Source organism: Hypanus sabinus, chromosome 6 (assembly GCF_030144855.1).
Source record: "Hypanus sabinus isolate sHypSab1 chromosome 6, sHypSab1.hap1, whole genome shotgun sequence".
In the NCBI taxonomy this organism is placed as follows: Eukaryota; Metazoa; Chordata; class Chondrichthyes; order Myliobatiformes; family Dasyatidae; genus Hypanus; species Hypanus sabinus.
Genome location: NC_082711.1, coordinates 35,324,877 through 35,396,965, shown reverse-complemented (window position 1 = coordinate 35,396,965; position 72,089 = coordinate 35,324,877). Strand labels below are relative to the sequence as shown.

At 41.2% G+C, this 72,089-nt stretch overlaps 1 protein-coding gene across 1 annotated transcript; it reads left to right on the top strand.

Annotated features, from left to right (window-relative positions):
• The first annotated feature begins 38,396 nt into the window (after nucleotides 1–38,396).
• Nucleotides 38,397–47,553, top strand: klf6a (Kruppel like factor 6a). The gene is made up of 4 exons (XM_059971920.1): nucleotides 38,397–38,754; nucleotides 41,400–41,976; nucleotides 44,735–44,858; nucleotides 46,412–47,553. Exons 1-4 carry the CDS (start codon nucleotides 38,653–38,655, stop codon nucleotides 46,461–46,463), a joined length of 855 nt encoding a protein of 284 aa, XP_059827903.1. The 5' UTR covers nucleotides 38,397–38,652; the 3' UTR covers nucleotides 46,464–47,553.
• The last annotated feature ends 24,536 nt before the right edge of the window (nucleotides 47,554–72,089 follow it).

Here is a 72,089-nt window from a genome sequence, read left to right as displayed (position 1 = left end):
AGAAAATTGCAGGATTCTTAGGAGACTACTCGGGAGACAGATTGACCCAATAATACTTTCAGCAGACTGTCACAGATATGACTGGTCATCATCGGGTATCATCTAATGCTCCTTGTAAAATGTCTGCAGGTCCTGAGGAGGTTGAAGAAGATTGACACGTCCCCTTTGACACTCACTGACTCTAATAGACATCCCGTAGAAAGCATCCTATCCAGATGCGTCACAGCACAGTGTGGCATCTGCTCTGCCCTCAAGGAAAACTTCTATCCCACAGTTATAAGACTATTGAATGGTCCTCTATTACATGAAGATGGACTCTTGACCTCCAATCTATCTCATTATGACCTTTCTCTGACTGTCTGCCTACACTGCACTTTCTGCGTAACTGCAACACTTCATTTTGCATTTTGCTGTAGCTTCCCTGTTCCATCTCACTGCACTGACGTTTTGAAGTGGTCTGCATGGATGGGGGGAAAAAAAAACACAAAGTTTTTCACTGTACCTCAGCACATGTGACAACAATAAACCAATTTACCATTTTACAAATCTGGACTTCCCTTTAAAAGAAGGTTGTGGAGGATATTGAGAGGGTGCAGAAGAGATTTACCAGGACGTTGCCTGTTTTAGAGTGCAGGAGCTATAAGGAGTAGAGGCGTCAGATATGATAAAGAAGTAGATAGGTACATGAATATGCAAAGAGTGGAGGGATATGGACTATGTGCAGGCAGAAGGGATTAGGTGTCATTAGCTTAATAGTTTGGTAAAACATTTTGGAACAAACAGTCTATTCTGGTGCTGTAATTGAATATCTGAAATATGTTCTATGTTCTAAAAGGCAATTATTCTTTTCAGGGCACTGGTAAATGCCCTTTCTACTAGGAAATGTCATAAAGGAGGGGGAGGGAGACCCCGGTGATTCTCGCTATGGTTTTTACTACCTTCTGAAGGGTCTTATGATCTGATGCCTTGCACTGGGTCCCAATGATGGAAAGTGGGTCTGAAGTTCAACCAGATCATGAGAGGGGTAGAGCTTCTCAAATTCCATGTGCACATAAAGCTTGGACTCCTCTCAGGTCTCTGAAATGGCAAGTGGCCAGAAAAGTGAATCAGCTCAAAAAACAGCTACATGGTACTGCTGTGTGCAACTCACCACCACAGGTTGCTCATGTAAATGGGAATGATTTCTTATAGATGAACCGGCACCGGGTTTCTCCTTCAAAGTGAGTGGTGAACACTATCCGCAAGTAAATTTCACACTTGATATCTGGAAAACAACTTTATAAACTTTGTGTGTACTTGAACATTCCTTTGCACAACTGCACCATTGACAGAGAAGATTCCAAAGCAAAAGAAAAAAAGCAATGTCAAATTTTGAATTAATGCAATAAATCTGAAGTGTCAGTTTTTCAATTAAATTCCATCACCTAGTATGCATATACACAAACAATGCCTTAAAAGATCTTGACAATGTTTTGAATTACAAAACTGAATTAGATTCGAATGATATTTATAAATCAACAAAGTTAATTTTCCTTGATTTATCTGAGACATTAGATAAAAGTTATAAAAAGACATCAAATGCAAGTGGAAGTTTACGTTTATTGTCATCTGACTGCATATACATACAACCACTTTCTGAGAAGGTTGAGGCATGCAAGGCTCTCTGACCCCATTCTAACGACTTTCTGCGGGAGCACCATTAAGTCTGGCTGCATCATTGACCGTAAGACCCTACAGAGGATAGTTGGTATAACCCTCAGAGGAGAATGTCCAGAACTGGTTCAAGTTGACAGAAAGATGACAGTAATTCAGAGGACCACCTGTTACAACAGTGGTGTGAAGGTTGGATCTACGAATGCATGTCAAACCTTAATGTGGGTGGGATACAGAAGCAGAAGACCATGAAGGTACATAATAAATTGGCCATTGAGTGTATGTGTTAAAAATGACAGTTTGTACATTGACAGAGGAGGGTCGACCATGGATGTTGCATGCTCGCTGTCAATGTCAATATGCGAGCCAGTTCACAAGTCAGGGCAGTATAATATGAAGAGCAAACTATTGCCCATGCAGTAAGCTCCACCTCTCCACACAGCCAATGAATCCAAAGGAACGGCAGAGACCAATACAGATTGGAACCAGCGGTGCCTCAAGAGATGCCGGTCAGCGTTGAACTCAACATATGACTGCTTTAGGGACTCCAGCTCTGGAAGAAAGAGAAGGAGGAGGAGCACCAGAGGGAGGTGATGGGCAGGTAAGGAGATAAGGGTGAGAGAGGGAAATGCCAATGTGGAATGGTCAAGGAGAGCAGTGGGTGGGGGGCACTACCGGACATTTGAGCTATTTCATGGCCTCCTCTTCTGTTGCAATGAGGCCACACTCTGGTTGGAGGAGCAACACCTTATATTTCATCTGGGTAGCCTCAAACTTAATGGCATGAATATTGATTTCTCAAAATTCCATTAACCCCCCCCCCCCTTTACCATTCCCCATTGCCTCCTTTTCTTTCCTCTATGACCTTCTGTCCTCTCCTATCAGATACCCCCTTCTCCAGCCATGTATCTCTATCACCAATCAACATCACAGCTCTCTGCTTCACCCCTCCCCCCCATTTCACCTATCACCTTGTGTTCCTTCCTCCCCTCGCCCCACCTTCCTACTCTAACTCCTCATCTTTTTTTCTCGTATCCTGATGAAGGGTCTCGGCCCAAAACGTTGACTGTTTACTCTTTTCCATAGAAGCTCCTCCAGCATTTAGTGTGTGTGTTCCCTGTAGGATATCATTGAAATGTCTAGTTATAGAGTCCCGGCTCAAATGTATAGCTCTTTTCCTTAGAATGCATGCACAATATAAATCTAAATCATATTATGCCCAAAACAGTGCTATAACTTTCAAGGAATAGGGCCAATCCTAACATGAACTAAAGGCTATTTGGGAGTTTCTGCTGTATAGCCTCACTTCCGGACCTTGAATTCAGGCTGCAAAAATTAACCTAGATATAAATACACTAAAAGGTTTGCCTTTGTTGTTTGCACAATTTGTTTTTTCTTTTGCACATTGGGAGGGTAACAGACTTGTTTTTTTTTTGAATGGGTTCTATTGGGGTTCTCTGTTTTGTGGCTGCCTGCAAGGAGATGAATCCCAAAGTCATACACACTACATGTAACCCTCTTACTGAGCTCATGTGCAAACTTGGCTTGTTAGCTAACTCTGCTAACACCCACGTGACTCAGCGGTGGGAAGGGCAACTTTCATAAGCAATATATATCTTGGGTCAGTATGATTTGGGGGTTCAACCAAACAGGAACGATGGGATGTTCCGGAGAGGAATATTGTTTGTATCAAATGCTGTGTAAATACTGCTCCATGCAAGGTTCTCATTTGCCAGAAAATTAACAGATCGTACACCAGCATAAAATTACAGAAGTATATTTACCAAATTTTCAACTTTTCAAACAGTTGCAGAAAAATGGGAGAAAATTAGAACAGCCTAATGTGCACGTAAATATTGGAGCTCATTTCTGGAATGGTCAGCTGCATTGCAAGACCAACGCTCTGTGTGAAGGCACCTACCACAGTGTGAATTTCCCTTGAAAGCCATCGCAAGTGAAACAAGCTCCCTCAGGAGTATTGACCCTTCCCCTTTGGAGCCATTCATCTGCAGAAAGCGCTTTGTACAGTGGGGACTCGCCTTCAAACAGCTTTCTGCAGCATCTTCCTTTGTGCCCACTCCCAGCTCCTGCCCAAAAATGCCCCCAAACAAGACTACTGTCCTTCAGAAATCTGCTCCCATCCAGCACTCTCTGATGATCCACCGGGCAAAGAGTTATGACACACACCATCGAAAACCCCAATTGGCTGACACCACTTTCCTAAGTGTGACCATGTGGCTCCTTACCTTTAGCCGAAGCCTTTTACACACTACTCTTACAGAGAACTGTGAAAATAAAAATACCTCACAGCATAGCAGGAGAAATCTTTCCCAGGGCATTACATTTACATATTTCAATAATAAGTATACATTGAACTCTGAACTTTGGAAAAGTTATGAGAACACAAAGTTTATGAGCAATCAAAGTTTGGAGAAGTATGAAATATTTTTCCATGTTACTTGATTACCATTCAATTCCATTTGAACAGAACCAGAAGCTTATCGCTCAATGAGGATATCATCAGTCATCAAATTATTGGGAAACCATGATATCAACATTTGGAGCATTTTCACATGCTGTATTCCAAGCAAAAAGAACTTGGATTTTCATTAAAGTCAATTGATTTTATGGGACACTTTCCTGGCCACTTGCCATTTCAGAGACCTGAGAGGAGTCCAAGCTTTATGTGCACATGGAATTTGAGAAGCTCTACCCCTCTCATGATCTGGTTGAACTTCAGACCCACATTCCATCATTGGGACCCAGTGCAAGGCATCAGATCATAAGACCCTTCAGAAGGTAGTAAAAACCATAGCGAGAATCACCGGGGTCTCCCTCCCCCTCCTTTATGACATTTCCTAGTAGAAAGGGCATTTACCAGTGCCCTGAAAAGAATAATTGCCTTTTAGAACATAGAACATATTAGGTTGCCTTAGGATCCACCAAGGCTCAGAATGATCGGCTAAAACAAAATGGAATTTGTTTCTGAAGCTCACTACTACCATTCTGATCAATTTTCAAAAGATTTTAAAAGTCATTAGACATTGACAAACAACTGATTACATTTTTGAGAAGTCTGCTGTATTTCAAAGATCTGAATTAAATGTAAAATTCTGGATTAGTTATCATAGACAAAGATAAAGCACCTTATTTAATTGTGTTCGGTAGAGTAAGGATTACCATAGATGGTTAGCATCTACAGATGGGCAGAAAAATTTGTTTATCTGCTGTATGAATCTAGGATTCAAATGAGATGATAAAAAATTATACTCCTTTTCTTAAAGGATATACTGACCATTCACCTTCTTGAGCAATGACTCAAACTATCAGATATAATATTGACTAGAAGACAAGAGAGTCATCAGATCTAATCTTTGTTATTCTGTTTTACTAGATCATGTTATTGAAAGTACACTACCAAGTATGCAGGGTATGACAGATCCACTAGTCCAGAACCACACTAGGATTATGAACAGAAACAGATAGTAACACTCAGGTTGAAGCATCTACAGAATGAAAATAAACCTGGGATATTACTCAATATTCCCATGTTGCTTTCTCCACAGATACTGCATAACCTGCTAAGTATTTCCAAGATGTTGCCATTATTTCAAATCCCCATTCTATGCAGTGTTACTCTATGACTCTGTGACTCTATGCTTCAAATGAAATACAATGTTTATCTGGTACAGATTATTTGCCTCTTTAAACAATGGGCTACACTGTTGACTGCATTCCTATGGAGTTATAGAGAATATTTTAAATTATAATAATAATGAGAATGAATGTTTCTATTTACCTTTAAAATAATAAAAGAGACTTCAAAAGTGTATTATTAGACAACATAATATTGAGTTAGGAGAGGTAGCCAAAAGCCTTGGCAAAGAGGAAGGTTTTAATGTGAAATGAGAGTGATGATAAGATCAATACAAATGGAAGTTAATCAGATCGTTGAAAAAAATATTTTGCAGTTCTGTGGGGAATGATTTAAAGAGCAATGGCTCCCAGAACCATTGCACACAATTAACTAAATATTCTTCTATGCTTTATTACTTTGTCCGTTCACTTAACCATAGAAACCATAGAGTCCCAGGGAATTCACATGTTCCACACAACAAGAACTATATTCATTTAATGGAATTTTCTTCAGATTTCATCAATTTGCTTTGTCATTAGCAAATGTCATTGCATCAGTGACAGTCAATGCCCTTGACACTGTTGTTCTCTGATGAGGATTAAAGACTACAAAATCATTATTTCTCATTTATTAAAATGTAAATTGCTATTGACTTTTGGGAAATGTTACCTTATTCAGTCCCCAGACATACCTTTTGATAATAAATGTTATATTATTAAAAGAAAGCATTTGGTATTTGACAGCATTAATAATTAGCTCAACATGTACAAGCAATGAAATCAAATAACTGAGCAAGGAAAGCTGACAATAAGCATTCGTTTCAAAATCTAAACATAACCAAGACAATGCCTGCAGGAAGAGTAAACAAAGGAATATGTAACAGCAAATATCAAAAATCAAATCTATATATCACTGGCCAAGTAACCAAAGTCCATTAACAACCATTTCCATTTTTGTCTAACAATATCAACAAATTTCAAATATAAACTAAGTTCTGTAATCATTTAAGTATCAGGTATGCGTGAACTATAGTCATTGCCATAATATTGGGAGTGCAATAGACAAATTGTGCAGAGTAAGATTCCATAAACTGTAAATATTAAACTAGTCTGACCTTTCTTTAAAGAAATGCTGGAGAGGTAGGTATTGGCCAGGGCACAAGAATGATTCACCCATTGTTCTTTGAAACAGTACCATAGAATCTGTATATTCAGCTCTGACATCAGCCACTTTCAGAGCATTTTTGTGCTCGGATCTCTGAAGTGAGACTACTGCCCTCAACCTTGAAATACTATGAGCTGTTTCTGTTGTCATTACTATAGAAAGGATATGGTTGCACTAGAGAGAATGGAGAGCAGATTCACCAGGATTGGAAAACTTTTATGAAGGATAGGATGGGAACACAAAATATTCTGCAGGTGCTGAGTGTAACACTCAGAAAATGCTGAAGGAATTCAATAGGTCAGACAGAATCTTTGGGGAGGAATAAACTGTTGATATTTTGGGCCGAGAATCTTCATCAGGACTGGTGAAGGTTCTCAGCCCAATGCATTGACTGTTTATTCCTCTCCATAGATGCTGATTGACCTGCTGAGTTCCACTTCCAGCATTGTCGGTGTATTAATCAAGATAGGACAGGGTTGTTTCCCCTGGAGCAAAGGAATCTGAAGGGTGATGTTAAAGAAATATATAAGATTATCACAGGCATGCACCGGGATAGGAAGAGCACAACCAAAGGTTAAATTAGTAAGCACAACCACAGTCTAGTCATTTGCATTCTCAGTATCTAGTTCATATTTCCTACTGACATAAAGGAAGGATATTTGGCTCATTGTCAGCTCTCAGAGAAATTCCATTCCCCCACTTACTTCCCTGTACTCTCTCAAATATCCAATAACACTAGTTTTTCCCTCAATCGCCTACCATTGGGACAAATTTTAGCCATCAATTTGCTTATAAACTAGCACATACCGTCATAGTCAAACAGCACCAAGATCAAACAAAAGGTCTCCGGAGATGTGAAACAACACTAATGGCTGCTATGCCACCATGGTCACTGTGCATAATTCCTAAAGTCTTTCTGGACACTTTTCCAAGTTCCTCAGAGTTACTCCCCAACTCTTTCTCCGTTACGTTGATGACTGCATTGGTGCTGCTTCATACAGAGCTCATCAATTTCATCAACTTTGCCTCTAACTTCCATTCTGCCCGTAAATTCACTTCCCCCATCTCTGATACGTCCCTCCTCTTTCTCGATCTCTCCTTTTACGATACTCTTTTCACAGTCCCTTTGCCTCCACCGCATCTGTTCCCAGGACACGGCTTTACATTCCAGGACACCAGAGGTGTCATCCTTCCTCAAAGAATGGGGCTTCCCTCCCTCCACTATTGATGCTGCCCTGACCTGAAACTTTTCCATTTCCCAAACATAGAAAACCTACAGCACAATACAGTCCCTTTGGCCCACAATACTGTGCCAAACATTACTTATTTTAGAACAACACCCACAAAATGCTGGTGGAACACAGCAGGCCAGACAGCATCTATAAAGAGAAGCTCTGTCAAGACCCTTCGTCAGCCTGAAACGTCGACAGTGCTTCTCCTTATAGATGCTGCCTGGCCTGCTGTGTTCCACCAGCATTTTGTGTGTGTTGTTTGAATTTCCAGCATCTGCAGATTTCCTCGTGTTTACTTATTTTAGAAATTAGCTAGGGTTACCCATAGCCCTCTATTTTTCTAACCTCCATGTTCCTATCCAGGAGTCTCTTAAAAGACCCTATCATATCTGCCTCCACCACCAATCCGGCAGCCCATTCCATGCACTCACCACTCTCTGCATAAAAAACTTACCCCTGACATCTCCTCTGTACCTATTTCCAAGCACTTTAAATCTGTGCCGTCCCATGTTAGCCTTTTCTCCCTGGGATAAACCCTCTGACTATCCACATGATCAATGCCTCTCATCACCTTTGTAACAGGGTGACTATCGAATGCTATTCAGTATCGTTAAAAGTGTACTCAGGCATTCGTCTGGGTAATGCTAGAATAGGTGTTTGTGCCTTTAAGTGGAGATGGTGACTTAATTATGCACAAGCAGGATAGTGGGGAGACCATTTTGTTTTCTGCTGCAGGAGCTGGTGGGGCGTTCGAATCAAGCTCCCCCAGAGGTACCGGGCTGGGTGAGGAAAGGTGAGCATTAATTTACAATATCCATGTGAATTTGTTTATGCCTGTTGGCGAATCGGGAATATCGGTAATTTGACATGTTTTACATGTGGATGCTTTAGATTTTCACAAGTAAAGAACTCGACGCTGGATAGCGTGGCTTGCAAAGTTCCTCACCAGTCAAGTAGGTCAGTCTTTCTGTAATTTAACTACCAAGCAATATCTTGTAAAAGTTGTGCTAAAGTGTCTAACTTTGTTGTATCATGACTGATTGTGAACGTAACCGCGTAACATGAATGTGTAGTCTCCGTTCGGGGGTTCAGCACGTGTGTACTAAAAAGCGCTGAACTTCTTAGATGAGATGTGTTTCCTTACATTTTTCGCTGCTATGTATGAGGTACAGGGTTGGGCGGATTCTAATGTTGCTTATATTGTGTTTCTTCAGAATTGCCACTACCGTATTAGTACTGTATCAGTTTTGTGTGAGTTTCTTTGTATTTTTATACTGCATACACAACTGGTCGAGACACAAGTGTGTGGATCGAAGGTTAAATGGAGATTGTAATGGCGGGACCTGATTGTAAAATCGTTCATTTTGTTTTAAGACCCTCTTCTGGCATTTAAACATCTAAAACATATAAAGGAATTAAAACCTGAGAAAGTGGTTGTTGTCTTGAGTGTGTACTTTTCCCCCGGCTACAACATCTTATACACCTCTATCAGGTCACCTCTCATCCTTCGTCGCTCCAACGAGAAAAGGCCAAGTTCACTCAACCTTTTCTCATTAGGCATGTTCCCCAATCCAGGCAACACCCTTGTAAATCTCGACTGCACCCTTTCTATGGTTTCCACATCCTTCCTGTAGAGAGGCAACCAGAACTGACCACAGTGTTCCAAGTTGGCTCTGACCAGGGTCCTATATGGTTGTAACGTTACCTCTGGACTTTTGAATTCAATCCCACAGTTGATGAAGGCCAATACACCATATGCTTTCTTAACCTCGTGGTCAACAAGTGCAGCAGCTTTGAGTGTCCTATGGACTCGGACCTCAAGATCCCTCTGATCCTCCACACTACCAAGTCTTAACATTAATATTATATTCTGCAATCATATTTGACCTACCAAAATGAACCACCTCAGTCTTACCTGGGTTAAACTCTATATCCGAGGCTCACCCCATCTTCCCACTGCCTTAACAGTGATAGGATTCCTCTTGTCCTTACCTACCACCCCTTTAGCCTCCGCATCCAACACATCATCTTCCTCAACTTATACCATCTCCAAAGGGATCCCATCACTAAACTATTTTTACCTCTGCGCCACCCCCCCCCCCCATTTCCACAGGGATCACTTCCTCCATGATTCTCTTGCCTATTTGTCCCTCCCCACTAATCTTCCACCTGGCACTTAACCTTTCAAATAGCCCAAATGCCCTTAAACCCCGTCCCTCACCTCCATTCAGGGCCCCAAACAATCCTTCAAGGTGAGACAGCACTTCACCTGGAAACTTGCTGGTGTTGTCTAATGTGTCCGCTACCCTTGATGCAGCCTCCTCTACATTGGTGAAACCCATCATAAATTTGGGGTTCGCTTCAACGAGCACCTCCACTCCATCCGCCACAAGCAGAATTTCCTGATCGTCAAACATTTTAATTCTGATTACCATTCCCATTCCGACATGTCAATCTGTGGCCTCAGGGTCGAGGAGCAAAACCTTATATTCCACCCTGGTAGCCTCCAACCTGATGGCATGAATATCGAATTCTTCATCTGGTAGAAAAATATCCATCACCGCCTCCTTCCTCTATTCCCCATTCTGGCTTTTTACCTCTGTTCACCTAGCCTATCAGCTCCCCCTCCTTCCCTTTCTCCTGTGGTCCACTCTCCTCTTCTATCAGATTCCTTCCTCTCCAACACATTACCTTTCCCATCCACCTGGCTTCACCTATCACCTTCTAGCTATCCTCCTTCCCCTCCCACCCACTTTTTTTATTCTGGCATCTTCCCTCTTCTTTCTAAGTCCTGAAGAAGGGTCTTGGCCTGAAACATCGACTGGTTACTCATTTCCATACACATTGTTGGACCAGCTGAGTTCCTCCACCTTGTGTCTGTTGCTTTATAATCCCAAATCAGTCGAACGCATGGTTTTATCAAATGGAGCTTCCAATATCGTTTTCCACATTTTCCTATATTTTGGTTTTAGACAATAAAATTCTGTAATATCTCACACATTTTAAAGAAACATTTCATGCATGGCTCATGCTATTCTTGGCCCATACACAGTTCCTTGCCTGGGCAGTGTTGATAACATTAATATCGTGCATTAAAAAAAATGCCATTGCTCGCCATTTCAGGGCCTTAAATTGAACCACTTTATCAACAGCCACCATATTTGTCATGTTACTTTGTTTGAAAATACTTTGGCAGATCTTCAGCCAAACTGAGGAATTACTGATTTAAACAGGTGTCTAAATGTTGGCTCGGGTGCAACAGCATATGAAAATGGATAGGCGTAATTTTGGATGAACCAAAAGCTCTTTATGACATCCCTAATCTATGTTATCTCTTTACGTTAACTGTGCAGAATGCAACTGTAAGGTGGAAAATGTGATATAAAAGGCAAAAGGCAGGAAAGCATTTTGACTATGCTCTGCCAAGCATTAGAAATTTGAAGCATTCTGGTTTTGGTTGTTAAGTTGAAGTGAGTTCAGTTTTAGAATATAAAGGGTGCAACAAGGTTGGTCCATAAAACTTAATAGTACCAGTTTAAATCAGAACAAATTCTTATGAGACACAATTCATTGGAAGTGTTACTGGTGTACTGAAGCATTTCCTTAGTAAGTATGTACAAATCTCGAGAGGTTTCATTCCCTGAAACTGTGTCACAAGCACAGTTCTGTTTGGTGTATGTGTATGTCTGGTATGCTCAAGAGAGGGAGAGAGAGGAAGATGGAGAGAGTGGAAGAGAGAGTTCAGATTGAGAGCCAAAGTGTGTGGTGCTATAAATAAAATCCAGCTCAGCACTTCAGCAACTTACTTGGGCCAGGAGCAAGTTAGGTCAGTAACTGAGAATAAGTTTCATTTCAGACATCTGCATTTTTTGTCATTTTGCTCACTGACTTGGATTTTAACTCAATTCTTTGCTTTTCCCTTCTCCGTAGAATCACTGAAAACACAGTGGAAGACCTTTTAATCCATCAAGTCCGTCAAAACAGAAAAGAGTTATGCAAGCTAATCAGTCATAAAGTCATAAAATTATACAGCACAGAAACAGGTACTTCCACATTAACTGCTGTGCAAACTGCCTTCCACAGTTAATGACACTTGCAAGCACTGAGCCTATATGCCTTAAAATATATACAGTCCATGAACCTGTCTAAATGTCCTTTAAATTTTGTAACTATACCCAGCTCTACTACTTCCTCAGGAGGCTTGATCCATGTACCTTCCAAGCCCTGTATGAAAAGTTTGTCTAACAGGTCTCCTTTAAACTTTTTCCCTGTTCCCTCTAGCTTTAGACTCCCTTACCCTAGGAAAAACATGGAGACCATCTGAGGTCCTGTGGATTTTATACTGTAAACCTTTGTAAATTCACTCTTCATCCTTCCTCCTTGTCTTTTCAAATGTGGATAGATCCTGTCCTCAGAATCCTCTCCAGTAACTTTCCCATTGTTTAGTCTCACCGTCTTGTAGATCTTTGACTTCTCCTTACCACTCATCCTAAAGACGCATGCTTTGCGACCTCCCATTCTTCCAGTGCTACGCCTGTAGCTCAAAAATCTTTTCCAGGATCACAGCAATTGCTTCCTTGTTTGCCACACCATCTCAGCATTGGCTTGATCAAGCATAGGGATTTATCCTCTTTAACGTAGCTCAAGCCCATCAACACCTCCTCTTTTATAATGTCAATATATTTCAAGGCATTTTCCAACTTTCATGATTTTCTCCATGGTAATTACTAATGAGTATATTTCACTTCCGATGCATTCCATCTCCCATGGTTTCACACAAGGTCAACCACATTAATCTTTAAAGGGACATATTCTCTCCCTTTTCAAAAAGATTAACTTTATTTGTCGCAGTGAAATACATCGTTTGCATCAAATCAACACAGTGAGGATTGTGTCAGGCAGCCTGCAAAGGTCACCATGCTTCCAGCACCAGCACAGCTTGCCCATGACTCACTAATCCTATCAGTTCATCTTTGCAGTAAGGGAGAACCTGACGCATCTGGGGAAAGTTTGCATGGTAATGGGGAGAATGTTCAAATTCCTTACAGGCAGCAGCAGGAGTTGATCCCTGATCATTGATCACTGGCTGGCACTGTAAAGTGACATGTTAACTGCTATGTTACCATGGTTACCATTTTGCTCTGAATATATTAAAGAATCTCTTAGGATTTCTTTACCTTAACTGCCAGGATTATCTCATGTCCCATTTTTGTCGTCTAAATTTCTTCTTAAGTATACACCTATATTCCTTATTCACTTGAATCCTGTTGCCTACACCTCAAGCATATTTTATCCTGCCAGCCTTGCTCTTCACTCTAACAGGAACATATTGATCATGAACTCTTCCTATCTCACTCATAAAAGCTTCCCAACTGCCAGACATTGCTAGAAAGAGGCTGTTGCTTGCTAACAGCCTCTTTCCCTCAACCTTTGCAAGTTCCTGCATAACGTTATCAAAATCAGACTTGCCCCAATTTAGGACTTTAACTTGTGGACCAGTCCTTTCTTTTTTTCCATAACCATTGAACATTAGATATTACGATCATGTAGTTCTTTCCCACCTGGGATTTGGTGGAGCTTCTATTCGAAGAACACCAAATGTTTATGTTGACTTTGTTTCTGGATTTCACCATCGTCCTCATCAAATCAGTCTTGGAATTTACCAGCGGTGATGCCAGGAGTGTCTTCATAGATGTTATTCGTGGTAGATTTCAGGGCAGTCTGTGTACTTTGTGACATTCTGCCAACCTTGATGGTTAACAGCATCAAGTTATCTGCCAGTAACAATCAGTTCCAACAGAAAACCTACGACCTAAAAACAGAAAGTGGGCAAAAAATTCAGCAGAGCTCCAACAGCTTGTCGATAATCACAACATCCGCAAGTCCTGCAGTGTGGGCAGTATTACCACTGACCTAAACATCCAAAGCCCCATTTCTCTGAGAGCCAAGAATGGAGGTGAATTTATTAAAGACAGAGTGATGATGCAGAAGAATCATTTCAAAGAACTCCTCAAACATAACTCCAACTTTAATGGGAGCATTACTGACAAATTTCTGGCTTAGTTTTGTTGTGATCTCTAATTGCGAAGAGGTCTCAAATAGGTCACAACAAATTCTCAGGAGCAGAGAGTATCCCCACTGATGTACAAAAACTTAGAAGTTAGGATTTTAGTCACAAATTCATGGTGCTATCTCTCACATCTAGGAAAAGGAGAATATACTAATGGACTCGGAAAAGTTACTATCTTGACTATTTCCAAGAAATGAGATAAATTTGAATGCAATTGTGACAGGGGACTTCCAATGCTGTCTGCCATAGGAAAAATCATCTTCTAGTTTTTCCTCTGGTGTCTCTTTCTCATAACCAGAGAGTTGCTTTTCAAATCATGTTGTGTATTCTATCCATCTGGAGGCAAAGTGGAGAGGATCTTCAACATATGTCAGCTTTGAGCAGCACAAGCCTTTGGTCACAAAATCCATTTTGACATTGTTATTAATTCATTCATTAACTAATTTAGAGATGCAGTGTGGAGTAGGCCCTTCCAGCCTTTCAAGCTGCACCATCCCACAACTCCCTATTCAACCCGAGGCTAACCACAGGATGATTTACAACAGCCAATTAACCTACCAATTGGTACATCTTTGGACTGTGGGAGGTAACCGGAGCACCCGGAGAAGACCACGGGGATTCCATGGGGAGGACGTACAGACTCCTTGCAGATGACATTGCAACTGAACTCCAAGCTCTGATGCCCTGGGCTGTAATAGAGTTGTGCCAACCGCTACACTACTGTGGCACCCAAAGAGGGACTCTTTAAGATGGACTATTTGAGCAGCCTTCCCAAATCTGAATGACATTCTAAAAGTCATCTCCATCTAACGTCTTTTTCATGATGGCATGCAAGCTGTCATCTTAATCAATGGATCCTCTACCTCTACAATTCCAGCCTCAATGTACTTTGTAGATTGATGTAAGGTAAGGTTGCATTATTGCATCAAACACTGAAGCTCCACGAAGCTTAGTCCTGACGTGGAGCCAATCTGCAGGATAAGTGTTCTAGTGAAGTTCCCACTACTCCAGATCCACTAAATTCAGTCATCAAGCTGTACAACGTGAACAATGAGCAGTTTTGGAGACAGAGTTCCAAGACAGAACGTGCAGCGCAGAAACAGGCCTTTCACTCCATGTTGTACTGTACTAATCCCATCTAACCACACAAGACCCATATCCTTTCATTCTCTGCACATTCATGTACCGAAGAGCCTCTTAAATGCCCCCCCGTGGTATACAACCCCTGGCAGCCCATTCCAGGCACCCACCCCTTTCTGTGTAAAAGACTTGCCTGTTTTGAACTTTCCTCCTTCACCTTAAATGCATGCCTTCCAGTAAAAGACATTTTGATCCCCTGTGTAAGAGATATTGGGCGTCTGCTCAGTCTATGCCTCCATAATGTTATAAATGCCCCCAGTCTGTGCCACTCCAGAGAAAACAACCCATGTTAGTCTAACCTGTCCTTATAGCACATGCCATCTAATCCAGGCAGCAAACTGATAAACAACTTCTTTACCCCCAGCAACCCTCCATATCCTCCAAGATCACCCAAATCACCAGAATTGAAAGCAGTACTACAGATGCAGACTAGAACTGCAACATAACTTCCTGACTCCTGAGCTCAGTGCCTCAACTAATAAAGTCAAGCATGCCATTCACCAAGCATGCCATTCACCAAGCATGTCATTCACCAAGCATGCCATTCACCAAGCATGTCATTCACCAAGAATGCCATTCACCAAGCATGTCATTCACCAAGCATGCCATTCACCAAGCATGTCATTCACCAAGCATGCCATTCACCAAGCATGTCATTCACCAAGCATGCCATTCACCAAGCATGTCATTCACCAAGCATGCCACTTCATGGGCCGTGCATGCAATAAGCAAAGATATCATTGATTAATTTGCTGCAGTATTTCATAATATGGCCCTCCCACCTTGTATTTGCAAAACAATAATACTTTTTCCAATTGACATCTACAAATATAGCAACCTTTAGCAATGAAGGTCCGCAAGGCTCTGGAAAACATGTACCACTTCACATATCTTGGAAGCTGCCTGTCAGTGAATGCAGATATCTGATAAACTTCACCACTGCTTTAGTACGTCAGGCCACCCTACAAATAAATGAGGAGAAAGCATTTGAAGATAAAGTATTCAAACTTTGTATAGTTATTGTTTACTGAGCAGCAGTGAACCCTGCCCTTGAATAAACTTTTGAAACATGGTTTACTTAAAACAAACACCTCAAAGGGCTGGAGGGATAACAACAATACTGTCTCACAAAGGACATTACCAAACCACAGTGAGCATCCCTAATCAAGTCAACGTCGCCCACATTGATGCCCCAATTATGCTCAACCAGCTCCAATGGGCAGTCAACATCATCCCGTACCTTCCACCAGACAGAAAACTGATGATTCAAAATGGCAAAGGATAAACAGAGGAACACAGGGAAAGGGTCAGGTATTTTTGAAAGACCTCCAATGACTTACGGGAATCCCTGGCCCATTTGCACTCACCATTGAGAAGAAATCTTTTGGATAGCATTGAGAAACTTGAGTTCATCCTCTGACTGCAGATGGGATCCCAGTACAGAATCTCCCAAACCATTTTCCTTCCAGAAGAACCCACCAGCCTCAACAGTGGCAAATCTGAACCCACACATACCTTATCTGTCGCCCCAGAACACAGAGAACAAGAACTGAGGTCTTGAAATGGAGGGACTGCCTATGAAGGAGGCAGTATAATAGGCTTATTATACGTTATTATATTATTATACAGACTTATACATTATTACAATGAATATATTGACATTTGTATACTAATCTTATAATTTCCTAACAATACTTCATTAGAAAGGTTGAACGGTAGCATAGAACTTAGAATGATACTATTACTTTTTTTCATGAGAACCTAAACCTATCTAAATATCCAATTCCTGGTCTTGATTCTGGGAAAAAATTACATTTCATCTCACATCCAAAAGCTCAGTCATGACTTCCTTCACAGCTGGTGGTTGAGCAAATTCAAATTCAAGTGTTCCAGTACAAACAATTGTTGGAGCACAATGCATGTGATCACTCCAACCTTGGCTTATTTCAGATCCATCCAGTTAGGAACCACTGGTAGGTACATCTGGAATTCATAACAGTAATTTTTAAGACATTAAGAATACGCTATTTGCATGGAGGTTGGTGACATGTTATGTCTCAGGGATCTGCTCTAGTACCCCTTCTCTTTGTGATTTTTATAAATGACCTGGATTAGGAAGTGGAGCAATGGGTTAGTAAATATGCTGATGACACAAAGGTTAGAGGTGTTGTGGATAGTGTGGAGGGCTGTCAGAGGTTACAACAGGACATCGCTAGGATGCAAAATTAGGCTGAGGAGTGGCAGATGGAGCTCTACCCAGATTATTGTGAGGTAGTTCATTTTGGTAGGTCAAATATGATGGCAGAATATTGCATAAATAGTAAGACTCTTGGTAGTGTGGAGGATTAGAGGGATCTTGGGGTCCAAGTCCATTGGACACTCAAAGCTGCTATGCAGGTTGACTCTGTGGTTAAGAAGGCAGACGGTGTATTAGCCTTCATCAACTGTGGGATTGAGTTCAAGAGTCGAGAGGTAATGTCACAGCTATGTAGGACTCTGGTCAGACCCCACTTGCAGTACTGTGTTCAGTTCTGGTTGCCTCACTACAGGAAGGATGTGGAAACCATAGAAAGGGTGCAGAGGAGATTTACAAGGATGTTGCCTGGATTGGGCAGCATGCCTTATGGGAATAGGTTGGGTGAACTTGGCCTTTTCTCCTTGAAGTGATGGAGGATGAGAGGTGACCTGATAGAGGTGTATATGATGATGAGAGGCATTGATCATGTGGATAGTCAGAGGCTTTTAACCAGGGATGAAATGGCTAACATGTGAGGGCACAGTTTTAGGGTGCTTGGAAGTAGGTACAGAGGAGATGTCAGGGCTATTTTTTTAATGCAGTGAGTGGTGTGCGTGTGGAATGGGCAGCCGGCGACGGTAGGGGAGCCAGCTATGGTAGGGTCTTTTAAGAGACTCCTGGATAGGAATATGAGGTTAGTAAAATAGAGGTCTATGGGTAACCCTAGGTAATTTCTAAAGTAAGGACATTTTCTGCACTGCATTGTGTACCGAGGGGCTTGTATTGTGCTGGAGGTTTTCTATGTTTCTATGCTTCAGAGTAACAAGTAATCTCAGACTGATGTTCAAAGTTCAATGTTCAGAGTAGTTTTATTACCAAAAAGTATGCACTTGTCACCTCTACTATCCTGAGATTTGTTTTCTTGTGGGCATTCACAATAGAACAAAGAAAAATAGAATCAATGAAAAGCTACACAAAATCAAAGACTGACAATCAATGTGCAAAAGAAGACAAACTGTGCAAATACAAAATTATAATTATATTATTATTATTATTATTATTATTATTATTATTATTATTATTATTATTATTATTAATTTCTCCAAATTATATTACAAATGATCCATTATTACAGATAGGACAATCCCATATTTATCTGTTCAGATATAATATTTCAGGATAAATAAGCAAGAACAACTTACTCAACATATATAGCCATTCCAAACACACATAACATACAGAAATCAAGAAGTGAAGAACATCAGAAATATGCTGTTAAAAGAGGAAATTGAAAGACTATGGAACAAGAACAGGGTATATATTGTCCCAATTATAAAATCTGCAACTGGTATCATCCCAAAGTCACTATACAATAGCATTAAATAATTAGGCTGCACAACAATATTTATGTAAATCTCCTGAAAGCCACAAAACTAAACACTACTAGAGTAGTCTGAATGTTCCCAGCAATTGAGAAATGAGTGTTCTAGTCTATGCCTGTTCCTCAGGTTTTACCAGCTTCAGCTGAGAGAAAAAAAATTAGAACAATAACAATAAATAAATGGCAGATAAATAATTCTGAGGACTTGAGTTATAGAGTCACTGAAAGTGAACAATAATAAAAGTGAGTTCATAGATTGTGGAATTAGTTCAGTGTTGTGGTGAGTGGTGTTATCCATGCTGGTTCAGGAGCTAGTTGGTTGAAGGGTAATAACTGTTCTTAAACCTGGTGGTGTGGAGCTTAAAACTCCTGTACCTTGTTCCGAATGACAACTGTGAGAAGAAAATATGGCCATAGGCTCATAATTGGTTTCTCAGAGATATAAGATATGAAAGGTACATCTTTTGTGTGGCTTAACTCTTCAGTGTATTACTTACTGATGTGTTCACCTATTCATATTTCCTGTTAAGGCCATTTACATTTTCTAAGTATAATATATTAGTATAAATAGCTTTCAGCAATGGAGTCAGGGTAAATTAGCAATTTTCAGTCTGTTAAACCGTTACTTTTGACAAGACACAGGGATTAGCAGTGGGGCATCATGAATTCCCAAGTACATTACGTACTTCAATGAAGGGATTGAGTGTATGCCTCCAGAATTGTTAATGACACTGATAAATGGGAAAGTTTGCGAGGATGTAACAGAGACATAGAAAAGTGGAGAAATATGGGGATACATGTTTTGGGATCCTTCTGCATTTGGTGGAAGGGGCAGGAGCCTTGTGTTTCATACTGCAAGGTTTAATTGGTGAGGCTATGGACTTGCTTTGGGGGACTTTAAGATTCATGCTTCATGTATTTCTGAATTCCGATTACTCATTTTTTTTCCTACTATTTTTGAGTGGTTTGACCAAGGCAATCAACACAGACAGGGCACTTCAACAAGGAATACCTCTGCATGTAGCTTGCAGTGGGCTAGCAGCACAACTTTGAACTGAACAAAACTAAATACTCCTGGACTCCTGGTTTAATGTTTGATATTCTATGTGTTGTTCGCTCACTTTTTGACGTTTGCGCAATGCGTTGGGTGTTTGATGTTTTCTTGAACGGGTTCCATGCTGTTTCTTTGTTTCATGGCTGCCTGTGGGAGGATGATTCTTGGAGTATCTCAAAGTACATACTCTGATAATAAATGTACTTTGAATCTTTGTATCTTTGAATGGATGCTGTCTTTCTGAGGCACCGCCCTTTCAAGATGTTCTTAATGGTGTGGAGGGTTGTACCTGTGATGGAACTAGCTGAGTCTACACTCGCTACAACCTCTTGACCCTATGCATTAGAACCTCTGTACCAGGCCATGATACAACCAGTAGGAATGCTGTCGATATAGAAATTTGCAGGTCTTTAGTGACATCCACCATAGTAGCGTAGGGGTTAGTGTGATGCTATTACTGCCTGGGGCATTCCAGAAGTCGGAGTTAAATTCCGGTGCTGCTGGTAAGAAGTTCGTACACTCTTGCCGTGAGCGTGTGGGTTTCATCCGGGTACTCAGTCCAAAGATGTACCTGTTAGTAGGTTAATTGGTCGTTGTAAACTGTCCTGTGATTAGGCTACAGTTTAATACGTGGGTTGCTGGGTGGTGTGGCTCATTGGGCCAGAAGGGCCTGTTCTGAACTATAGCTCTAAATAAACTGAATATAAATCATACTAAATTTCTTTAAACTCTTAATGAAGTAGAACCACTAGTATGCTTGAGTGTTTTTCCCCTTCCTGGTGTCCACAATCAATCCCTTAGTTTTGCTGACGTTGAGTGCAAGTTTGTCGTTGCAGCACTACTCAACCAACTGATCTGTCTCGCCCCTGTACGCTTCCTGTCCTTCACAGGTACTGAACAGAATCAGTGCAATGTTGCAGTGTTTTAATAGTCTACAGCAAAAAAAAGAAGAAAGCTGTAAGAAATTGGATGGTCAATCAGCATCCATGGAGATAACAGGTATAGGACTTGTCCTGAGACCCTGAACTTACACCTTTTGCCTCTACAGATGCTGCATGATTCATTGAGTTCTTCCAGTATTGATTAATTGTTCTAGATTCCAGCATCCATAGGTTCCTTTGTCTTCTGCTTTAATAGTCCAGCATATTTCTGTAGATTCACTGGTGCTGAGGTCAACAGAGTTGGGAGGTACAAGGTCCTAGGAACATTGACCATCATCAATAGCGTGTCAATGTCCACCCACTTAGATCCATGAACAAGAAAGCACACCAGTGCCACTGCTTCCTCAGGAGGCTAAAGAAATTGAGCATGTCCTTGTCACCCCTTGCCAATTTTTATCGATGCCCCCTGGAAAGCATTCTATCTGGATACATCATGCCTTCGTTTGGTGAGTATCCTGTACATGACCACATGCAACAGCAGAGTTGTGGACTCAACTCAGCACATCACGGAAACCAGTGTCCCCTCCACGGACTCTTTCTATACTTCTTGCTGCCTCAACAAAGTAGTCGATGCCACCTCATCCGCCCTGGATGCGCTCTCTTCATCGCCAACTTCCATTGGGTAGAAGGTTCAAAAGCCCAAAAGCATGCACTACCAGGATCAAGATCAGCTTCTGTCTCACTGTTATTGGTTCGATAGGAATGGACTCTTGACTTTGCAATCAATTGTATGGATGTCTGAACTGCATTTTCTCTGTAATTGTAATACTTTATTTGAATTCTATTCTTGTTTTTCCTCGTATGACCTCAATGCAACGATGAGTTGAAATTATCTTTATGGATGGCATGCAAAACAAAGTTTTTCACTGTATCTCAGTACATGCATAAAAATACACTGTATCTACTTTAAACCTTCAAGCTAATTTCTTTCATTATGGTTTTTCAACTGTCAATAACCTGCTAAAGATTTATGTTGTTGGTTACTCTTCTCAACAATTCTTTTATTATGCATTCCTTACTTCACTTTAGAGAAATTATCAGGATCTTCCTGACATGTCTGGTTGTATTGAAGGTGTTCAATAAATAACTTCTGGCTATAATTAGGGAAAAATTAAATAGCTGTGAGTAGTTACACACAGGAAGAAATTTTCCAAGCTTTCTGTTTTAAGGAGGGTGTACAGTTACTGTTGTAAGGGCCTGTTTATATTTCAGCTTCAGATTTATCACAGGTATGTCAAAACACACAGAGAAATATGTCATTTGTGTTAATGATCAATGCACACAAGGATGTGATGGAGAGTGGGGTGGTTAGCGGGCAAGTGTTGTCACACATTCTGGCACCAACGTAGCAAGTCCGCAATGTTCAGCAGAATAACACAAACAGCAACAACAACACAACCGGACGAAACAAGAAATCAACAGCAAAACAATCCCCTGTCCCATCTCTTCTCGGACCCACACTGACAGGCCTTCAACCTCTCCAGGCTTTCACTCCTCAGCAAAAGACTCTCAGACAATGAGTCTCCAACTTCCAAGTCCCGAGAGTTGACCTTCGGGCCTCTACTTCCAGAATCACTGATTTTGGGCTTCAATCTGTCAGGCTTTCTACCTCTGGATTTGCTGAGCTTCGGGCCTCGACTTATTGGCTTTGCCTTCTGAACTTTACATATCAACCCCAGTACTTGCCAGTCATGGGTTTGACCTTAGAGCAACCCAACCTTTCACTGCAGAGCACTTTGGGCCTCGACTTCCTGACTTGCACAGAACACCGATACAGTGGCCAGTGGGGTCACCAGCCCGCATGACTCCCGCCCACATGGACCTCTGTCTCAGGATTCATCAACTACATACTTCTTAGCCTTGTGTTTTTTCCAGTTTTTAGCAGCTAGCAGGGTGAAATATAACATTTTCCTAAAACAAGTGGATGACTTCAGTTATTCCTACAGTGAACTTGTACTGAATTGTTTTAAATAAAATTCTCTGTCTAATATGTACTTTCTCAGTAGTAGCTTTTTTTAAATTCCTGTGCACTTAAAAGGCTCAGATATATTTTCAGAATGTTATAAGAAGAAATTCAGTCTAATTTTGGATGCAAATCCATCATATTCCAGGCCTGACATGTGAATATTGATTTGGACATAATTCTATTTGCTACATTGAAAATGTTAATGCAGTGGTAGAGAAATAAAGAGCAGAAGCTTCTTCACAATGTGCAGTTAACCCTTTCTGCATTAGTAAGGGGTAGTGTGAATGTGCGTGGAGGGGTTGGTGTTTCTTAGTGCATGGCATTCCATTAGTGTACTTGCGATGTAACTGATATTAGCAGAATGAAACAAGGTTAGAGTCCAAAGTCAATTGGGGAAGAAGCATGAATCATTTCAAACTAGGTCAAATGAGTCCATACAAGGATTCATTCAGGAAGTTCAGCACCCTCAATTTCTGGGCATACCGGGTGCACCATGATTAAACAGGTCCCCATCCTGTTATAGGAATACTCTCAGTGGCCATGTTATTAGGTTATGTTTATGGTCTTCTGTCAGTGTAGCCCATCCACTTCAAGGTTCAAACTATTGTGCATTCAGGGATGTTCTTCTGCAAACCGCTAATATATGTTTGGTTACTTGAGTTACTGTTGCCTTCCTGTCAGCTTGAACCAATCTGGCCAATCTCCTCTGACCTTTCTTGTTAACAAGGTATTTTTGCTGCAGAGCTGTTACTCACTGGATGTTTTTTTTTTTGGTTTATGCACCATTCTCTTTAAAATCTAAACTGTTGTACGTAAAAATCCCAGGAAATCAGCAGTTTCTGAGATACTCAAACCACCCTGTCTGGCACTAATAATTATTCCACAGTCAAAGTCACTTAGATCACATTTCTTCCCAAATTCTGATGTTTGGTCTTAACAACCTCTTGACCATTGATTGGATAATTGGATACTTTAATTAACAAGCAGGTACGCCTAACGTACAGATGACTGTATGTAGCTCCTCCAACGGTTCAGCTGTCAGTCCCCACAACTCTCAATCTCCACATAAGACAATTCCGTCAAGGGCAAGTTCATCCTGGTGCTGTTTAAAATGGGGGAACTGGAATTTCTTTGAAAATTCCAGCCTTTTTAGGTGACCATGTAGGCCTGGGACAGTGAGGGGTCTTCTCTGGTTTCCCTTTGTTTCATCTCCACTGTAATAGGGAGAATTTCAATTTGCATTAGGGAGAATATGTTAAGAGAATTGTCCCCTTTTGTAAATTTTTCAGCTACTTCCTTTATTCCAAGGTAAGAAGGACATCCATCAGCGTTTCCATGATTAGTTGTCCTCTTGAATTTGTTCTGGTGAACGTGTCCTCTCAGTGTTACGAACCCCGTAACTGGGTCACTTACCAGCAAAGATAGAGAGGTCCGTTGAAGTCTGATGGTACTATTTTTAACAGTATTTATTAGTAGAAATAGACAAAAATATTATCAATGCAAACATACAGATAATATACGTCGTCAATACTAAATCTAAAAGTGTGGGTATAATGATAATCAATAAGAAATAAGCTCTATCGTTGTCTAGGGGATAATGTATTGTCCAATGGAAATATAAAAGTCACTCAGTTCATGCAGGCTGCAGCCTTTGGTTGGAGAGTGAGAGAGATTTGGAGAAAACTTGCCGATTTCTTTTATGATTTCTTTTATGATTGGAGTCTTGTTGGTGTGGCCGTTCACTTGTGGCCTCTCCTTTAGCTAAGCCGTTCTTCCATGGTGAGCCCGCCAATCCCAGGCAAGGGAAGGACGCACACGAGCCCCCCACTGGCTGTCGCTATTAAACGCTGTCACGGGATTTCTAGCGTTTCTCCTGGTGCATCTAAAGGGGTTGTTCCCCAGACCCTCTTTTATCCTTACTCACGGGGTCAATCAGGTTGGGATGATGCAATCCCTCAACCAGCCCACTCTGGTCGTCCCCTGAGGGGCTTCAATGAATAGTACAGTACTCAATACAGAATTCCTTCTCCAAGAGACAATAGCCGTTATCAATGGTTTTGTTTCGCTGAGGCCAGGACACATTCCAAACCTTGTGGATTCTCTCTGATTTCCTGGGTCCCAGACCTGAATTAATAGCGATCTTGCGATTCTCAAAAAGGAGGGGGTGACTTTGTACCCTTCGGCCCCTCAGAGCTGTGGCACATTCGTAACATCAGAAACAATCTGTAGATTGAAATCAGAAATGAGGGTGAACTGTCTCCTGTACCAGTACTGGTTGAAATGTTTTACACCCCAAACCAGATTCAAGGCCCCTCTGTCAATTTGGGCATATTTTTTCTCTGCAACAGTAAGGGAATATGATGCAAGTGCTTTGGGGTGTTCACTTCCATCGCTCATAGCATGTGACATGACTGCACCTATAACATAAGCAGAGGCGCCATGGACAAGTTTCACTGGACAATGTGAATCACAATATGTGAGTGTCTGATGTCACCATTTCCTTTGCCTTTTTGAAAGACTGCTTTGTCTATTGCCATTTCTGCTTGATCTACAATAATGAGTTCAAGAGGTGGAGCATAATAGCCAGGTTTGGCAGGAACTGGTTATAGTAATTGACAAACCCTAAGAAGGACCACAATTGAGACATCTTTTTTAGTCTTTGCGGATCCACCACTGCTTGAATTTTCTCAGCACTCCAGTGTAATACTTGGGCATCAGTGGTGTGACCACAGTAAGTAATGCTTGGTTTAAAGATTTCACACTTGTTCTGACACTGCGGTATTTTCACCTGTATTCTGGTGTGGGAAGGAGCTTGAACACCATCCGACTCCAATTCATCTGGGCATGACACTGCTTAGGACGCTCTCATTAGCCATTCACGTCCAAAACCTCTGAGGGAAAGTTGGCTCTCGCAATTCTCTCTTGAAAAAATTAGCAGGTATGAAATAGGGAGCTAATGCTCACACACTTCGATCAACTGCCCTAGCACTCTGCTATGCACCTGCAGAATACTGTGCACCTGCGTGGGGCAGATCAGCCCATGCAAAGAAAACAGACCCGTTGCTTAATGAAGCCTGCCAAATAATCAGGGGCACACTGCACTCCACACCCACTAACGTCATTTACAGACTTGCAGGCATTGGTCCCCCAGAGATCCGAAGACGCACTACAATAAAGATTGAAAAAAGTAAACAGAACTTGGATCCACGGCACCCACTACATCATCACGTGCCAGTTTCCAACCGCCTAAAATCGAGGAAAAGCTTTGCTACGGGGGAGGAACTACCGCATGGAATATCCCCCCAAACATACAGGTTTAACGTCTGGCAACAAACAGAAGCCAGAACCTCACCAAACAATACAGTGCAAGACCCCACAAAAACTTTGTCAGGCGGGGCACTGCTTGATGGACTGGACGGAAGTGGTGCACTCTCAACAGAGTGAGAGTGGGAGTTTGTAGGACGGGAGACAATATGGTGAAGTGGAGTTCAAAGACCAGCGAATCCTGTGAGTGTGGCGGAAGGGTGCAGAACATTGAACACGTTCTGCACAACTGCCCACTCTCACCTGATTTAGCTGGCACTGACCTGCTGAACGTCAACCAAACAGGACTAGAGTGGCTGGCTGTCTGGTGTGACAAGCCATGATGATGATGATGATCTATTTTCTAACTCCAGAGACTAAACAAAGGGAAAACACGGGGCCCGGGAAGTGAGTATCTACTTAGTTTCTTTTTAGTCACGCACCTACTGTGGTGAACTATGTGCCTGTCTGGACACGCCCCCTGCTGACTGCTCCTGTGGCTCCTCCCACAGGCCCCTGTACAAAGGCGATCTGAGGCCTGACGCTCGGCCTCAGTCTCCAGGACATAGTATGATGGACACTCACTCCTGGTTCCTTCTTCCAGTCAATAAAAGCCGATATCTCGCCTTACGTCTCAGTGTGAGTTATTGATGGTGCATCTCCCACATATGATGTGGTGACATAATGACACATGCCATTCATGAACTTTTACATATAACCCATCCTAAATTATGTAAACAGACAATGAATGCTTAAAGAAGCAAAATGTTTAAAATATTCTCAGATATTACTAAATTAGTAAATGCAGTACAGATATAGTGGGTCAAATTGCCCATTTCTGTGCTGTACAATTCTACGGCTTGATAACTCTATGAATTAATGCTTAGTGAGTTGGGCTGGGGATTATGGAGAAGTTTAGGTAGATTGTGGGTGGCAGAATTGCTTTAATGTAAGATGTAGAAATCCTCAGCCTCTTTCTTTAATTCTCCGTTTTCCCCCCGAAGGCTATTATGCAGATTCTGTTGCAGTTACATTGGTGCTGACAGCTCATGTGAAGAAGTCCGCCTTTCATAACAATGCCTGGATATCAAGTGTCATATTACTGGTTGATCCAATTCTGCCCACATGTGCACATTTTCCAGAGAAATCTCTGGATTGTGAAAGGAATGCTCTCTCCCAATGACTTTTTTTCTCTCTTTCTCTCGCTCCACGCAGGAAAAAAGAAAAATAATCTGCTGGAGGGACTCAGTACTGAGCTCCTCCTGACCCAGAATTCCTCCAGCAGTCTGATTTTGCTGCATAGTACAACATCTGAAGTCTCTTGGGTCAACAACAAGTTTAGCTTTTTCATCATTATATTAGCTGAGATTTGCCACCTCAGCTTATGAAGCAGCCAACTCAGGACCATTTGTGTGACTTAGTGTCATAGCTACTAAGTACTGACATTTTCACATGGTTTTACTTAAAATAATGTTCTACATGTCGTAACACTATTCTAGCTGTAAATGTCAATCCTTTTCAAATCTTCCTTGCTGTAATACTGGTGATGAAGGAAGCTATTAAGTCAATGACATATTTTGCCAAGTGTTATTTAGACTATTACCAAAAGCCCCCTGCGTATTACACAAAATTGACTGACGTCCTGAAATATTACCTTAGGACATTAGAAAAGCAATTTATTAATGAATGCAGCTGTTCCCAAGGTTCAAAGTGAAAATCCAATAAAGTGCACAGAAACAGGAACAAGGCTCTGTTGAACTCGAGCTTATTTTGAAAATTTCAATTCTTCACTCATGACTGTTTCTTAGAAGCATAGCTATTCCACTGGAAAGGAAATGACTGGAAAACTAAAATTTACACTTCATGTCCAAGCATTTTACATCATCAAAAAGAGTCACCAGATAACAATCAGAGATTGGTGGCCTTGATTGATTTTTATTCCTCATTCTAGAATCACTTAAGCTAGCTGAGTATCGCCAAGAAAGAAGTAAATTAAAATAGCAAATCAAATTTTCTTTTTCTCGCTGTGAGGAGAAAGGGAGAGAATTTGAGGAGCAAACCTGTGGTGGGCATTTTGTGCAGTTGTTTTATTTTGTTTATTCTATCAGAAAGAATATGAGACTGATTCACGTTATATAGCATCCTTTATGATCTCCCATTCTGCTTTACATTCACTGTCTGCTGAAGGTACTTTCTGACATCAATATATTGACAACTGCGTGCAGATCCAGACTTGTTTTCAAATTCGGTGATGCATGCTGGTTTTGCAACCAGTCCCAAAGAAAATCCTGTTAATATCTCATACAAAATATGATGCCTTAAATGTTATTATAATTGTTTCAGTACCCTTCACTGTATCATATCTGTTGGTATCATCTCACAGTTTATGAGTCCATCATCACATCAGTATTGGTTAAAATTTACAACAGGAGTCTGATTATTGTCCAACTTAACGCTAAAAGATTTTAAAACAGTAACACACAGTCAGAAACATTAAATTTTATTCACGCTGGCACAATTTGTGTGTGAACTTATTTGAAAAGCAGTTTTTGATTCTCTCTGTGAATTTAAGCCATTTTAGAAGTTTTAAAAACATTCTGTATTTTTTTTGTTGAACTTGAAATAAAGGAACCACAGTGCAGGCATGAAAATACTTGGAGGTCACCTTCTGCAACCTGCTTCTCAGTTAGACTATCTGATAACCTATTGACATCTGTCAGTCATTTTCATTTGGAACCCCTTGTTGTACAGTATCACCAATGGTGCTATTCACTGAGCAATGATGTAAACAGGGCTATTGTGAGTGATTTATCTATTGTACCTGGAGTGACTGCAATGAATTCATCACAAGCATATCAAGCAAGTGAACTACAATAGCAAAACATTTCCTCATCAGTCATCATAAATATCGTGTAGAGAAATATCTTTTGGCAAATATTTTTAATAGAGATAACATAAATGAAACACCCTTGCATTGTAGTCATCCACTGCAGCTTTATTCCTTTTCATCTAAGTAACCTCAGTTAATAGGAAATCTAGTAACATTGTAGATAGACACTTGTCAATTGTATTGGGAGTCAACATCCATGAATTTCTTCTGGTGAATAAAATAGAATTTAAAAATCTACATGAATTTTAAAAGCACGCCACAACCAATGTTTAACTCATATATTTAAAATGCTTACTGCTACACTATTCAACCTTTTCAAAAAGTCATACCCTAATAAAACTTCAATTTATTAATTGCTGCACCTTTACCCTCCTTATTTTTTACACATAACATTTTACAGAACAAAGCTTTAAGTAGATTAAATGGACTCTGACTCAGTGACCTAGGTTAATTCAGCAAAGCCTGTAACAACTTATAATTATAGATTTAAATGATGTTCATTATTCTTTTTCAAATATAGAATACCTTCCAATTCTGCATTAATGACTGAGTCTGAATTCTCTATCAATGTACATTGGAAATTGAAATCTATGTTAATAGCAGTGTGAAGTTAAAATTGTGCTCTTTCTCTCCCTCTGTGCATCAGTCAGTGTATGTCATTACAAACAGAAATTACCTAGGAGAAAGTGATTTTAAAAGCTAAACAATTCAACCTTGAAAGAACTCAATTTATTTGGATCAGTTATTTATTTAATAGAACCTCAACTTCTTTGGAAAGGTCTGAACACAAGGATGAGAATTTCAAATGATGCATCAGCCAGACCAAAATCGAAAATAGGTCAGAAAGCAATGCAGGAATAAATGAATGGGACCTCGGGCAAGTTTAAGTTCAAATACTAGAATATTAAACGAATGCATGTTTTGAAGGTATATGTTAGGAGGCTAGTTCATAGAGTCTTAGAAAACAGAGCTTGAAGCTAACATACAGTCATGGAGTGAATTCAACAAGCAAGATAAATGGGAACAAGCAGATAAGCTTGGTCATGGGCTGCAAAAAGAAATGCTTAGGGTCAGCTAAGAGCAATGGGCTGGTGCAAATGGGTTTTTTTAGTCGAACAGTAGCTCTGGGACAAATGATTTTTAGAATTAGTAGGTTGTGTGTGTGTGTATGTGTTATAGTACAGCATGGAAAAGGCCATTCTGCCCACTGACCATGATACCAAATGAAACCAATCCCATTGGCCTGCATATGACATACAAATATGTATAGGACTTGTATCCTTCCTATATTATCCTGTCACTCTATATATCTCTATTTCTTTCATGGTCATGTGCCTATCTGAATACTTTCACTGAGTGAGAGATTAACAATAAAGATGCCGAGGTACAGTCCCAGTCCAAAATTGAGACTCAGTCCACCTGTCAGCTGTGGCAGGGCTTACAGTATATACTATAATGGGTCACTAAAATAGTTTACAAAAGAAAGTTGGACAGCATCGCTAAGATCAACACATCCCTTCCTAAATGAGCTTTACACATTCTAAGCATGTTTTGAACAGAAGGGAAACAGGTATGTCACCACCCATCCTGGTAGTCTCCAGTGTACCTGAACCTTCAGTTGCGGTCATAAGATCAGACTTCCAGAGACAGAACATGTGGAAAGAATTGGACCAAGATGTTGTCCCTGGCCATGTACTTTGACCTTATGTGGATCATCTGGCAGCATTATTTGCAGACAATTTTAACCTCTCTCTGCTTCAAACTGTGGTTCCCTCCTGATTTAAGAAGACCACTATCTTCCCAGTACCCAGGAAAAACAAGATACCGTGCTTTAATGACTTGTACCCTGTGACCTCCATCTACCATTATGAAATACTTTGAGAGGCTGGTCATGGTACACATCAACAATTTGAACTACTACAAGTTGCCTACCACCAAAACAGGCCTAAGGCACGTGCCATCTCCCTGGCACTAAGTTTATCTTAGGAGCATCTGGACAATAAAGGTACCTAAGTCAGACTATTGTTTATTGACTACAATTTAGCCTCCAATCTTCAAAGCAAGCTCATCAATGAACTCTGGGCCTTGGAAGTCAATGGCTCCATCTGCAAATGAATCTTTCACTTTTTGACCAGCAGACCACAAACAGTAAACATAATGAGCAAAACTCTACCATGATTTTTCTGAGCACTGGTTCTCCACAAGGTTGCTTCCTCAGTCCCCTACTCTACTCCTGTGCCCTCATGACTATGTGGCCAAATTCTGGTCTAAATCCATCTACTGTAGAGGGCTGCACCCCAAATAATGATGGGTTGGAGTTAGTGAGCATAATGACATGGACGTTCGATTGATTATTTGTTTTTTTTACTATGTGCATGATTTGTCCTCTTTTGCACAATCTTTGCTGTGTATGTGTGTGTGTGTTTTTAGTGAATTCTTTTGTGTTTCTTTCTTTTGTGTGTGCTTGCAAGAAGATGCAGCTCAAGGTTATATATGGAATACAAGCTTTGATAATAAATTTGAACTTTGATGGTGTCATGACCACTACCTTTCCCTCAATGTCAACAAAACTGACTTCAGAAGGGGGTTGGGGGGAGGGGAGTGTACATGCTGCTGTCTACAGCAACGGAGTTGAACTTGAGAGGATTGAGAGCTTCAAGTTATCATCAAAGTAATATATGTCACTATATTTATTTAATTATTGAGCTACAGCACAGAGTAGGCCCTTCTGACCCTCTGAGCCATGCTGTCCAGCAATTCCCTGATTTAATCCTGGCCTAAACACGGGACAATTTACAATGCCCAATTAACCCACCAAACGGTACATGTGTGGACTGGGGGAGGAAACCAGAGCACCTAAAGGAAAGCTAAGTGGTCACGGTGAGAAAATACAAACTCTTTACAAGCTGTAGTAGCAATAGGAGTAGGGTCAGTGGTACTGTAAAGTGCTGCGCTAACCATTAAGCTAACATGTCGCCTTTAGACAGCCCTGAGATTCATCGCCTTGTGGGTTTTCCTGGTTGGCTGCCAGTCAGCAGTGGTGTTCTGCAGGGGTCAGTGTTGAGAACGCTTCTTTTTATGCTGTGTATCAATAATTTGGATGATGGAATAGATCATTTTGTTTCCAAGTTTGCAGATGATTTGAAGACTGGTGGAGTGGCAGGTAGTGTTGAGGAAACAGGTAGGCTGCAGAAGGACTTAGACAGATTAGGAGAATGGGCAAGAAAGTGGCTGGCAAATGAAATGCAATGTTGAAAAATGCATGGTCATGTACTTTGGTAGTAGATATAAATGTGCAGACTATTTTCTAAACGGGGAGAAAATCCAAAAGTCTGAGATGCAAAGGCACTTGGGCATCCTTGTGCAGCACAAGCTAAAGGTGAACTTGCAGGTAGAGTTGATGGTGAGGATGTCAAATGCAATGCCAGTGTTCATTTCAAGAGGTCTAGAATACAAGAGCAGGGATGTGATGCTGAGGCTTTATAAGGCACTGGGGAGGCCTGACTTTGAGTATTGTGAACAGTTCTGGACTCCTTATCTAAGAAAAGATGTGCTGGCATTGGAGGGGGTTCAGAGGAGGCTCACAAGGATGACTCTGGGAATGAAAGGGTTATCATGTGAGGAATGTTTGATAGCTCTGGGTCTGTACTCGCTGGAATTCAGAAGAACAAGGTGGGGGATCTCATTGAAACTTTCCGAATGTTGAAAGGCCTAGATATGGTAGATGTGGAAAGGATGTTTCCCATGGTGGGCGAGTCAACAGTAAAAGGGCACAGCCTCAGGATAGAGAAGCGTCCATTTACAACAGAGATGTAGAGAAATTTCTTTAGCCAGAGGGTGGCGAATTTGTGGAATTTATTACCACAGGCAGCTGTGGAGGCCAGGTTGTTGGGTGTATTTAAGGCAGAGCTTAATCATTTATTGATTGGACATGATATCAAAGGTTCTGGGGTGAAGGCCAGGGAGTGGGTCTGAGAAGGGTAGAAAAAAAGGATCAGCTATGATTGAATGGTGGAGTAGACTAGATGGGCCAAATGGCCTATTTCTGCTTCTATGTCTTATGGTCTTCACAATAAATCCAAGAAATACAACAGAATCAGTAAAAACGTGCATGGAAAGACAAACAACTAACGTGAAAAAGACAACAAATTGTACAAATACAAAAGAAAATAATAATAAATAAACAAACAATAAATATCAAGAACATAAGATGAGGTCCTTGAACGTGAGTCCAAAGGTTGTGCAAACAGTCCAATAACAGGGCAAATGAAGTTGAATAAAGTTATCGCCTTGAGTTCAAGAGCCTGATGATTGAGAGGTGTTAACTGTTCTTGAAACTGGAGGGCGTCTGGTTTTCTCCTCCTGAAGTCAATATTTGACCTCTTGGTCTTGCTGACATTGAATGAGAGTTTGCTTTTGTGGCACCATTCAGCCAGATTTTCAATCTTCCTTTTATATACTGATGCGAACATAGTTTCTAGACGTGAACATGATCTTGATCCAACCATTCTGATATCATGGCCAGGAAAGTTCACCAATGTCGACTCTTACCAATCTTTTTCAGTGCACATAGAAAATCATCTGTCTGGATGCATCATGGCAACTGCTTAGCATATGACTGGAATAAACTGCAGAGAGTTATGGACACAGCTCAGCACATTACAGGAACCACCCTCCTCTCTATGCAGTCTGTCTGTACTTCTTGCTGCATCAGTAAAGCAGCCAGCATTATCAAAGACCCCACCCAACCCAGATATTCTCTCTTCCCCAATCCAGAAAACACAGGCTACCAGGGTAGAGACTACTACATTCCACTGTTAGAGGACTCTTGAGTGGAGCTCTTGCACAGTATGGTAAACTCCTGGCCTCACAATCTTCCTCATTATGATCTTGCATTTTATCATTTACCAACACTGCACTTTTTCAGCAGCTGTTACACTTCATACTGCATTTTTATTGTTTTATCTTATTCTAGCTGAATGAACTGTGTAGTAATTTGATCTGTAAAAACAGTAGAGAAGACAAACCTTTTTACTGTATCTTAGTGTACATGGTGTTGGCGTGTGGCCTAGTGGATAAGGCATTGGTCTAGTGATCTGAAGGTCACTTGTTCGAGCCTCAGCTGAGGCTGTGTGTTGTGTCCTTGAGCAAGGCACTTAACCACACATTGCTCTGTGATGACACCGGTGCCAAACTGCTTGGGTCCTAGTGCCCTTCCCTTGGACAACATTGGTGGCGTGGAGAGGGGAAGGCTTGCAGCTTGGGCAACTGCCGGTCTCCCATACAACCCTGCCCAGGCCTGCGCCCTGGAAACCTTCCAATGCACAAATCCATGGTCTCTCGAGACTAACGGATGCCTATATAAAGTATATGTGACAATAATAAACTAATACCAATACCAATATTCAATAGTTTCATTTAATATCAGAGAAATGTATGCAAGATAGATCCTGAAATTCTTGTTCTTTGTAGATATCCATGAAAACAGAAGAACAGAAGAGTGCCTCACAGAATGAGCAACAGTTAAAACGTTAGGAACCCAAAGCAACCCCTACTCCCCCCTCCCATGCACGAGCAGCAGCAAAGCAACGAAACTCCCCCCATTTCCTCAAAAAGGCATTAGCACCCTCCATCCACCAAGCAAAGTCCCCAAGAAAGACCATGATTTTTGCATAGATGGGGAATTAAAGATTATGGGGAAAAGGTAAGTGGAGATGAGACCTTGGCCAGATCAGCCATGATCTTATTGAATGGTGGATCAGGCTCAACGGGCCAGATGGCCGACTCCTGCTCCTGTTTCTTATGATTTGCAGTACAACAAAAATCTAATTGTTTCCCTGAGAATTCAACATACCACCAGCTCTCTCTCACTCTCTCCCTAATAAAGGGAAAAAGAGGTGTCCCCCTTTCACAGTGCAAGGGGAGAATAACAAAACAGCTCACTGCTTTGCGATGATGAAGTCTGTCACATTGTTTTTATTTTGCTCTGCTTTTACTATTAACCTTGCCAGGTGCCGGCCCTTCTCTGTGTAAAAAATTCACCCCAAATGTCTCAAACGTTTTCCCTCTCACTTTAAAGCTATGTCCTTTGACATATGAAACAGTAATGAAAAACATTGCAATTTCGCTTATCTGAGATTGAACGATGGTCATAGTATGTAACATGGCAACTGCACAGGTCGGGAGAGTGGACAGTGAAATAAGACAGATGGCTACAGTGCATTTATGCAATTTAAAAATGTGTTTTCAGACTGGTAGCTCAGTGGCTTGTCCTGGAGATGGAGGACTGTCCATGTATGTGGGTGGGTAGGTGGTAGGGTGAGTGGGAGAGAGGAGTAGAGCTTGTCTTGCCTTTATTGCTTGTGTTCTGTGTTGTTTTGCCAGACATTGTGGGTGTGCTATGCTGGTGCCGGTGACACTTGTAGGCCGCCCCCAGCACATCCTTAAGCTAACGCAGACAATGTATGTTTCGATGTACACGTATAAATAAATCTAAATCTGAAATGAGAAATCTGAGAAAGAAGGCGGCCAGTCACTGAAGGTCTATGAAAGTGAATGTGTAAGAGCAGAGACAAAAGACATTGAAGGAGGATTTTAGGCTGTGAGAGTTAAGATTAAAATGGAGAAAAAGGACAGCTCATTACAATTGTTCAGTGATAGATAGGTATTAGACAAGGGGGGTATGATAATCTTCATTAAAGGTTGCAGACAGTTGGAAGGCTGAAGAGGTGAGGAGATGGTGGTTTCAGTCACATAAGATGTCATTTTTGATTTTGATAATTGTTCTTTCATTTTGCTGTAACAAAGTGGGAAAGGTTCCAAGATGAACCAACATGAAAGGTTCCACAAGGTAGGCTTATTCAGAAAGTCAGAAGGCATGGGATCCAGGGAAGTTTGGCCAGGTGGATTCAGAATTGGCTTGCCTGCAGAAGGCAGAGGGTTGTGGTGGAGGGAGTACATTCAGATTGGAGGGTTGTGACTAGTGGTGTCCCACAAGGATCTGTTCTGGGACCTCCACTTTTCGTGGCTTTTATTAGCGACCTGGATATGGGGGTAGAAGGGTGGGTTGACAAGTTTGCAGACGACACAAAGGTTGGTGGTGTTGTAGATAGTGTAGAGGATTGTTGAAGATTGCAGAGAGACATTGATAGGATGCAGAAGTGAGCTGAGCAGAGGCAGATGGAGTTCAACTTGGAGAAGTGTGAGGTGGTACTCGTTGGAAGGACAAACTCCAAGGCAGAGTACAAAGTAAATGGCAGGATACTTGGTAGTGTGGAGGAGCAGAGGGATCTGGGGTTACATGTCCACAGATCCCTGAAAGTTGTCTCACAGGTAGATAGGGTAGTTATGAAAGCTTATGGGGTGTTAGCTTTCATAAGTCGAGGGATAGAGTTTAAGAGACGCGATGTAATGATGCAGCTCTATAAAACTCTAGTTAGGCCACACTTGGAGTACTGTGTCCAGTTCTGATCGCCTCACTATAGGAAGGATGTGGAAGCATTGGAAAGGGTACAGAGGAGATTTGCCAGGATGCTGCCTGGTTTAGAGAGTATGGATTATGATCAGAGATTAAGGGAGCTAGGGCTTTACTCTTTGGAGAGAAGGAGGATGAGAGGAGACATAATAGAGTTGTACAAGATATTAAGAGGAATAGACAGAGTGGACAGCCAGCGCCTCTTCCCCAGGACACCACTGCTCAATACAAGAGGACATGGCTTTAAGTTAAGGGGAGGGAAGTTCAAGGGGGATATTAGAGGAAGGTTTTTCACTCAGAGAGTGGTTGGTGCGTGGAATGCACTGCCTGAGTCAGTGGTGGAGGCAGACACACTAGTGAAATTTAAGAGACTACTAGACAAGCATATGGGGGAATTTAAGGTGGGGGGTTATATGGGAGGCAGGGTTTGAGGGCTGGCACATCATTGTGGGCCGAAGGGCCTGTAATGTGCTGTACTATTCTATGTCCTATATGACACTCTGGGTACAGTCCTTGAGAGGTGCCACCAAGTTCACGTTACTGACTTCTGCACAAAATTTCCCAGGTAATTGTATTGCACATGTATACCCAATGTTAACTCTATTTGAACCGTAATTATTTAATTTTACACGAATATAGGATCAGAGGTAGGCCACCAAAGCCCCTGAAGCCTGCCTCACCACTCAAAATGATCTACGCTGGCCTCAATTGATCGTCTATATCTTTTCTTATAACCCCCAATCTTTTTAATATTTATTGTCCTACCACCCTAAATGTCTGTTTTTTTTTTGCTCTCACTACCTTCAGCATCCCCATATTTAGTTGTTCACAATTTTACTTTCCAAAGCTCCACAGCATCTCCAACCAAACCTTTGGCCACATTTTCTAGTATCTCCTTATATAACTTTGTCAAATTTTGCTTAATGGCACTCTTGGCTACTTTATAAAATGATGTTGACTAACCTGTTCTTACCCATTAACTCTCCCTCGCAAGAGACTAGAGCTGCACAGAACACCAGAAATGGTAAGAAAGTACTTCAGATGAAATCATCCCATGATTTGCATACAATTATAATACGTATCCCTTATTTGGCTGAACATTACAACATTCAACATAACTTCAAAGAGCAAAGCTGCAAATTTGGTTCTGCTGACATGTAACTGAAGGAATAGCTCCCCCTCTGGCACAGGTTAAACCACTTACAGTAATGTCAAAGCCTTTTGGCCACTTCGGGAGGAAGTGAAGAACAGATGCACATTACATTAGTCACAATAATAGCTTTGCAAGGGAATTTGCTTGATGCTTTGCAGGCTTACTCAATGCAGAAAAATAACATGTGTTTGCTGCTTCTGCCCCCAAACCCCCACATGAAGTTGTAACAGATTTAAATTTTATATATAGTGTTGGACTTGGACTAAAAATGCAGAAAATTAACAGCTTCAACCTTCCAAACACATGTTGATCAAAATTTATATATCTTGTTTCATTGAAATTTTACGAGGTCATCCACTGTTGATCGACCAGGACATTAGATATGTGATGAAGGAGAAACTTCTATACACATAGACACATGGGAGCCTATTTTACTACAAAAACAAGAATATAGCCAGCATTTTGTTTGTGAATGATGGCAGCTCCTGATGCATGGTGTTGGGGGGGGGGGGGGCGGGGGGAGAAGGAAAAACAGAACTGCTTTGGAAATGAAAATCCTTTTGATTCAACACCGGAGCTTGAAATCAAAATATCTCTGAAGACAACACAGCAAGTAGCGAGTTAAAATGCACTCGGCTCAGCAGCCATCAAAACAAGGTAGGTGGAACTTTAAAGATCGCCGAGAACTGACAGCACTGGAAAAGCTGCCCTTGCTTTGTCCCAAGCAGCTTAGAGCGCACCCAACCTGCAACCGAACGCAACTCAAAGCTACAACCAGCCACTTCGGGCTCACGCTATATATACGCTGCTAAAAATAGCTTGCTACCGTCTCCACCAATCGACTGGCAGCAGTGGGGCAACAACTGCGTGACGCCGTTAACCAATCAATTTCTGTGTTACATCGGACGGGCCAATACACTGTTCTCGAGGGCTGCCCTGGGCGGAGCGTCGTGCGCTCCCATTGGTCACTCATGACATCATGCACGGAGCGGCGACACGAGGTGGTGCGATTGGTTGAGGGGCGGAGGGGGAAAGAGGGCGGGGCTTGCGGGCAAGGCAGATCACGTGGAAGAGAAAGGGGCGGGACGGTGGCCGTTCGGCTGGGCTTCTCTCTCAATAGGGAAGTAGAGCTCCGCTGCGTTGTCGGTGTTCATGTATATGAGAGAGTGAGAGATAGGGGGTCTCTCAGTCTATCTCTTCCTTCTCATTCTGTCGGCTGGCTCGGGTTAACCTTCTGCATCTTTGTGTTGTATAATCTGCCTTTTTTTGTTGAGAAACTTTTCGCCTATTGAACCATTTGAACTTTAAATACAAAAGAAAAGAGAAATACTGAACTAGTACGATCACAACCAAACAGCATGGATGTTCTACCGAGGTGCAGCATTTTCCAAGAGCTTCAGATTGTGCACGACACTGGCTACTTTTCAGGTCGGGCATCACTTGAAGAATATTGGCAGCAGGTGAATATTAGTTATTTTGAAGGAGGGTATTTTGTGTGTGCCCGTGTGTGTATATGTTTGACTGCCGTACACAATGACACGCATTTGTTAGACTAGCTGTCTATTGCTTTCGAGCCTATTTCTCATTTTGTAATACCCAACGTTATTTGTTTCTTTATTTTTGTAATTGTTACTGCATGCATCTCTGCTGGATAGAGGATTTGCTGTATCGAATCAGATTTGCACTTGGGATACTTCTCGCAGACTCCAGTTTGCAAGACCCAAACTGACTCAAATTTGCCAGTTGCAGCAACTGTCAAATTGCCAAGTGTAATAAAAAAAAACTTGAGAGCTGTATTGACTATTGTCAGCTCATCGAGTCTTCCAAACAAGTTAAAGCCACCATAAACAAGCTATTAGCATTTTTACATCGATTGCTATTTTGTACCTGAAATATTTTTTAGAATAATATGCTAACCAGAAGACCTGCCAGTCGTATCCTGGTGGTTTTATTTTGTATTTACAAATGTAGTTGAAAGGAATGTCGTTTGAAGTAGCTTACTGTAATGTTTCCCTCGAGATAACGCAAATTACCATAAGAATAGCAAAAGATAAACGGAGTTCAAATGCTCATGATGTTTGTCGAAGACCGAAGGATAGTTTGAACAGCGTGGAGATACAGCTTGTTTAAAGCCCTTGCGTTGTGTAATTGCATGCGTCTTCAAACCGACTCCCCCCCCCCCCCCAATCCCCTCCGCCTCCCCATCCCCTGTTCTTCAAAAGAAGCTGAAACATTCAGTACGTGATTGAAATTGATCCAAGTAGTTTCCTTCAGGCATTTGGGATTTGGGCAGACAGCCAAACTCGTCTTCTCTTAGCCTTGAGAGGCATTTTTACTACAGCGAAATACAATTTGGTTTTGCAGTTAATGTGTTTACTGGGAGGTTTGGCTTGGAGGAGGAGACAGAAGCGTTGAACACGGTTTGCAATGTTTCGTTTTGGAACCGTGCTCTTTCAAAAAATAAAATCTTGCATCAAATGCATGAGCGAGTTTAACAAATAATAAGGAGCAGTTGTCGGTAATGAACTTTTTACTTTGTTGATGTAATAGATATCCTGTTCAATATCCGATGAAGTATTGTGAAATGCCGAATGAGGAAAATAAATGGTTGTAAAGGCAAAATAATACCGATTCAAATTTTTTTTTTAAATCGCAATTAGTCTGCACATAGTAATGAATCCCACTTTTGTAGAAAAATAAGGTGGCTAATAAGACAAAATTGTTTTAAAACCACTGCAAAACACGAATCCAGTAATTTTAATTAAGAGTACACTGAGGTTTCCATATGTGGTTTCATTATTTGTAGGCAACAATTCAAAAGCAAAAGAGCATAGTTCATTTTTTTTAAAGAGTTTCTTGCATTGATTCATTGGCTGCCGTGAACACGGTTGGTAAATGCTGAGCCAAGCAACTTGTGGTAAAAGCCAATACAAAAAAAAGCAGCGTTGCTCACGCCATTCTCCCCCCCCCCCCCCGCGTTTTTTTCATGTTTGAGAGGGACTCGTGTAGATGGTAGAAACGTAAAGGAAGTATCTTCTAATGGAGAAACAGCACGATGACTCACTTAGCGTTGTTTGCCAAAGATACAGAGAGAGAAAGGGGGGGAAATGTTTTTGCACTACGGGACTTCCCAAGAGCATTCCAGAGTAATTTCCTTTGCTGCATCCTGTTGAACATTGCTTTCCTATATATTTTTTTCCTAATTAGTATTTTAGTCAACACACAAAGAAGGTGAACTAGGCCAAGGTTTCTCGGTTTGACTATAAGCTGGTGAGATCCATTCCTGAGCACGAAATTCTTCTGAAATAGCTTGATAGGTCACGTTTACACATACAGGAAGCTGCGGTTCTTTGGTAGTCTCTCTTTTGAATCCAGTACAGTGAGTCTGTCAGCCTTATTAAATATGGCTTTCTGTTGTCAGTTGCAATAGAAAGTTGGTTTTGAACAGGTTTTTCGAGTGGAGGGAATCCAGTTCTGCTTTCAATTGGATCGGACTCGCATGATGACAGTCTTGTTCATCAAGCAAATGAATATACAAAAGGAAGGAGAAGCTTCTTAGTGGCAAGATAGCTACCACTAAAAGTCACCTCCCTCTAAGTTCTGGTGAATTAATGTGACGATGTAGTTGGTGACCTCATCAGTGCTGCTCAGCATATTTGATTGTGCTTAGTGTTAAACACACTTCTTAGTTCTTACAAACAATAAAAACGAAAGTGTTCTTTTTATATTTAAATAACATTTAAAGAGTGCCTTTGGCCTCAGAGTACAAGCAGAAAGAAGAAAAAGCTATTTGGCTCCTTGTTCCTACTCCACTGTTCAAAAAGATCATGATTCACCTTTCACTTCAGGGACACTTTTCTGAGCTAGTCTATCTCTCAATATCCAATAACCTATTGTTCCTCATCTTGAATTTATTCATCGACAGAACCCTTGCTGTACCCCCTTTCCAGGTTTGAAGTATTTTAAACATTTTAACTAGTGAAATGATTGCATTTTCATACCTTTTTAAAATTTAAAATAAATCTGGTGGCTGCAAAATTGACTCCTGGTCCTTTGCAGAGCTGCAACTTCCTTTTATTAACCTCTACTCGTATCTCTCTTTCAGACTTGCCTGGAGTTGGAGCGGTACCTTCAGAGTGAGCCCTATGTTTCGGCTTCTGACTTTAGATTCGATGGACAGGATGACATCCTGAGCAAAATCATTATGGTCTGTGGGGACAAGGATGAAACTGACAAGAAGAATGCAAACTTAATGGAAGAGGAGAGCCAGGAAAATCAGAACCTAGAAACAAATAGCATGAGCTCTGATGTAAGCAGCGAGTCCCTTGACAGCTCCGAGGAACTTTCACCCACGGTAAACTATACCTCAAACCCTTTGAATACTGTCCTGGTGAACTCTGGAAATGTAAACTCTCCAGTTCTGTCCACCCCTCCCTCGTCTCCAGAACTAACCAAGGAGTCTTCTCAGCAGCTGTGGAACAACCCACCAGCAAACATTCCCGAGCTGAATGCAGTTAAAATTCGTGGTGGAAATTCTACAAAATCGTTGGAAAAATCTAGTCCGGTGAATGGCGAAGCGTCACCCGATGGCAGGAGAAGGGTCCATTGGTGTCAGTTCAATGGATGTAGGAAAGTTTACACCAAAAGCTCACACCTAAAAGCACATCAACGTACTCACACAGGTTAGTAGAGAACTGCATGAGTGTCTGGAGAACAGTGGCAGTTAATGTTTCCTTCTTTGTATTTTTTGTTTGCTAATTCACTTTTTGATCCAGGCTTACAACTGAAATAAGCTGCAATAAATACAGTTCATCTTTCAGGTCTGATGCTGAAGTTGTTCACGGAATATTAATAAGTATGTCTGTGCAGCCTCTGGGGCGAGGCAGAAGATAGAACTATTTGCAAAGATTCTTTCAATGAACTGGCTTAGATGGGCTGAATGGCCTCTTTCCCTTCTGTGTAGTGCTATGATCCCTTGGATTTTTTTCCTACAAGTACTAAACCTCTTCTGTTTGGCCACAAACATTACAGAAGAAAGCAGAGCCTCTTTAAAGTGGTCAAGTTTCTTGTTGTTTTGCACGGCAAGAAACAACAGTTGTGTAGGCATATAATTGAAGTGTCGGGCAGTGGCTTTAAAGACCCACGTGTAAATTCCAGCCTGCAATGACATTTAGACTTGGCAATCCTCTTTCTAGGAAGAATGTTAAGCAATTTGACAGAGTGCTTTGTTCAAAAGCAGGGTGGTTCTTTTGGTTATTGGGTTTAGAATGAATAATACACCATCTTTTAACCATTCAGCTAATGACAATATTGTCCAGATTTGCTCATTTACTATTGTATCGAAGATCTATGTATAAAGTGCTGGGAGAAATGGCATGACGGGCAATAAAAGCATGGGTTGTTGTATTAAGCCAAGCCAATTATCAGTCAGCAAAGTCAGGGTACACTGTGGATCATAAGCATTTAATCAAAAGACCCTATTCCCTACAGAAAGAGAGCCTCTGGTATGGGATCTAAAAGAGGACTGGCAATTCTGGTAATTATTTGCAGCCTAATTGCTACGTAGTTTTATAACCACAGAAACAAACTTTACCCAAACACAATCCGGCTTTCAAAATATCTGCAGCGCAGTGTTTGCTGCAAGTCAGCTCAATTTAATTTTTATTTTACTGCCTCAAAGACGCCACTGCTTAAAGGGAATAGATACTTCTTTTGTTTGGAAAGGTTGGGGGTGGTGTAGCTTGTGTGGAGGATTATTGATGAAGCAGTCACTCTGCCATTTCATCTATTCCTGATCTGATTTGGTAATCCATACTGCAGATGCTCCCTTTGTTAATGTATGGACTAGGATGAATGTCCTCTTGGTTTAGGACTGCCCATTTAAAAATGTATGTTACTGTACTTTTCTGGGACACTCAAGGTTCTGTGCAATATGAAAAGTGTCATTCCTATTCTATTTGTGTGCCAAAAATAGTGCACGTCAATTTTCGCCAATGCTTTCAAACACCAGGAAAGAATGTTTCCTGAGAGGAATCATTTCAAGATTATTTGAACTTAAAGTAATCAACTTAGTGATACACATTCCTGAGATCTCACTAACACGGATATTCATAAATCCATGCCTAATCTGTATTATCCCATTTCTTTCGGATGGAGTTACAGCCTATTAACGCCCTGCTACAAACCCTGCCCACTATAAGTGTATAAAATGAGACACATTTTTAAAGAGATCTACCCAAAAACATAAATTGTGAATTGAGCAATGGAAGCTGTGATTCCAGTAGCATAACATTAGTGAGGGAAGCTTCTGAAAACCTTACTGGTGTCTAGAGTGTACGATCAGTTGCCTGAATGCTGGCTTGGCTCCATTAAGGTCAGTGTAAGCCAACACTTTTAGACATCTTACACGGAAGGATACAACAATGCTAAGAGCAATTTTCAAAATTTCTAAACAAAGAGATGGGCTGAGTGCTGGTTTCAATATGGGAAATGAAGTGGGGAGGCACATCAGGGATTTTAGAAAGCCAGAATGCTCAGACATAATACTTGGAGACTTTGTATCAGATTTAAACTCTCTATTCTGAGTTGTTTGGGAAACAAGGCAATAGGAAATTTAAAATGCAATGCCAAGGCAATTGTTGTTACACGCTGTTCAAGTGGCTGTGGGATAATCAAATCTTTTTTTCAAATAATTACATTCCTCTGAAATTGGTTTAATTAACATTTCATTCTTGCACAGTTTAATTGCCAGCCTCTGAAGCAGTGTTAATACATTTAGTCATGAAATAAAAACATTTTCTATATATTTCCTTATGGCTCCCTTTGCTTCTCAGTGGCTCGGTTACAGGCACGTAGTGGCAGAGGAAAATTGTCTTCTGTTGGCATTATGATGTATCAAAGCACTCAGCAATACTACTGCTGCCAATGCAGTCATAAACTGACATGCTTAATAACATTCTGCAAATAGTTTGTGTATCAGGCCTTAAATATATGTACAGAGCTTTAATATGTTTCACTGTATTTGCATTCTTAAAGTAAAAGGTGACATGGCAAATATTGTCACGCAAGTGTTTTTAAAAAAAACCGGAGCCAACAACTTGTATGACAAAAATCACAAAACCTGATGATCTTGTGCTCTTTCTCTTTCACTTTCTTTCCATATATGCCTTTATTGTACTCTCACCTATCAAAGCTGATTACTGGAAAATCATAAATATTAGTGGTGACTGAAATTTGAATCACAACTAGCTGGTACTTAGACCTCACGCCTCATTTTTATTTTGACAAGTTACTATCAAGTCAGTGCATATCGTTAATATATATCTTGGAATGCCAGCGGGGATTTTATTTTACAAAAGCCGTCTTTATTTTTTGCATTGAAAATGGTACAGTTTCTCAGCCAAGTCTGCTGTTTGATATGCCCCTGTTTAACGTCCACAGGTGAAAAGCCTTACAGGTGTTCGTGGGAAGGCTGTGAATGGCGATTTGCACGAAGCGATGAACTTACGAGGCACTTCAGGAAACACACTGGGGCAAAACCATTTAAATGCACTCATTGTGACAGGTATGAGAGGGTTGTAATCACTTAAATCAAATAGCTTTGACTTGCTTTAATATGTTAATTTTGTTATATTTCAGACTTAATCGGGTTATCACTGATGTAAAGCAATCAAGATCGCTATTTTGTGATCTGTGCATTGAATTCTTAGTGTTATAGAAAAACTAAGAGTGACGGGAGTAGATGTTTTATAGATGTTTCAAAGGAAGGAAATGATACATTGATTTTTCTTTTACTGTTGGGTAGCATTGAAGGATTAAAAAAATATATAGAACAACTTGGAAACATATCACCAGTTTTCTTGACAACTTAATTTTTAAAAATATATATTGACGTAAAGATGCAGGGAACAGTTGTAAATGCTTTTTCCCAAACATAGGCCATTCTCATTCCTAACTATCTACTGGGTATCAAAACAAATTACCAATTGAAAATGTTAGAGGTAACACTGTTGCTGCAATTTTGGCAGTTACTTTCTGACTATAACATTCAGTCTGGAAGACCGATAGGATTTTAATTTTCCATGACAGTTTAAAATCTACTGGGAAGAGTCGTTGCTTCTATTTAAACTAAATTGGAATTTTCTTGCAAAAGAGGGAGCAGCGTGTCTTAACAGTTGATCATCCTTTGCTAATAACTCATAATTCTTTGAAAGCAAAGGTGTGCATGTGGACTTCTGCAGCCAAAATTTGAGTTTGGGCAATTTGAAGGAAGATTGCGCAAGGGTAATACTTTGAACAAAATGTGAAGCAATCATGGCAAAAAGATAACAATAATATTTCCTTGATAATTCAGTGAAGTGGCAAATAGCAATGAATCCTCCAAGCATGCATTGCGTTGTACGACTTTGTTTCTTGCAGGCTCCTTACGCTAAGGCCACGGCAGATGTTAAGACTGTAACCCCACAAGACAACAGGGATATCATTCTAGCTCCTTGTTTTCTATTTGGCACCACTAAAGTTTCATATATAGTCATTATCTTATGTGCTGGGGGTTTAGTTCTTTAAGAAGATGCAGTCCGGGGTTAAGGAGTGCAAGGCCTTGAGCAGAGTCCATTCTGTGTACTGATAATGGCTTTTGTATGTACCAATTATGCTGAACTAAAATACATGGTAAATTTTGTAAACCGTGTCATGAAAAAGTCATTGAGATTTTTATAAGTATGGATCATATTGAGGAAAACTGGGAATTATTTAAAAAAATATATGTATTCTACTTTTCTGCCAATAACAATATGCAGCTCTAGCCCTGGATTGATAATGAAAGGAAACCAGAGATGATGGACGTGTAAAATAAAAACAAAAATTGCTGAAAATACCCAGTAGGTTGGGCTGTATTCACGGGATGACAAGGTGGTTTAATGTTTTCAAAATGAAATGTTAACTGCTTCTCTTCCCACACGTGGCCTGGCCTGAGTGTTTCCAGCATTTTCTTTGAATCTATTTTCACAAACTTGAACAGAAATCAAACTGTTTTCAGAATACAAAATGCTGCTTCTCAGAAGTTACTGTTTTTCTCCTCTTGCCTCATTGCTTGTCCTCCTTGTGTTCCCACACCAGGTGTTTCTCGCGGTCTGACCACTTGGCACTTCACATGAAGAGACACATCTGAGAGTGCAGAATGAAAGTCGGTTGGCGATTCAGCTTCACAATTGAACTGCCACACGAGGAGGAACGTATGCTCCAGCCAAAGCATGCCATTTTGCACCCTACCCAGTAGCCTCCAGGACCTTTATTTGTCAGGGTGTTCTCAGAGACTGTTAAGAGTGAGAGGCGGCATAGCATCTGTGGTGGATGGTATCTGGGAATTTTCCTGGATGCATACATTGGTACCTAACGTTATGAGTGGCTGCCAAGTTCCTGCTGTGAGCATGTGCACTGAGAACATGGTTGACTAAGGTTGATTGTATGATGAGAGGACCAATGATTTTTTTCTTGTGGTGAGGTAAGATTGCTTTAAAGTGGGCTGGATGAGTGTGTGTGAGCGCGATCGAAAGAGAAAGGTAGAGAGAGGGACGTGCCTGGAGATGGGATAACCGCCAAATGTCTTCCCTGTTCCACGCCTTAAGCAAGGCACTGAATCTGGACAGGAGACCGACCCCTTTCCCGTGTGAGAGGAGCTTTTGGTGTCTGGTGCAGCTGATAAATGTGCAATGTGTCGAGTAGCCTTGTTCACTTGCTACAAAAAGAAAGCTAATTTGTAATCCATTGTATAAGCTGTGTATTAAGGATATAACACAACTATAACTTTCATGATAAACAGAAAGGTGTTGCATGATTCTGGGGATTGTACACTTTTCTTTCTTTGTAATTGGGGACTGCAATTTGATTCCGATTATGTGCAGTTTAAAGGAAAAAAAAATCTGTTTGGGCAAATGTTACATAGAGTAAAGGAAGCCTGGACCTTTTTTGGTTGAATACCACTATAGCTTAGCAACTGATTTACTTAAGCAGCTAATTTTGGTCTTTTTATTTATGCCTGAGGACTAATTTCTGGTTTCTAAATGTTAATGCACTGTTGACATGAAAAAATGGTGCCTTATGAAAGTGACCTTGCTACAGTAAGCGTAGCAATCTCATGTGGGTCACCAGACAGGGGTATGGGTGACTTGGGCTCCATTAAGGCTCCCTATCACATGATCTTGTACTCTATGCCTCTTTCTGTCTTTGACATGGAAACAATAAAAAAAACTTTTCTTTAATTTTCTGAGTACAAAATGCCAATTTTTGTCTACCCAAGTATTAAATATTAGTTTTATTTTTTTATTTTGACTGAATATAATGTATTAAAATGATCTATTGAGTATATAGTAATTTCATTGAAGATGTTCTTTTTATATTATATAAAAAATATATTGATGTGCTGTAATGGTAACACATTCCTAGTACTCTGAGCATAAAAGATGACCATGACAAATCGCTTGGCTGTAAAGCACTGTTAATTCTGAAAACGCATCTTCACTTTAACCTTAATGTAGTAAAATGGAAGATTTATATTGGTTAACAGTGACATTGGAGAGACTCCAGCACAGGATGAATCAGATAAAGTGGCTCATTGGGCCCTTTGCTAGCACTAATTTTCTTTTGTTAGTCTGCTGATTCGGCACATTAGATATTGAGCTGTCTGGAGTGCAATATCTTAATTTGACCCATCAATGGTCTAGCTGAGATGCATTTCGGCAGGCAAGAGAAATGCAATTGCTAGGATTGCAAACCTAGTCAGAAAGCCATTGTGTTTCACAGTTGTGAAAGCTGACTAGAAAAACGCTTCCTGAATTTTAATCACTTAGGTGTTTTAAAAACGCACAAAAAAAATCCTTGAACATCAGGAACTGCTGCTGATTAAATTGTTGGATTCAGGGTGGGCCTGGAGGGGCTGATGGAGAGGAATGGGGTTGGATGTTACTATAATGTTTACACAAACACATGGTTTTGAGGGCAGAAACATACACACTTTCCCTTCTATGCATTTTTTTATTTGCCAAAAACCATAGAGGCAGCTGCTTTTTGAAGACAATTTACAGCGTTTTTTAAACTCTGCATGTGTATGCAATGCTCTACCTAGTTGTAACAAGCCACTTGATAAGAATGCCATTGACAGAAAGTTAAAAACTTGAATCAGCTTGTGCTTTTTAATGCAATATATAGAAAAAATTATGGTTGAATTCACTGGAAGAAAAGGTTAGGCCATTTACTATTTTTCTATTAACTAGCCTATGAGCAGTATCCATACTGTTCTGCGGATAATGGAGCCTTAATGAAACCGTATGACCTTGGGTTGCAATTAAAATTGTTCTTATTATTGATGTTTCACGTTTCATTTTAAAAGCCCTGTTTATCTCCAACCTCTTTGTAAAATTTTGTTATTTGAAATCTTTTTACAAGGTTTTATTTGAAATTGTTTTTTGCAAGAATGTTATATTTCTGTATGAATGTATTTTTTATTGTAAAACAATGGAAAATTCTTAACAGAATGTGCCTCTCGCTTCATTTCTTCCCGGTCTCTTTGAGTCTCTTGACCCTCTTTTTAGTTCCATTTATTTCAACGGCCCTTGTTTTAGTGACCGTCATTCTGTCTGATGCAAGTTTAACCTTGATGCATGCGCTGTTTAATAATGTAGCTGACAGTGGGCCAGAATCCTGATCAATGTCATATTTATGGAGTATTGTTGGAACACTGCAGCAACTAGCGGTGGAATGAATGGATCTGGGTTTTCAGTTGTGATACCTACAGAGTGAGAGCCTGGTCTCAATCACGCCACTATGCATCATTACTATATTGCATGTCCTCCCTTCGCAGAAGCCAAGGACTGAATTTTAAGGGGGTGGAAGAACAAGCCAAGAATTCTAATTTCTAATATGCTAGTGTTTTATAACTTTCTGAATGAAAGTTAGGGGTAACTTCCAGACTTATCCCCCCTGCCCCCAGCCCCCAGAATATGAAGGAAAACATTTGTGATAGCTCCAAATTTCAGCTTGGCTGACGACGTGCATCTGAACAAGTCAGAATTGATGACGCATGAGACTGTAAGTTTGCCGAGGGTACAGGTGAAAAGAGGCTGGTTCGAACTTGGCTTCTAGGCAGTATTATGAAAGCTATTGCTTTCTGCTGACACACTTGAAAATGAGAGTTCCTCCCATAATATATGGAATCCATTTAATGAGAAAGCAGGTATGGCCAGAACGAATCAGCACTTTTGAAGCCTAATTGATGATGCTTTAATGCTGGCAGAGTGTTTTCTTCACTCCAGTGCAGTGCTGTCTACAGTACTCAGTCAGAATACATTTGCTTACACTTTCCAATGCTGGCTTGATCTGAGATACTTCTGTCATTTCAGCAAGTTGCTTTTAAGTGCCTACATGATGCATTCTTGATTGTATTATGTAAATCTATGTAATGGAATAAAAGATGAGCCAGAAGAATAATTCATAGGGATAATGCTGAAACTAGCATATCTGGTTTAAAATCTTGCTTCATTTTACGCAGTGTCCGTGGAGCATAGCAGCGCAGTAAAGGTCCTTTGGTCCATGATGTGCCGACCTTTTAACCTTCTCTAAGGTCGATCTAACCCTTCCCTTCCACATAGCCCTCCCCCTTTTTTCTCTAGCTTTCTGTTTGGCAGTGAAGGATAAAACCTGTGGTGGATAAATGAATGACGAAGGCCATTGTTTCCCCCTTGCCAATTGTGGCCTCAGCACATCCAGCCCTAAAAACCGAAACTCAGTAAAATTGCAGCTTGAAAAGGAAATTAAGGATGATGTGGTGAGATATTTATGGACTTTGGGTTATATTTGCATTAGCAGGAAAGATTAACAGGAAGTTAATAAAAATATTTAAAATTATCGTGAAGGGTTTGAGAGGGGGAAATGGTGGGGGGGGGGGATTATTCCATTTGCCAGGATTAGTAGGATTTAAAAGGAGTAAGATTAGCAGCAGGAGTATTAAAAGGAAGATTGAAAAATATTTTCATACGGAATTATAAAAATGTGGGAAACGTCACTCTGGGTCTGTTACTCATATAGCACATTTGTAAAGATGGTAGAAATATTTTTAGAATGAACTGTATGCTTGAAGAGAAAAACTATATTGTTGGGCTCTGGGGAAGGCAAGGACGGGATAACAAATTGACAACCATGTTCTATACTGTAGTAGGAGAAACTAAATGCTGGAAAAAGAATAATTGTTTTCCCAAAGCTTTAATAAAGAGGCATTGGCCTTGGCTTTCCTCTTCGTGCTGAAATCCTGATGAATACAGCTTGCATTGGCAAACAGTTCCTGCAGTCCAAGAACTATAGAATAGAGGAATAAGGACAGGAAATAAACCAGAGGATGGAGGGCAAAGGTTAACAATGCTTTTGATCAAAGCACAAGGTGAAACAAACTCCAGGCTGGGATTTCTTTTGTGATCTGAAGATTATATTAAGAAATATGCGTAGTTTCTAAACTTAGGAATTTATAGCAAAAGACTTGTGTAAAAATTAATCTTCATGTGCATTTATACCCAGTCATTTTCCACACCATTTAGTTTATAAGACATAAATATAATTGGATTTTCAATGTAGGTTGTGTCCAATAGCATGCCTTACTTAGGAGCAAATCTTCAGTCTGGTGTTCCCTGGTCCCCCATGAGAGCTGGTTTTATTCAGAAATTGTGACAACAAATACTCAGAACACAAGGAGCAGGTGTAAGACACGTGACTCCTTCAGCTTGTCCACCATTTGATATGATCAAGGCTAATATGACACGGGTCTCGACTTCTCGGTGCCAGCTCCATGCAGTCCTCAGTTCCCTGATTTTTAAAAAATGCGTATATCTCCTCTTTCAGAATCTCCTGTGACTCAGCCTTCACAATAAAGAATTCCTGAGATTCCCCTCCCTCTGAAAAAGGAAATTCTACTCACCACAGTACTAAATATTTACCCTTTATCTTGTAGCAATGTTCCATCCTTCAAAACTCTCCCACCCGAAGAAATATCTTAAGGTCGTGCCCCTAAATCTTGTTTCATTCAGATTACTGCTTATTTTTGTAACCTCTGAAGAATACAGATCTATATAGTTTTTGCAATTGCAAACCCTATCTTCCCACGAATTAGCCCAGGCAGCTAATTGGTGTTGGGTCAATCAAACCCACCCAGTTCAGGCAGATCCTTACACCCTCGTCCTTCTGTAGAAATACACATTTTAATAACTTCAGCTGTTCTGATATTGTTCAACAGTAGAGAACCTGTAGGGGAAGGAAGCCTCCTTTTATAGAATCACATTGGGTGTTGTTCTGACCATTCTGAGCATGTCTCTCTTCAGAAGACATGGAAGTGACATTTTTCCTTTCAGGAAAATGCATTTTGTTGAGTTCTGCAAGACTTGAATATCTATTTAGAGATACCACTCTTTAATAAGCCCTTCAGGCCCAATGACCCCTATTCTTTGGGATGCGGGAGAAGTCTGGAGTACTTTGAGAACATCCAAACTCCTTACAGACTGCGGCAGAAATTGAACGCAGGTTGCAGACCGACCACCCAATCTTAGACCTCTGCAGGTTAGGTCCTATATTTATTTATATTGCAACTGAAAGTATCAGTGAACCAATGTAGACTTGACCTCCATTGAGAATGGGTCTGGATGGACTCTCTTCCTATTAAGAGGGATGTCAATGCTCCGTGACCCCTGTTTGAAATTATCAATGTGTACAAAACTCTTCTATCAATATGTGAAGAAATTCACTAGGAGTTCACTGTAATTTAAACTTTGTAGATGTCCTGGCTGGTCTTCCAGTACTTTACTGGAAATAATGAAAGGAGTCTTGGAACCCACACGAGAAATCCTAGCCAGCATAAAAATATCATGCATTAAGTAAAAACAGGTCTTGGAATTGTTGCTTCACTTTGCCTACAATCCATCAGTGAAATTGGGAGTCATGGAGGAAAATGATCCAATGAGATTTGACACAAATTGTATATTTTATCGTTTGATCCTATCTTGGAAAGTTACTTAGGTGTCTGTTTTCACTGCAGTTTTTAATGACCTCTCATCAGGAACAGTTGACAGCCTGATCTGCTAAGTATCCCCTTCCGGGGATTATGCAGCAATTAGTACTGCCAACTCACAGCTTCAGGGACCTGATTTCAATCCTGATCCAAATCCTGGAATTTCGATAATCTGCCTTTGACTGTAGTTTCCTCTGGGTCTTATTTTTTCCCCACATCCCAAAGATGTGCTCATAGGTTAATTGGCTATGGGAAGGTACCTCCTTCGACATTAAACATTCAAGTTTATTTATTTATTGAAACACAGTGAACTGCACGGTTTACATTAACAACCAGCACCCCGAGAGTGCACTGGGATCACCACACATTCCGCAGCCAACATAGCATGCCCACGATGATCAGCAGAAGAACACTGAACACAGCAAGCAACAAGACAAAAAAAAAGCAAAATATCTACCTTTCCTCCCTCCCATTGGAGCATACATACATAGTCCCTTAGCTCCAACACCAGCGGACTTGGATTCGGGTTTGGACACGTAGACATGGGAGCTCCTAGTAGCCCGGCAGACTCACAGAGATTCACAGACCCAAAGCAACAAAAGGACAGCTGTTGGACATACAGGTCACACAGGTACATGAAAGCTCACACAGATTCAATGGAGTAAATTGTTTCTGTGTATGAATAAGGAAGATGAAAGAATTGACCTACAATGTCCACTGTCCATTTCCCACCATGAATGCTGCCTAACCTATTAAGTTCCTCTAGCATTTTGTGTGTTGCTACATTCCAACAACTGCAGTCTCTGGTGTCTCTTAAAGGAAGATATTTAGCCCTTTATCTCTGTGTGGGCAAGTGTTGTAGATGGGCTCCACAGACTAACTTGCCAGTCCTAAAATCAAACACTGTTCTGTTAACCACTTCTTCAAAAATTCATTAAGTCCACTTAAAAAAAAGATCCTGAACAGATCCTTAACTTGCATTCAAAAATAACAAATAACACAGTTTGCCATGTATTTGGGAAGAACAGCTGATTCAAAGCAATTTGTGAAATATTCTAAATTTAAGCCTGCATTCACAGTTTATGAGATTTTAATTATATCAAATGCATAATTTATTTGCCTAAAATACTGAATAAAATCCAAGCAGGTAATTTTCTCTATCAGGGTAAAGACTGCCATCTATTCAGGCAATGCCTTGATGAATCCCCTCTGCCCTTCTCTAGCACAATCACACCCCTTTTGCAGTTTCCATTCCCTCAAAAAGCACAGCGATCAGGAAACAATCTGATTTTTCTTTCTTTGCTTGGCTAGAATTAATAATAGTTTCCATGTTATTCCACCTCCCATTGTCATAGATTCATGTTCAACATTAGTCACTGGGTGAACAAGAAAGATTTGAACCTTTCTGATCAAATTGCCCAAGTGCTCCAAAAGTACTTAACTTCTTAACGTCGAACTATACACTACAATAAATTGATGTGAAATTTAGAGTTTCAATGATACAGGGAAGAGCATTGCCGATTTATAGTTCAGATGATAATTCAATATACAGTATGTTGCAACAATCTACTTAGCAATACCACTACTATTCCAAAGTCAGACCAAGAACAAAGATGTGACTGGCTAGATGATTTTATATTCATGGAAATGACCTAACTTTGTCAAGGAGATAGGCTGGAAGAGAATGCAGCAGTACATGAATGTACGGTGTATAGGAATCGGACATTCCGAGCAGTCCACAAACATGATATTCTACAGAAAGATACAGTGACAGAATTACCCACATAAATAGATGATGATGAGCAATTTAGAAATTTGCTGTCTCAAACGAGGCAACTGGATGAAAATAATTATATACAAAGCAGTTTTAATTCATTGCTGTCCCACATTATCTCTGTTGAAAGGAATTCTTTGAATAATCAAGAAATCTACCGTACTCACTGAGCAGTGAAAGGGATAAATATACAATTTACTGGAAACATTTTTGAATTCATGCCATTGAAGTAATTGGCCAAGACAGCAGCATTAAGAGAATCTGTTCTCCTGGTTGTGACACTGCTGTCTCTAGTCTCCTCTGCATTTGCCAGATGCTTTATGGGGACATAAATTAATTATATTGAATGTAGCAGTCTCTTGATGGATTAGCTGATGCAGGTACAGTTTATTATGGAACCAGGCTATAGAGAGGTACCATGTCCAATCAGCATTAGATGCAGCATTAGGTGATCCCTAGTGGTATGTATTTTGGGGAATAAATTGGGTCCAGTAGCACAACAATTCTGTTTTGGGCTGGTAATCCATGGGCAAGAGTTCAAGTCCCAGAATGGCGCAATTTAAATTCAGCTAATTGGACAAATTTGAATTAAACAAATTTTAATCTGTAATGTTGACCATGAAACTGCATAATGTCAAAAATAGTCTGCCAACGTTCTTTATAGAATAATTCTGCCATCCTGACTTGTTCTGACTAATAGGTGACTGCAGTTACTCCATAACGTGTTTGATTCTTTATATGGTTTACTGGTATACTCTCTTCAAGGTCATTGAGGGATGGATAATAAACTCTGGCTTGTTAGTGATCATAGACATATGAGTAGAATGAGGCCACTCGGTCCATCGAGTCTGTGTCGACATTCAATCATGGCTGATTTGTTTTCCCTCTCAACCCCATCCTTCTGCCTTCCCCCACATAACCTTTGATGACCTTACTAATCAGGAACTTATCAAACTCCACTTTAAATCTGCTGAAATGTCTTGACATCCACAGTCACCTGTGGCAATGAATTCCACAGATTCACCGCCCTCTGGTTAAAAGAAAAAGTCCTCTCATCACTGTTCAAAAGGTGACGTCCTTGTGAAGTCTGTGCTCTATGATGAAAGAAATCTAGCAAATTAAAAATGTCTGCAGTTGGGCTAAGTATAAGAAGGAAAAATAATCAGCTAATGTTTCTGGACCTGATCTTTGCTAGAATCTTTCACTTGACACACAGGACTGAATTTAGCTGTTATTCCCCTGAATATTGAATTGCAAGCAGATGTCCTACTTCAAGGTTGCACAAGAGGAACGATAGGGAGCCAATGTCTCTGCAACTATATCTTTTCTTGAGTCATGGCTGAAGGAAACAGGAGGTAACATGAAGTGAATCATTCTGAACGTTTTTGCAGGACATGTTATTCAAATAGCATTTTTAAACATAACTGCTATTTGTGCACTTGGGTCAGATGATCTTTCACAGAGTGGATGTGGAGAAGATGTTTTCTTTGGTGGGAGAGTCTAAGACCAGAGAACGCAGCCTCAGAATAGAGGGGTGTCCTTTTAGAATGGAGATAAAGAGGAATTTCTTTAGCCAGAGGTTGGTGAATCTGTGTAATTCTTTGCCACAGGCAGCTGTGGAGGCCAAGTCTTTATGTATATTTAAGGCAGAGGTTGAAAGATTCTTGATTGTTCAGGGCAAGCAGGGACACAGAGAGAAAGCAGGAGATTGGGGCTGAGAGGAAAATTGGATCAGCTATGATGAAATGGCGGGGGAGATTTGATTGCCCAAATGGCCTAATTCTGCTCCTATATCTTATGGTCTTATAAGCCATTTCCATGTTCAGTTAAACAGCTTAGGGTGCAGATGAGTCAGTAAGCAGAGGGGTTCTGCACCTTAAGGTCAGTGAGGGATCTCCTTCCTTTGATGTGGCCACTGTCAATTTTCTCCAACAATATTTTAATGGAAAGCCTGATCCATTTTCCTCCAGCCTATGATACATCCACCTTCTCCCCTGCCTTCATGGCAGATCCATTAGTCATTTGGTCTTTTCTCTCCAAAGTTCTCTCCCTAAGCCAATGCACTTCCATACTGGCAGATCTTCAATCTACAGGATGATAATGCCAAACTCCCTTCATTCCTACCCCTTCAGTGCCGAATGCCCTTTCCTTGATTATTCAGGTGTTTCTTCTTGATCTACAAGCTGTCTGCTGGCCTAACTATAGTTCATCAGAGCATGAGTCATGAGGTCAAATGAATCACCTATTGATTTCCCGCAATCAGGCTTATAAAGATGTACATAGCACAAATAAAATTAACTTCAATTTCCCCGCAATCATATCTTTAAATGTTAATTATGGAATCAGTATTTATAGATTGAGTGACAGTGTCTATGTTACAGTGTTGTCATGCTTTAAAATAATAACTGTATGGTTTATGATGACAGCACATAAACAGCTTTAATTCCACAATGTCAAATATACTCTCAGTATCAGTTTCGCAATTGCACATACTTAAACTTGACTATTGGATTAAGCAAACAAGCTTTTAAATTTGAACTGACTAATCAGATAGTTGCATTTTCACTCCTTGCAGCTTGATTGGATAGTAAAATCTACATTGTCCAATCAGTTATCCAGATGCTGACACACCTCCTGTCTGTTTAAAGTTATGGTGCAAAATAAAACAAGCAGCCCATAAAACAATCTGCAAGGGACATGCGTCAGAATTGCTAAATTGAAACCAAATTAATTTGAAAGCTCTCCCGTCGTATATCAACCTGCCGTATTGCTCTTAAAGCTTCAGAGTTGAAAGTTAAAAAAGATTAAAACTACTCAAATCATACTGAGGTCATGCCTATAACTTACGGGTGGTGCTAACGTTAGCTCTCTGACTAATTTATCCTGTGCTGACTGCCAGAGCCGCCAGTTTTTTTTTCAAAAATGCCGCTTTTTTTTTTGCTTCTTCACTGTTTCATTAATGACTGAAAGTACACTTCAGTTTTTACTCTTTTGTAATGAAAACCAGTGACAACAAATTAAAGCTTAGCTGCAAAATCAGGATATGGTGGGCATGTCCTTTGGAAATAATAATAATATTCCTTTGTCTTCCTCCTGTTGGTATCCCACTTCCATCCTCTTTTTCCTCTAAGTTCAAGGCAAAAAAAAAAAATAATTTCTTTCATGACTTTACATATTAAACCTTGCAAGATTTATAGCAGTATGGAGCAATGCTGTGAAGTAATATAAGGTGAGAGGAGAACTGAGGAAATATTTTAGTAAATAGGTGCACCTAGAACTCAGTATTTAAAAGAAAGATGAAGGCAAAACTGAAAAATGAGAACTGGGGTGGCACTGTAACGTACTGGTTAGTGCGACACTTTACAGTACCGGTGACCAGTGGTCAATTCCTGCCGCTGCCTTTAAGGAGCTTGTACATTCTCCCCATGAACATGTGGGTTTCCTCCGGGTGCTCTGGTTTCCTCTCATATTCCAAAGATGTAACAGTTGGTAGGTTAACTGGTCATTGTAAACTGTCCCGTGATTAGGCTAGGGTTAAATCTGGCGTAGCTCGAAATGCTGGAAGGGCTTTCTCTGCGTTGTATCTCAAGGTGAAATAAAAAAGAAAAGGAAAAAACCATCAGTTTAATTAAGAAGTACCTGGATGACTACTTTAAGAGCCTTAATCTACTTGATATGGATCAAGAGCTCGGCAGTGAGACTAATTTACAACCTACTTTTGATCAGCATGGACGAGATAGGCCAAATGGCTGTCTATTGTCCAGAAAATCTTCCAAGTTTCAGTGATTAATAGCGCGATGCAGGAGGGTGTCATATTCACAGTAAATATTATTGTTACTAGCAAGAATTCTTTTCTGGCATCTCAACTCGAACAAATTATCTGTACTTTAATTAACTTCTGGTTTTCCACATATGAAATCATTCATCAATTCAGCTTTCATTAATCTTTTGCTTCTCCGTGCTACGTGAAGACTGAATGCTCAGATAGTTCAACTGATGGATGCACGACGTAGCAGCGTACTGATTCATTCAGTCTGGAAATCCCCCATTTCATTTTCCTGCTCTGTCTACTGTCAGCTGCTCTCACACAGAACAATAGGTGGAGTGCCACAGCTGGTCTGAATCCATCCCAACCCTGTGAAAGGAAAATGATAACCAGTCAGGTTTCCTGATTGCAGTCACGTCAGTTATTCCTGCTGTAAACTACATTTGCAAAAGCAGTTGCATGAGATCTATATTTAAGCCTGGAGACGCAAGATCAGACTAGCTTTTTTTGTCACATATACATTGAAATATCGAAGGTTCGAGTGAAGTGAATTATTTGCATCAACATCCAACACAATCTGTGCTGGGGGCAGCCCACAAGTGTCGCCAAGCTTCTGGTGCCAACCTACCATGCCCACAACTTAGTAACCCTAAACTGTACGTCCTTTACTCTGGAGTAATCTGGAGCACCCAGAGGACAGTCACATGTTCACAGGGAGAACGTACAAACTCCTTACCAAAAGCAGCAGAACTGAACCTGGGCGCTGGCACTGTCAAGTGTTACACTAGTACTGTACTGCCCTGATACTGCAGATGTCCCACCTCTGGTTTACTAACCTGCTAAGGATTACCATTGATGCACCATCAATAACTCACTCTGAGACATAAGGCGAGATATCGGCTTTTAGTGACTAGAAGAAGGAACAAGCAGTGAGTGACCACCATACTACACCCTGGAGACTGAGAGGCCGGGTTTCAGGCCTTGATCGTCTTTATACAGGGGTCTGTGGGAGGAGCCACAGGAGCAGTCAGCAGGGGGCGCGTCCAGACAGGCACATAGTTCACCACAACCATGGAGGGACTGAATGCTCAGTTGGATCAGTAGTGTTGGGACCTGAGAGGCAGAGACAAGGTGGAGGCTGGGCCCGAGAGTGGGAAAGAGCTGAGTTTGGATTGATTTTAAGTGCTGGGCCAAATTGGGAAGGTTGGGTATAGGCCAAATTGTAGCAGTGGGCCAGGCCCTCCAGCGTATTGAAGCGGCTAGGCCCAGATCCCGCAGCAAGGAACGATCCGATGTTTGGGGCCAGATTGAAAAGGTCAGGGTTTCAGGGACAGAGGCCAGAGGGACGGGAGGGTGCTCAGCTCACTACTCCGCAATGTTTACTCGGCTCTGTGCTGAACTGGGGCTGTGGCTTTGTGTCCGTGACTCACTTTCGTAAACTCAGTTGTGAATGCCATTGACTTAATGTTATTGTTTGAACAAGTTGTTTTTTTTTCTCTGCACATTGGGTGTTTGACGGTCCTTTGGAGATTCTTTTGGATTTCTTTGTTTTGTGGCTGACTGTTAGGAGACACATCTCCTGAATATATATTTTGATAATAAATGTACTCCAAACTTGGAACAGGGTGAAAAATTAATTGGGGTGGGCTGACACTAATCCTGTTCCAATATAGCAGCTTCCATGTTAATTGGAGATGTGCTTGCATGCCTGAAGCCCATATGCTATAGGCAAGATGAGTGAGGGAGGATCTCATTCAAACCTATTGAATATTGAAAGGCCTTGATACAGTTGACATGAAGAGCATGTTTCCTATAATGGGGAAATCTAGGACTGGAGGATACAGTATCTGAATAGAAGGATGTCCCTTTACAAGAGAAATGTGGAGGAATTTCTTTAGCCAGTGAGTGGTGAATCTGTGGAATTCATTGCCAAAGATGGTTTGCAGGCCAAGTCATTGAGTATATTTAAAACAGAGCCCGATAGGTTTTCAATTAGGAAGTGTAGCGAAGCTTCTGGGGAGAAAGCATTAGAATGAGCTAATAGTCAGCCATGATGGAATGGCAGAGCAGACTCGATGGACTGAATGGCCTAATTCTGCTCCTTTGTCTTAAGACCTAATGGTCCCTAATTAGAATGAGAAGGTAGGTAGTTATAAATGCAATTAATTCCTGCATGGAACATTATGGAAACCTTCTGCACAGTTTTCCCCAGACTTGAGAAATGGCAGCTGAAGGGAGATACAGATTACTCCATCCAGTAGATGTCCCTTTGCACCACTGGTTGTAGATCAATAGATGCAGGAAGCTTTTGTCCAGATCACTTGGCAAAGCAGCGCCAGTCCCTTAGGAATTTACCTGTAATCTCCCATCCATCATTCCCTCCCATTCTTTCCTCCTCAGCCTCTCATGTACTTCCTTTCAAAATTTCCTCCAGCTTTCTTGACTTGTCTCAGATTCTCCTCACCCAATACTTGAAAAGATCATCAGTCTGAAACACAGCCGGTTGATGACAGAGGGTTGGGTAGGTGAAAGGGAGGAGACGTTGTGGGCAAAGTCAATAAATGAAATCCTGCCAGTTCAGGTGGAACATTGAGTTGCGACATTCATATCTGCACAAGGCTATGGGTGGATTAAGCAAGATGGCAAGAAATCAGCAATGGAGCAGACATGAGATAATATCAGATTTTGCAAGTTCTCCTCTGATCCTTCTCATAAACAAGGTGTTTTCACTCACAGAACTGCTGCTCACTGGATCTTTTCTTTTTGTTTATCACATCATCCTCTGTAAACTCTAAGTTGTGTATGAAAATCCCAGGAGATCAGCAGTTTCTGAGATACTCAAACCACCCCATCTGGCATCATTCCATGGTCAAAGTTACGTAGATCACATTTGTTCCCCAATCTGATGCTTTATCTGAACAGCAGCTAAACCCCCTGATTTACCTAAACCCCATGCTTTTATATAATGAGCTGCTGCCATATAATTGGCTGGTTAGATATTTGATTGAACGAGCAGGTGTAGGTGTACCTAATAAAGTGGCCACTGAGTGCACGTTTCAATGTTTCGACGTACATGTGACAAATAAAGCCAATCTTTTAAAAAAAGGCGTAAAGATTAGGGATAGTAAATTGTGTATGTTATGTAAGCACAGAAGCATGACACAGACCGTGCTGGTTATTGACACAAACCATAAGACCATAGACCATAAGATACAGGAGCAGAAATAGACCATTGACCCATCAAGTCCATTCTGGGATTTCAACATGACTGATCCACTTTACTTCTCAGCCCCAATCTCTTGCCTTCTCCCCATATCCCTTCATGCGCTGACTAATCAAGAATCTATCAACCTCTGCCTTAAATACCCAAAGGCTTGAATTCCACAGCTGCCTATGGCAATGAATTCCACAGATTCACCACTCTCTGGCTAAAGAAATTCCTCATCATCTCCATTTTAAGAGGACGCCCCCCTCCCCCATTTTGAGGCTGTGTCCTCTGGTCTCAGACCTCACAAACAATGTAGTTTACTGTGTGATTTAATATTTCAATGGATATGTGACAAGTAAAGCTAATCTTATCTTAAACATTGTACAGCGAACAATAAGCCAGACAAGTGAACTGTTGGTCTTTATAACAAAAGATTAGAACATCAACTGAAGGGCCTAGAAGCTGCTTTACTGCATGTTGAATGGCTAAAAATAGCATTGAATGTCACCATAACGGTTCTTTTAGACATCCTATAAACATTTTCTATTGCCAGGTTCTCAGAGGAGCACTGTTGGAATCCCACATGTGCTTGGCAAACATTTGTTTTTGATCCATTGCAGATTTTTTCTGCTGTTGGTGTTCAGCCCAGCAGCAGTGGCCTTTACAGCATTCATCATGTCCAGATACCGACAAAAAAACACATGCTTCAATGAAAAGGGTGGTGTGGGACAGGTCTGCATGGGTATCAGAAGGATCTGGATGTCAATTCTTGAGTGGTGCACACCGGAGGAGTAGTCTTTGTTGCAGGAGTTCCTGGTGGTATTAATGTACGGAGTGATCTTGGCATTCAAGTCCATAGGTTTCTGAAAGTGGCAATGTGAATAGAAAAGGTGGTAAAGAAGAAATATGGTATGTTTGCCTTCTTTGGTTGGGACAATGAGTCAGGAACTTATGTTGCGCTGTATAAAATTTTGGTTATGCTGCATTTGGAGTTCTGTGTGTATATTTGGTCGTCAGGAAGCTTTGGAGAGAGTGCAGAAGACATTCACCGGAACACTGCCAGGAGATACAAGAGACTGTCTATTGAGCAACAAGCAAAATACTGGATAAACACAATGGGTCAGGCAGCATCTGAGGGGGAAGTAGACAGTGGATGTTTCAAGTCGAGACTCTGAACTGTCTCACCAGGATTACTCCTGGGTTAGAAGGTGTTATCTATGAGGAGAGGATGGACAAGCATGGATTGTTTTGTCTGGAAAGTCAGAAGCGGGTGGGAGACCTATTAGATGTTTATAAAATCATGGGAAGCATAGATAAGAATAGATAGAGTTTTTTCACTCAAGTAGGAAGGACAGATGCTGGAGGACATAACTTTAAAGTGAGAAGGGGAAAGCTTAAAGGAAATGTGTGGGCTAAGATTTTTGCACAGAGAGTAGTTGGTGTCTGGAACTCACTGACAAGGTTAGTGCTAGGAAGCTGATGAAATAATGGCATTTAAGAGCCAATTAGGCAGGCTCATGACCATGTAGTAAATTGAAGGATATGTATCATTTGATAGGAGATAGGTTTACTTTAATTTGGTGCTATAGTCGGCACAGACATTATGGGCAAAGGGTCTATTTTCATGCTGAACTTTCCTATGTTCTATGTTCCATTTTCTACAAACAGGCTCATTGTTGTGTATTTAATACTTCAGTAGTATTTGAGTAATCTTGTTTAAGCGTTCTTTGTTTAAATAGTTCATTATGTGTTTTTTATATATATATATATGTATGTGAAGGGCATGCATCATTATGCCGCCATGTTATAAGAACTTGCTTCACTAAAGGAGAAAACAAAATTAAGACACGCATTCCCCACTCTATGTTTCATGTTTTGAAGTTTCAAAACAAGAATTTGACTTTCAGGGTTCTTTCAGGACTAGGAGTGCTGTGTACAAATTGTGCAAAATCGTTATGCCTTCTCTCCTAGAGCATGGAGCTTTGGTGAAATTGCTAATGTAGAATGAGTAGCAAACTGAGATGCGGCAAAGTTTAATGTCAGTAGCCCAGGATGATCCAGAGGCTGGAAAAACAAGGTTCACCTTGACCGTGATCTTCAAAGGCAACTATGGGGTATGAGATTGTACGAGATCACAGATCTCAATAAGGACAAGATCTAGCCCTTTACATTGGATGGTTTTATGTTTGTATTATTATTTATCTTATTTAAGAAAATGTTACATTGGAGAAACATTAATAAGAAGAGAGAAGCTCCTGCTGAAAATTATGAGATAAATTTCCAATTGAATATTAAGGGAGCCCAGAAATTTACAGAAAATCGGCCCACTTACTCCTATTTATCAACACAAGAGATTCTGCAGACGCTGGAATTCCAGAATAACACTCACAAAATACAGAAGGAACTCAGCATGAGGTGTCTTGGCCTGAGACATTGACTCTTTATTCCTCTCCGTAACTGCTGCCTGGCCTGCTGAGTTCCTCCTGTACTTTGACTGTGCTACTCTACTCCAATTTATTCCAGTTTTGAGTATCAATAAGGAGAGCAATTTTGTTTTGGAGGGATGTGAATAAATTTCTAGGTCATTGAGTCTTGCTGCAATCTTAAAAGGCTTTGATGAAATTGTATTTGGAACACTGTATGCTGTTTTGGTCTCTGTAGATTGAAAAGGAATGCATTTGTTTCGGAGTCAGTGCAGCATAGATCCACAGTTTTGATTCTTGGGACGAGGAGGACACCCGCTGCAGAGTAAGATTGGCTAATACTTTGAACAGTTCAGTAGAATGAAGACGAGCTCAGGGGATGCGCAAAGCCCTGAGAGAGACTGGTATAGTAGACTATAAACAGTTTCTTGCTGGAGATAAGGGGGTCAATCATTGAGAACTGAGCTGAAGAAAAATTCTGTCACGTGACTCTCGCAGTTATCTACTCCAGAAGCCAGTGAATGCTTAATCATGAGGTTCATGGATACAAAAACCTTAAAGCACATTGCACTAGGCTCAAGTACAGCTTCTATCCTGCTTTTATCAGACTCTAGAACTGTTGTCTTGTAAGATAAGATGTATTCTTGGTGTCACAGTCTACCTCGTTATGATCTTGACTTTATCATCTACCTGCACTGCAATCTTTGGGTGGAAATTCCACTTTATTCCTTATTGTTAATACCTTATTCTAGCTCAATGCAGCATCTAATGATTGGATCTGTATAACAGACTGTATGACATGTTTTTCAAGTCTACTAGTGACCATCAAGAAACTGGCCCTGGTACTCTTAAGTGTGATTCACCTTAGCGTGTCTGAAATAAGTCCAATATTTTTTGCAGTTACTGATGGAAATTGGCTTTTAGAGGTGTGGCCTAGCAAAAACCAACATGTAAATTTTGCAGTAGATTGGCAAGGATATACGACTTCAATGATCTTTAAGTCCTCCAGTGATAAGTTCCTCTTGGCACCTCAAATCTTTGTTTAGCAACTCATCATCTATTAATTATCATTGCTGCATGCCCCTTGCTTAATGCAGCCTCCTTGTGAAATTCTCAGATACATGAGTCATGTTTAGCAGTGTTGAGCTGTGGCACTTGTTCTGTGTTGATTAAGTTGATGCACGCTGGATGGTGGTACCTTAAGGTTGTCATAGCCAGGCAGGGTTGGTGGTGGACGGTGAGGATAAGCCCCCACCTATTAAATGCTCCCAAAGGCGTGCATCTCAAATAGCCATGATAACTGAGCCCAGCTTCTGACCTTCATGTGTGTGGCTTAGCTTCTGTTTCTATGGACGGGAAAAGGGGCAAGCGAGGTGTACTGGTGCCATAAAACCAGTCGCTTTGGGCAGATGTGGGATCATCAGCTGTGGCTGGCAGCTCATCCTGGAGAAGAAAAGCTGACCTGCACCCTGTCTGGCCACAGCCGAGTTGAGGAGGACCATAGCCAGGGTAAAGCCATGCGAAGCTGCACGGCTGGACACCACACCCAGTTGGGTGCTGAGTGACTGTGTGGCCCAGGTAACAGAGGTCTGAACAGACATCTTTAGTATTCTTTGTAACAGTCCTCTGCAGACTTCAAGGCAACTGCCGTCTCTCCAGTGCCCAAGACAGCAATGGTGATAGGCTGAAATGATTACAGGCCAGTGGTACTGACTTCAACAATCATGAAGCGGTTTCAGCATCTAGTAACAGAATGAACAAAATCCCTAGAAAATGATACCTTGTACACTAGGTTGTTGTTCATCGACTTCAGCTCGATGCCTGACACGATCATCCCTCGGAGGCTGGTGGGCAAACTGTCCTCATTGGAACTCAGTACACCTCTCTGTAACTGGACTTGTTGATGGGAAGACCCCAGTCAGTCCGAGTTGGCAGCAATGGTTCAAGCTCCATCTCTCTGAGCACTGTTGCTCCTCAGACCAGCACTGTTCACACTACCAGATTCAGCTCAAATCGCGTTGTCAAGTTTGCTAACGATACAACAGTGGTTGGCCTCATCATCAACAATGATGAGTCGGCATACAGAGAGGAGGTGGAGAGGCTTGACAGATGGCGCAAGAACAACAGCCTGAGTCTTAATGTGGACAAAACAAAAGGAATGACTGTGGACTTAAGGAAGGTGCAGCTCGACTACTCTCCACCGCACATCAATGGCTCTGCCATGGAGAGTGAGGAGCACAAAGTTCCTCGGTGTGCACATGATTGAAGATCTAACCTGGACCCACAACATCTCTTCACTAGTCAAGAAGACACAACAAGGTCTACACTTTCTGAGGAGATTGAGGCGTGCAAGTCTCCCTGCCACTATTCTAACAACTTTCTACAGGAGGACCACTGAGAACATCCTGTCTGGCTGCAGCATTGTGTGGTATGGAAGCTGCAAGGCAGTGGATCACAAAATCCTCCAAAGGATTTGTAAAAACCACTAAGAGGATCATCAGGGTCTCTCTCAGGGTGTTGCAGATGAAGGGCCCAAAGCATTGTTGAGGATTCCTATCAGCCACCTCATAACCTCTTTGACACACTACCATTGGGAAGGAGATACAGAAGCATCAGGACTAGGACCGCCAGAGTGGGTAACAGCTTTTTCCCTCATCCTGAGACTAATGAATATCATGCCACCACCGAGGTCTCATCACCTGGGCAGTGAGCTGCTTACTGTTTACCTGTGCTACATTTTACTATGTGCACTTTGAATTATATTTTACTAACTTATTTGTAGCATAATATTTTGATTTATGTGCAGTGTCTGATATGGTCAGTGTCATGTGGTCCAAAGGAACCTGGTTTCATTTGGTAGTATGTATGTACAGTCAGATGACAATAAACCTGAACTTGAACTTGATCTCAAACCTCCATTACCCTGTGACTATATTCACTCATGGGGAAGACTTCAGGGGTAAAGCCTAAGGAAAAATCCAGGGCTGGAGTCCCTAAGGCAGTCTATGTTGAGTTCAATGCTGACTGGCATCTCTAGTGGCACAACTGTATTGGTCTCTACTGTTCCCTTGGATTCATCATCCGCATGGAGAAGGGGAGCTTGCTGGATGGGCAATAGCTTGCTCGCCGTATTGTGCAGCCCTGGCCTGCATATTGACTTTGACTGCGAGCATACAATGTCTATAATTGACCCTCCCCGTGGTACATTCTGTCAGTGTCTAATCTGTAATGCCTTTAATAACCGCGCAGAGTCCTCACTAATACCAGGAAAGTGGAACACATCACCCCAGTTCTCTGGTCACTCAGGCTTCCTGTTCATCAGAGGATTGATTTTAAAACATTACTGCTGCTTTATAAAGCGCTGAATGGTCTAGGGCCAAAATACATCTCCAATCTCTTATTGCATTATGAACCTTCCCGAGCTCTTCAGTCATCTAGGGCAGGTCTGCTTACCATTCCCATGGTCAAAATTAAGCATGGTGAAGCCATTCTTAGTCACTATGCTCCACATATCTGGAATAACCTTCCAGAGGATCTGAAGTCTGTCCCAACTTTCGGCTCTTTTAAATCAAGGCTTAAAATATTTCTTTTTGCTGTAGCTTTTAATTACACTTCCCTGCACTGTAACTTCTATTGTGTGATTTATTCTCTTTCATATTGTCTGAAATTTGATTTTTATATCTTGTTTGATGGAAAGCACTTTGAGCTGCCTTGTGTCTGAAAAGTGCTGTACAAATAAATTTGTCTTGTCTTTGTCTCCTTGAGAACCGACTGTCTTTCTGGGCTATTCCAGGATTCAGTATTTAAACTTTAGTTTTATTTGTCGCACGTAGATCAGATAATCAAAACATGCAGTCAATTGCATTGTTTGCGTCAAATCAAGTCAGCAAGGATTGTGCTTTGGATAGCCCGCAGGTATCTCCGTGCTGCTGGCACCAACATAGTATGCTCAAAACTTACAGGTATGTCTATGAAAGTTAGGAGGAAACCTGAGCACCCAGAGGAAACCCATACGGAGATGAGGAGAATGTACAAACTCTTTGCAGACAACAGCAGGAACCAAACCCAATCAGTGACTGTAAAGCAATTGTGCTACCTGCTCTGCTACCATACTACCCACTAAATTTCCTTCTACAACCTAAGCCACTGGCCTGGTTACTTGTAGTGGGATTTTAAAGTTATACAGACCTGGGGTCATATAGGACAAAAATGAGCCCTCTGGCTGTCTATTCTATCTTCTGAGGCAAAAGTTCTTCTTTGAATGTCCTCTAAACCTCTTTTTCCCTACCCAAAACAACGCACTCTAGCTTTAGAAACTTCTGCAATGGACCTTTAGCTTTGTCACCTCTACTATGGTCTCCTAGGCCTTGTAAACCATAGCTTTAGAAAAGTGAGAAGGAGTCCAAAATGGGAGAACCTGTGTTGGGGCCAAGAACACTTTCTCATTCCAAAAGCATGCTGGTGCATACTCTGATTAAGAAGTATAATCTATCTGCTTGGTTTTCTCTTCCAGTTTTCAAAAGTATTACCTCAGTGAGGAAGGTTCAGGATAGCAACATTAGCGAGGGTAGAGACAGTTGTCAGAAGGACAAAGAATTAGTCATGTTGCTCTGTACGCAAGGTATTCTGTAGCTGAAAGTGGAAAAGTCAGTGATCATTTGTGATATGATTTTTTGGAATAAGCTGCATTACAGAAAGATGGAAGACAATATGAATAAATTCAGCTGAAAATATTTTCATCATGATGGAATCAAAATAGTTTTTGCCAATTCATGCTGAACAAATCCCCAGCTAACACAGTTGAAACAGCTTTTTTTTTTGTTTATTTTGCCATTTGGGTGCAGGGGTGGGGTAGGAGATTTTGATGTTTGATGGTTTTCTTTGAACAAGTTAGGTCCGTATTTCTTCTTTGCTTCATGGCTGACTGTTGGGAAGACAAATCTCAGGGTTGTATACTGCATACATAATTTGATAATAAATGTACTGGAATCTTTGAATCTTTAAAATACTGAGGAATAAAAATGATTATTTTCAAGATGATCAAGCTTCCAGCTGTGTGAGTGCTAGCAGACTTATGTGTTTATGACCGTGGTGAAAGGTTTGGATTTGGAGAAGGTGTTATTTATAGTAAGAGCTCTAAGACCTGTGGACACAGCCTCAGAGCAGAGCACGTCGTTTTAGAATGGAAATTAAGAGGAATTTCTTTCACCAGAGAATGGTGAATCTGTGAAATTCTTTGCCACAGGCTGTTGTGGAGGGCAAGTCTTTATGTACATTTAAGACAAAGGTTGATAGGTTCTTGCTTTGTCAGGGCATGAAGTGAGTCGGCGAGAGACAGGAGTTTGGGGCTGAGGCAAAAGTTGGATCAGCCATGATGAACTGGCAGAGCAAACTCAATGGGCCAAAAGGCCTAATTCTGCTCCCATATCTTATGGTCTTAGGAGGTGAGCAGTTTTAGTTTGGATGGAGGTGTATTTCTAGTGTTCCACGTGAATACCTCTGGGGATCTGGCAGTATTTAATTAGAATCTAAGAACAAAGATGGCTTTTCTGGCTGTAAAGACATTAGATCTCCTTGGTTTATTTTCTTATGGTTGCAGAGTGATGGTTGAAGAGACAACACACTGTAGATACAAGAATCTGGAGCAACAAACAATCTGCTGGAAGAACTCAATGTGTTGGACAGCATTGTGGGAGGAAACTAATTGCCGGTGCTTTGCATCAAAACCCTGAGTCAGGGCTGATTGTCAACATTTTGGGTCGAAACAATGCATCATAGCAGCTTCATGTTTCAGTCTGAAATGTCAGTAACTCCTTTCCTCACACAGATGCTGCCTGACCCATCGACTTCTTCCACCAGTGTGTTTGGTGCATAAAACTTTGGCTTCTTCCTTTCCAGTCCTGATGAAAGGTCTCGGCCCGAAACGACAATCTCTCCATAAATGCTGCCTAACTTTTCGTGTTCAACAAGTGCTTTGTTCATGATTTCCAGCACTTGCAGAATCTCGTGTTTAAAGTTCTGATTATTGGATTACCTGTACAACAGAATTCAGAAATGAATGCCTGGATTCATGCAAGAGAAGAAGAACCGATGGGAAATAGTTCATATCAAAAATTTCCACAGGTATTCATTAAATACATGATCAAATGTGAAGCAGGGTCACCAACAGCCAGGTTTGGTAACATTAACACTGAAAAGATAGAGACTGTATTTTATGCAAATTGTTTTTTTTCCTCTCTCTCAATTATGTGGTCCCATTCATCTATTGGTCATGAATACATGAGATTTTTTTTGCTCCAGAACAGACAATCTTAAAGCTTCTCGAGGCGTACAGTGGGAATGTGAGCTCCTGATTTTATACAGCAAACACGAGAAAATCTGCAGATGCTGGAAATTCAGGCAACCCACACAAAATGCTGGTGGAACACAGCAGGCCAGGCAGCATCTATAGGGAGAAGCACTGTTGAGGTTTCGGGCCGAGACCCTTCGTCAGGACTAACTGAAAGAAGAGATAGTAAAAGATTTGAAAGTGGGAGGGGGAGGGGGAGATCCAAAATGATAGGAGAAGACCAGGAGGGGGAAGGATAAAGCTAAGAGCTCAAAAGTTCATTGGCAAAAGGGATATACAGAGCTGGAGAAGGGCAAGGATCATGGAACGCGAGGTCGAGGGAGAAAGAAAAGGGGAGAGGAGCACCAGAGGGAGATGGAGAGCAGGCAAGGAGTGATTGTGAGAGGGGCAAAGAGAGAAAAAAAGAAAAGAGAAAAAATGGGGAAAAAATACATAATTAATAAACAAACAAACAAACAAACAAATAAATAAATAGATAAATAAGGGATGGGGTAAGAAGGGGAGAAGGGACATTAATGGAAGTTAGAGAAATCAATGTTCATGCCATCAGGTTAGAGGCTACCCAGCCAGTATATAAGGTGTTGTTCCTCCAACCTGAGTGTGGCTTCATCTCGACAGTAGAGGAGGCCATGGACAGACATATCTGAATGGGAATGGGACGTGGAATTAAAATGTGTGGCCACTGGAAGATCCTGCTTTCTTTGGCCAACAGAGCATAGGTGTTCAGCGAAACGGTCTCCCAGTCTGCGTCGGGTCTCACCAATAAATAAAAGGCCACACCGGGAGCACCGGACACAGTATACCACACCAGCCGACTCACAGGTGAAGTGTCGCCTCACCTGGAAGGACTGTCTGGGGCCCTGAATGGTGGTGAGGGAGGACGTGTAAGGGCAGGTGTAGCACTTGTTCCGCTTACAAGGATAAGTGCCAGTATGTAGATCGGTGGGAAGGGACAAATGGACAAGGGAGTCGTGTAGGGAGTGATCCCTGCAGAAAGCAGAAAGGAGGGGAAGGGAAGGATGTGCTTGGTGGGGGGATCCCGTTGGAGGTGGTGGAAATTACAGAGAATTATATGTTGGACCCGGAGGCTGGTGGGGTGGTAGGTGAGGACAAGGGGAACCCTATCCCTAATGGTGGAAGGATGGGGTGAGAGCAGATGTGCGTGAAATGGGAGAGATGCATTTGAGAGCAGAGCTGATGGTGGAGGAAGGGAAACCCCTTTCTTTAAAAAAGGAAGACATCTCCTTTGCCCTGGAATGAGACGGAGGAATTGTGAGAAGGGGATGGCATTTTTGCAAGAAACAGGATGGGAAGAGGAATAATCCAGGTAGCTGTGCGAGTCTGTAGGCATATATTAGATATCAGTAGATAAGCCGTCTCTAGAGACAGAGACAGAAAGATCAAGAAAGGGGAGGGAGGTGTCAGAAATGGACCAGGTAAATTTGAGGGCAGGGTGAAAATTGGAGGCAAAGTTAATGAAGTCAACGAGCTCAGCATGCATGCAAGAGGCAGCGCCAATGCAGTTGTCGATGTAGCAAAGTCAGGTTAAGTAAAAAGCAATTACAAAAATCTAAAAAAGATGGTGGTTTAGCTTTACCTAACTCGGGGGTCGGCAACCCGCGGCTCCGGAGCCACATGTGGCTCTTTTACATCTGTGCTGCGGCTCCCTGTTGCTTTGGGAAATAATTGGTCAGTATTTAATTAAAATGTATTTTATGTTAGTTTGTTAGTTTTTGAAATGTAATTCTAAATTTGAAGATTATGGTGATCTTGTACAATCTAAATAAGACGTTGTGGCGACCCATTTCCAAACACATCCGAACCGGCTCACAATTAGCCAGCGTTCAGGCTAAGGGAGATAGCCTACGGGGGTTTGTGAGTACGTGTCTTTTGGAGCATCCGCGCTCACGGGGGGCGGGTTGAGGGAGGCTTAAAAGCAAGGCTGTTTAGTTCGAATAAAGCTATCTTTGACTGCAGTTTACTGACTGCGTGTAGCACACCGCTACAACGTGTTTTTATCGCTGGCTGTCCAGAGGGGAGGTGCTGAAACCCTTTGTCGCGTGTCTGGAAGAAGCAAAAACTTTCCTGGGCAGCAAAGGGCTCACCTTTACTGAGCTGGAACAGCCAGAGTGGCTGGAAAAGCTACACTTCATGGTGGACATGACAGCGCACCTGAACACGCTGAACACAGCTCTTCAGGGGAAAGGACGTACAGCCCTGCACATGTTGGAG

Coding starts and splice junctions, on each gene's coding strand:
- klf6a (XM_059971920.1), top strand. CDS start 38,653: ATGGATGTTCTACCGAGGTGCAGCATTTTCCAAGAGCTTCAGATTGTG. Junction 41,977..44,734: donor ACATCAACGTACTCACACAG/GTTAGTAGAGAA, acceptor TAACGTCCACAG/GTGAAAAGCCTTACAGGTGT. Junction 44,859..46,411: donor AAATGCACTCATTGTGACAG/GTATGAGAGGGT, acceptor TTCCCACACCAG/GTGTTTCTCGCGGTCTGACC.